Source organism: Scleropages formosus, chromosome 1 (genome assembly GCF_900964775.1).
Source record: "Scleropages formosus chromosome 1, fSclFor1.1, whole genome shotgun sequence".
In the NCBI taxonomy this organism is placed as follows: domain Eukaryota; kingdom Metazoa; phylum Chordata; class Actinopteri; order Osteoglossiformes; family Osteoglossidae; genus Scleropages; species Scleropages formosus.
Window position 1 is genome coordinate 23,130,232 of NC_041806.1, and position 67,369 is coordinate 23,197,600.

At 45.6% G+C, this 67,369-nt stretch overlaps 1 protein-coding gene across 3 annotated transcripts; it reads right to left on the reverse strand.

The window, feature by feature from the left end:
- Positions 1-29,869: 29,869 nt before the first annotated feature.
- Positions 29,870-60,611, reverse strand: LOC108933214 (rho guanine nucleotide exchange factor 7-like). 3 transcript variants are annotated; one of them, XM_029253695.1, is made up of 23 exons: positions 60,424-60,609; positions 60,096-60,303; positions 58,092-58,175; positions 51,302-51,386; positions 50,193-50,326; positions 49,853-50,066; positions 47,561-47,649; positions 46,149-46,243; positions 45,769-45,864; positions 43,573-43,695; positions 43,150-43,288; positions 42,864-42,923; positions 40,643-40,789; positions 40,328-40,414; positions 40,104-40,182; positions 39,776-39,915; positions 37,457-37,678; positions 37,110-37,203; positions 36,753-36,842; positions 31,907-32,006; positions 31,519-31,573; positions 31,055-31,173; positions 29,870-30,952 (listed from the first exon to the last, which is right to left on the reverse strand). In XM_029253695.1, exons 2-23 carry the CDS (start codon positions 60,258-60,260, stop codon positions 30,823-30,825), a joined length of 2,547 nt encoding a protein of 848 aa, XP_029109528.1. In that variant the 5' UTR covers positions 60,261-60,303; positions 60,424-60,609; the 3' UTR covers positions 29,870-30,822. The 3 variants fall into 3 exon arrangements, with proteins under 3 accessions (XP_029109528.1, XP_029109521.1, XP_029109530.1); XM_029253688.1 differs by having other exon boundaries at positions 60,096-60,609; XM_029253697.1 differs by lacking the exon at positions 29,870-30,952 and adding an exon at positions 35,619-35,798 and having other exon boundaries at positions 31,051-31,173; positions 60,096-60,611.
- Between the last annotated feature and the right edge of the window lie 6,758 nt (positions 60,612-67,369).

A 67,369-nucleotide genomic window follows, 5' to 3' on the forward strand; every position in this document is an offset into this window, starting at 1 on the left:
AGCCACTGATAACTGTAAAATGTCTTACATATACTATCTGAGTAAGAGGATTCTAACTTCCTTAGATTGACAGTTCAAGCCGTAGAGGGTCACAGTCCGGGAACGCCGGACATACACAAATTGGATCGCATTAACTTTATGTATGTGAATATTCTACAGACAGAAACAATAAGAGAAAGCATTAAAAACAAAGGTAGATACTTTTTCCCCCCACGATGACCACACCAGATCTGGGTCTTCTTGAACGATCGCCGCTGTATGTAAACTTCCATTCTGGAGATTCAGAATTTTATGCTAAGAAGCAACCTCGTAACTGTGCTGGGAGAACCCGGGATGCGAGGAACGGGTTCGCGTATCGCACAGCCCATCACGGGACAGCCCCGGTGGTTATGAGGTTTACTGTCTGTGTTCCTGAGCAGAAGCTGAGATTTACGTGCTGTGGTACCTGCTGCGAGGTATGCAACGGTTTGGGTGAGATTCCGTTTGCACGTGAACGGGAATTCAATGACAGGCCGATAAATGGCTGCGGTTGTGATTTCCGAAGCGCTAAGTCTGGGTACGTGGACAAGAAGCAGCACTACGCAATCGCCGATCTACACCATCAGCCTTCACCAAACCCCCGAGGAGCCTAGACCCGGGGCACGGAGCCAGAGGGAATGTTGGAGGAGGACACGTGCCAAGGAACCTGGCGGACTGTTACGAGAAATTGCAAGGCCAGTAAACAGAGAAAAGCGGCAAAGGCTCAGGCAGGGAGAAGGGAGCGGCGAGAAGGAGGGGATGAATGGGGAAGAATAAGTGTAAAAGCCCACAGCTGTATGGATGGCAGCTACTCCAGTGTGTTTGGTTTGAGCTCCAAGCTCCCATTCCCGATTCTCCTCCAGGCTGCCTGTGCCCCCCACCCCACCCCACCATCTACCCCCCGATACTTGCTTCTGCCAGCAGCGTCCTGCAATGAAACAGGTGCTCGTAAATTAATTAGCCTGATGAAACACACCTTAAAATGACTCACTCCCTCAGCTCTACTCAACACGCTCCCCCAATGCCATTCACCCATCCCCAACGCTCACTTGGCGGAATGCCACACCAGCCAAGGGGCATGATGGGAGCTCAGTAAACACTGAGCCATGATAGAGTAAACACCGCTCTGGCACCAGATGGTGAGGGACGCTTTGTTGATGCCGACGGGGCCATTACGGGGATATGAAGACTTTACTTCAGCGAGGGGCCCTTTGGGGTTGGGAGGGAGTTAGATTTGACCCCCCCCCCCCCCCCCCCCCCAGTCCTGATCCTCCACTCCAGTTATTTACCTTCTAATTGAAAAACCCTTATTCCCTGATGGAGAAGCAGGGCGGACTCACGCCGGTCCTCCGCTGCCTGCACTGCTGATAGCTGGGTAATTGATTCCTGTAATGCAGGTTAAATGTGACACTTAGTGTTTAATGAAAATTACCCGGCCCAAAGCCGTTTATCTTTTTTTTTACTGTCTAGAAAGAGACACACCGAATGTGACTGTCTGTAGTGTTGCGGCGTGTCAGACAGGACTTGGACCCCCAGCATGGGTCAGGGAGCGAACAGGGCTTACACTTAGGTGTGTGCTGAAAAACGGTATAATCGTACGCTGTGAAGACTGCGGCGCCAGGTTAATGTTAGTGAAACAAAAGTTGCAGCAGCCATTTACACAAAAGGGAAAGGAATATTGAGACAAATGGCTTTTGGGAGAAAACAATTTCTGGATGGTTTGGGGTTCACCAACTGGGCACCAATGACCCTGTAACTGCTGCGGGGAATGAACGCCCATTCCGTTTCCCCACCCCCACGTGCAGGGGGCACTGTTCAAGCGGTTACCAAAGAAACATCAGACCCGAAAATTAGCAGTGTGGTTAGATTGCGTGATGCATGTCAAGGAAGAATGAATAGTTTATGGCAAGATATTTTAAAAATCTCACCGTCAAAAGACATTGGCTCATTGCGCTATAAAAGTTTGAGTTACAGTTGTGAAAATATTGACATTTTCCAGAGTATTTGCTCACTCGCTATGATTAAATGGTGTCCACTTTAGGTTTGGGGTGTCCAGAGCCTATTCCAGATACATAGGAACTAGGCTAGTCTGGATACTGTCTGGATGAGACACCAACCCATAAGAAGATGACCTCACACACACACACACAGTCAATTTGGAATCACCAATTAATCTTAAATACGTCTTCGGACTGTTGAAGGAAACCAGAGGAAATCCATGCCAGCACAGGGAGAACATACAATCTCTACCCGGCCTCAACAGCCCAGGAGCTGCGAGACAGCAGCAACCCCCATTGTGCCACCATGCTGCCTCCCAGATCATCCATTTATTCATAGAAGCATTTATAGCTTGTATTACTGTTATGTTTCTAAGTGTCAGTGATCAATAAGGTGACAACTGCTCTACGCGTTTACGGAATGAATGAGCGAACAGACCTTAAACAGGAAGCCACAATGCTTGAAGCAGAACTGTGTGTCCGTGTGCTAATATTTTTAGTCAAATAAAATTATAAAATTTAATTAAAACATTTATTAAATAATTTAAATAAATGACGAATAACAATAAAAATGTATTAATAGATGAATCAATAAATTGAAATAAATTCCTTTTCATTTTAATGTAGTTTGCCATAAAAGTTCTTTTATTCTTTGTAGCTTTCTCTTGATCTGTACATAAACTGAGGGACGTCCGCATTATCAGTCTTTTGATTGTGTAGAGGGGGGTGCGGTGGCGCAGTGGGTTGGACCACGGTCCTGCTGTCCGAGTCCCGCTTGGGGTGCCTTGCGACGGACTGGCGTCCTGTCCTGGGTGTGTCCCCTCCCCCTCCGGCCTTACGCCCTGTGTTACCGGGTAGGCTCCGGTTCCCCCGTGACCCCGTATGGGACAAGCGGTTCTGAAAATGTGTGTGTGTGTGTGTGTGTGTGTGTGTGTGTGTGATTGTGTAGATAATAAAGAAAGCTGGAAGTGACCAGAAGCTGACAAATATTGCCCTCATGTAACAGATGAATCAGTCAATCGTTGTGATTTATTGAGAGATTGGGATTTTTATATTTTCAGTAATTGTGAATTAATTTTAATGTCATTTGGAGTTAAAAAAAAAAATAAAGTTTTTCGTTTGTCACAGAATAAAGATTTTTTTTACAGAACCTAACTAGTGGATAAATCGAGGGACGTCTTTATTACTAAGCTTTTATTTACTGTAAATTCGTGGTGAAAGTGACTTTGGATTCATAACTAAATCAAGTTACAAAGGAACTTCCAGTCTCATCTGTGCTCTGAACTTGAGGAACTAGTGCATTGTAATTTATAATTGTTACATGTGCATTTGCCAAAAAGGCTGTTGTGAGGAAAAGATATGATTTTATTGAATATCTGTCATAAGTGTATTGTGATATGTTTTGCACTAGACCATTTGTAGCTTTTTATTAGTGAATTTTATTATCATCTGACGAGCAGTCATCCTTTTGTGCGTTAAAAAGTGGTTTAAATAGTTGCTTTGCTCTTTAGAGTTCATTGCATTAGGCAACCATACTCCGTTCAAAGGGAACAAGCAGTTTTCCACAAGAGTCGGCAGAGAGAAGCTCACGGCGCTGCCATTATTCAACACTAAACTGTTAAATAAAGACATATGGGCGATTATATATCATTATCTGTAGGATCCCAGCTTTCACAATAACTATTATTTCCCCAGGATGAAAACACACGCAGGATAAGAGAGATGGAACCCCTGAGGGCAGAATTTTGAAAAAAAGTATTTTTTCGCCCATGTATTTGCTGTTTATATTGATGTTCGAAAGTGTATCTGTATTTGGCAACGGAAGAAACTGTTTTGACAGTACAGTGACAAGGTGCTGACATGTCATGGTATTTCTCTTTTTTTCTTCTCAAGTACCTTTTGCACTGACAGAGAGCGGTAATATGACCTGCAAAGTTAACAGAAGAGCATATTCAGCTGCTTATGCACGCAGAGGAGCTGGAAGAAGCAAAATTAAACGTATTCCTTGGGGAAAAAGTGGAGAAAACAATGTAAAAAAAAAAAAAAAAATCACACAAAATCCATTGATAGCCAGACCCTGGACACGTGCACAACCGAAGATTAAATGAACCTACGGCAACTATGCTGGGCCCTGTATATCTGTCAAGTACACTTGGTCAACTCATGTGAAATGCAGGTCTGCAGAAAGTCAAGGTGAGTGCCCCCCAAGAGCATGGGTTGTAAGATGGAGAGATATCGCACCGTATTGTAAAAACGCCAGCGCACCGACTGAATTTCCCCTGGGTCAGGAAGCAAGGTCAGCTCTTCCGTGCTCTTTCACGGGTCGATGGAGAAGCCCAGGCTTGGCCCACCATCTTGTTACATTGCAAAGACGAGCAGAAAGCATTTCACATATGGGGGACAGAACGGCGGGGGCTCGGGGAGGGGACGAGTACCAGGGGGAGTATGCACAGGGGAGACAGGTTTGGATAAAAACCATCAAGATTCATAATTACAGCTTCCTCTAGAGTGTTTTAATTAATTAAATCATCCTTTTATCCTGGACAGAAATCGCATTAGCAGGCAGCTGTTGGTAAACGTGGAGGGGTGGGTGGAGGTGGGGTGGGGTGGGGGGTTGGGGGGGCCGGGGGGGGGGGGGGTTGAAGCAGCTCTTCCCAGGCCACCGCATTCACGGTGCCCCCTCAAAGAGGCACAGTCACCCACCCGGCGGTCGTCAAAACGACCTCACGGGGCCCTCAAAGTTAAATAAACTCACCTGAGGTCCTCTAATTTATAGCCTAATTGCAGAAATTTTATCCGGCACGAGGGCCTATTTAACGACAGACGGTGCTAAACGTTCATTTTGTTTTGTCTGGGAAAAACACTTTCGCATGTCGAACGATTCCTGGACATGGGAAACGTTGCACTTCCGGACACCACAAAAGAGACGACGCGTGCACAATTAAGTCCGTGATTCTGGCTGAAAGGAGCGATCGCTTTAGCGGCGCGTTTTAAACCGTGCTCGAATCGCCCCGGGCCTACAGTACCGTCCGAAAGAGTTCTCGTCCACGGGGGGGGGGTACCTGACTTGATGTTTTAAGCCTTTGTCAGCTGTGCCAAGCAGGGATACGCAAACCGGAGCTCACCGGGCAACTGATGCGTGTAACATGTTGTTGATGACGGCAAACGTTCGACACACACACACACACACACACACGTGTGCCCAACAACACGATGTGCGCACTGATGGATTGATATTTTCGATCTTATTTTCCTGACCTACGAGCGGAGAGGGCTCCGGCAGACACGCACGCAATCTTGTGCTGCAAAATCAGTGGAATTGAATCACCTCTGGGATGACCCTGGCGCAATGTCTGTACCCTCTGGTGTCAGGGGGAAGGTTTGGGGCATCCCACCCCCACCCCGCATGCTTTAACCCCTCCGCCCTCTCTCTGGCCTCCCAATTCACCACTAGCTGGGGTGCAGCAAGGAAGGTGAAGAGGTTACGTACATCTCCCGATCCAAAAATCTACATAATTGTCCATCAAAGCCTGTCAAATGAACGGCGCACGTTTCCCGCCTCTTCTCGGTAGAACGATCAGACCACGAAAAAGAATTCCTCTCTCCGGTTAGACCGTATTCGTCAACTACTTCGGGTCCTTCGGAGTGCGACAGCTTGTCTCCTCCTGCCCAACAACCCTATAAAATGCGTAAGAGTTACGGCTGGCTTGGCAAAGGCTTGCAAATTGTAAAATTACATTAAATCTCTGCATTTTCACTCGGTCATCAACCATTAATGTGACTCCGTTCTCCGCACGCGACCACGTACGACTAAAGATGGAATTGTCACATTCTAGCGTGGGACCCTTCGCTTGAGACGGACCCCCACGCACGAGTTCCCAGCTCCCACTGCCCACCACCGGGGAAAAAAAAAATGCTCCTTTCTCCATGGCGACGGGCCCTCCTTTAAAAACTGTTTCCTATTTGTGGAGATAATAATGTGATATTTAGTCGGGCTTCCCGTGTTTGTGTAACTGCCTGGTCCCTGGATGAGCATTAGCATATCTGCGCTCTCCCTTTTGTTTTACGCTGACCTGTATAATAAGTGTCACATTAGCAACTCAACAAATCAAACGTTTGTTAATTTCCCCCCGCTTTCTCCGCAGCTGCTGGCGTTATTGTGTCAGCAGATATTAATTAATATGATAAGTAATCCTTCCAAGACAACAGTCTGTTTTCTCATTCCTCTTTTTTAATCTGCAAAATTTGGAGAGAGAATAGGAGGCGAACAGAGGATAGAGGATGCGAGTTTCGGGGAGTGGGGCTGGGGGTGGTGGTGGTGGTGGTGGTGGGGCGCACGGAACAGCGCAAACCAAACATTTCAAATCCACCTGGTATTTTAACGAGAGGGGGGGAAAAAACGCTCCGCATTTGCGTTCTCCCTCCTGATTTCTCTCGCTGTCACGAAATCTTGGACTTTTTCACCCGTGAACGCGCTCGCGGTGATGTTTGCTCTCATAGCCGTAATGCGATTTGCGGATGGCACCGCGCGCCATCGCGACGCCGGAAGCGCAATCAGCGCCTCGCGACCCGCCACGAGACGCACGCCGCCTCCCTCCCGGGCAGGAACGAGGGGGAGATGTCTGACACCGTTTCACGACTTCATGAACCAGTGTGATTACCCAAATCCTGCTAATCAATGGAATATTCACATTTCCTGTCATAGGGCTCATTCACCGCGCAGCTCAATTGGTCTATTCTGTTCTAAATCGGAGCCTTTTATTCCAATTTGCAAAACTCACATACGCACGCACCCACCGCGCACACACACAACACACACACAACTATGTATAGCTAGTTTACAGAGATCGGCTTATTTTCTTTATAGGTCACGTTGAATCCAATTGCCCAAAGAGAGGGGACAAGGCACATGGAAATACCTACATTTGCACAGACAATGAGGAGTAAATACGATCTCCGCCGGGGTAAAATAAGAAAAGCTCGGCCTAAATTGAATTTCGGCTCCGTAAAAAAAAAAAAGGCCTCTGGTCTAATGCTCCACTTTTTTTTTTGCATGCTGCAGAACATATCAAAAGCGCCACCTATGCACAGCTAGATGAAGTACAGCTGCCGAACTGCAGAAAGCGCCTGCTGTTCATCCTCTCCCTCTCATCGCCCGCGGCATGAGCGCCGGAGGCTACCGTCAATAACCTCCGTTTCTGACCGTTTCATTGTCTGCGTGGTACGCTTTTATTTTTTCCTCAAGGGCTAAACGCTGAACAGCAACGTAGATGGCCAACACTAGTTTCCAAACGATGCTTCTAAATCGAAAGCAACCCCAGCGTATGTATCTCAGAGAGTGAAATTAGCCATTTTATGCTGATATGTCAAATTTTCGTTCTTTTCTGGAACAGTTTTGCAAATACACTTTGTACAGTCCCATAGCATATACATCGCTCATTCACTCACCCACTCTCGACAACTGTTTGTCGTGGTCAGGGTGGCGTTGGTTCGAAGCCTAACCTAGAATCACCGGCCAAAAGACCGGGTGGATAGACCCGAGACAGGGTATCTACATTCATGTCAAAGATTTATATCATCATCATCAATGGAAAATTAAACGAATCACACTCAAGTTACAGATACGACCTTTCTAATATATATTTATATATACATACAGTAGATATTATTTTCGTTATCCCTACGCGCGAAGCCCGTGTAACACAGCTGGCACAGATTGAGCTTTCACAGGTTTGGTAGAGTCAGGTGCGTGGCGGGGTTGCCGAACCCGGATGCGCGTCAGCAAGTTTCGGGCGAGCAAGCGATGCAAGCGACCGCGCGAACGTGACGGAGGGGACGTGATGAAGTGATGAAGTTTCCCAGGAGGATGCGCTTAAAGGGAGTCGCTGCTCCGCCGCAGCACGTTTTTTTTTTTTTTTTTTTTTGAAAGCAGCCTTTAAAGCAAACATTGCAGCAATAACAAAAAGACCTTTGACCGTCCACTGAGGACACGCAATAAACTGACAAGAGTCACTCAATCGAGGGAGCTGGCACTTCTGCCTAACAGCGGCAATTATCAAACTCTACATAAACTACTATTAATCCCCCCTCAGGTAGGGTGATAACAGGGCATTTTCCACTCCATACAAGTGCTGCTTGCTCACAGTACTCCTCAAAGCGGAGGAGGAGGCCGATGGGCTCCAACACGGGGCTGCAGCTAGGCAAACATTGGTGCGGATCAGGCGCTCCGGTGCTCCTGGAGCGAGAAGAGGTTGCGATTTACTGTGTGTGTGTGTGTGTGTGTGTGTGAACCCATCCACGCCCTCGCCTCTAGTTCCTCCATTTACAGCATCGTGCCACTGTTTACATCAAGACAGGACAGGTTAGTAACTCTGGCCTTGCAGGTCAGATTCTGGAGGGAGGAAGAAATTTTTTGACCGGCAGGTGCCGCCATGGTTAATATTCAGAATCAAGTAAGATTTTACCATGAAAAGGGGTGTGTAACATGTGTACATAAATAGAATACACTCACACGCGTATATATCACACACACATTTTCGGAACCGCTTGTCCCATACGGGGTCGCAGGGAACCGGAGCCTAACCCGGTAACGCAGGGCGTAAGGCCGGAGGGGGAGGGGACACACCCAGGACGGGACACCAGTCCATCGCAAGGCACCCCAAGCGGGACTCGAACCCCAGACCCACCGGAGAGCAGGACCCGGTCCAACCCACTGCACCACCGCACCCCCATTAAATAGACAGATATGATGCATATAAATAGTAAACTACACATTGCACATCTATATACTACTTCAGGAGTGTTTAAGTGCTAAATGATCGGTCTTTGCTTTTCTCATATAGAAGTATCTACTACAAATCTGCAGTGTAGAATATAGTAGAGGCTTACTACGGAACCTGCTAGATAGCAGTAGTGCTTGAACAGTTACCTGTCACGGAGATGGAGCAGCTAGACCACTTTGTGACCCTGACAGTGACATCGGGGCAGCACGTGACCTGTCTTCAAGACAAGGTACTCTCTTCTTATTGGCTGCACTCACCTAGAAAGATGCTCATTATCTCTTTCTCCAGCCTTCCAGTATCACACTGAGTGGTTAGTGCTAAGACCATTGGCTTTCTCAGACCTCAGAGGGGAGAAAAACTTCCCAAAAGTTTATTGATCCCATGCATAATTAATTATCATTGGTAATTAACTGACATTTGATCCCCAGGGCAACAAACAACACCACCCACGGGGCCAAGTCTACAAAACTGTTACATAAGCAACGCAACACACAGTGCCATTAATTCTCGTTCTGGTCACTGTTTACTAAGGTAAATGGGCACACGCCGACTTATCTAACCGGGTGCGTGCGGACAAAATGAGGGACTCCCCCAATATTTAACAAGGCTCAAGCTCAAGCTGGTGTCAGCAGTCGCTGTGAAGAATCAAATATTCTTATGAAAGTGACAACGCCAATAAATACTATGGGTAGAGAGGTAAAATACCTGGGTAACCATTCCCTTTTCAAAGATCTCAAAACCCAGTGGCTCTATAACAGCAGGACAAGGGTCAGACCTTTACTCGGGACAAATGAACAACTGTCACTCGTGGTAGGGTGAATTTGTCACATTTTCAGCAGCGTCTGATAAATTTTAAATTATTTTTACGCAGAAGTGCTGTCTCCACAAACTTGTCTATCAAACACATTTTTTCTCTTCCTTCTCAGCCTTTCTAAATTGGCATTGTCAACCAATTTATGCATCAGTATGTATGTGAATATGCGAGCAAGTGAAGGAATGAGTACATGTCAGACGGGGTCCATTGTATCAAGGAGCTGCTTGCAATTTTAAATTATGAAATAACCGCACGAATTCCATTTTCCATATTATTCCACAAATCGTTGGGTAACATGTAATCATAGTACAACAAACTTTTGAAGCTGCTTTTCCGTCATTTTAATAAGATAATGGAAAGAAGATAGAGGAAAAAAGATAGGAGCAAGGTTCGGTGGATCTTTGTTAGGACATTTGCCACTGGGCAATCCCATCCTATAATGGAATGTGTGCTCAGTTGATCAGATACTGACACTAAAAAGAAGAAAAAAGAGAAAGCCAAATTTGTAGTCAAGTAAGCTCCAATTATGCACTACATTCATTAGTGTCACCCCATTGACTACGCCGTGAAAGAAATGACGAATTAGCAATTTCACAACTTGGTTTATAATGCTATCATCCTGCATCACAAACTCAGCAGATCTCTTCCCTCACCTCTAATAACTCAGAGACCCCCTATTCTTCGGGGCCATCAATAGGACTTTAGGGGCTTTGTGCTAATCACCAGTGCCACCGATAAAAACGCAAGGTTAATGGCTCCTGACGGCATCAGGTGCAGGACGGATCTTGATAAGGGGGACCCTGTATTATTGCCCCGCGGACGTCTGTTTCCAGGCCGAGAGCCGAGGCCTCGAGGGCACCGATCGATGAGCGGGGCGGCAGTCGTGCATCTCCCGGCGTAACGTATAAATGGGCCCTTCACTCCCCTTTTCAAAGCCAGCGGGATATATGGGCTGAGCAGAGCACGTAAGCAAAGAAAAGTCCCCCGCTCCCCTTTGTCGCTTCTCCACGTCCTCTTCAGATTTATGATGTCCAATTACAAAAGTGTACAGCCAACTCTTTTCACTGACCCATCGAATTCTTTAATGCTGGTCGGTGAATAGGCGATTGGGCCTTTCGAGGGACACAAAGGAATCACAAGGTCCATGCCGTCCGCATGGCCGGTTTTCCGACGTCTTAATGTGTCACGCAGGTAATTTGGGGTGGGGTGGGGTGGCACTAGTGTTTAATGGCCTTAATTATCTTAAAGAAACCTCTATTGCCACCTCCCCACCTTCATGCTGAAGCCAAGAAAGTCAATGAGTGATTGTAGAAACCGTGGGTGCAACGACATTTGATTCAGGGTGCGACGGGGGCCACGTGGGAATCGCTGGAGGCCGTGTAATTTCTATGCGGATTTATCAGTCTTCGCAACCTATAAGGTCTAAGATCACAATCAACGGAGAGAGCAAATAATCAGCTGGGGGGGCAACTCCTCTGAAAGCAGAGGAGGCCAGGATGTCTTTTGTACAATGACGGAAAGAAAAGGCACGGGCATCCCGAAATAGGAGCGCTGCATTAAATGATTGCCCTGTTAGACAAACGACGGCTGCACCAAATTGAATGCACTGTTCAATTCAAGCTGACCTTGAATCTAAAAGCAGTATAAACATCTTGAATTATTCAGTCATACTTGAGTCATTAAAAGAAGAATAGTTTACTAAACAAAGAGCGAAAAGGAATAAAAATACTTCAGTGGAAATGTTAGCCGGCTCTGGAAACCAGAAAGGCCATCAGGATAAATGCGGATAGACTCATTTCAAGAAATCTTGAACTTCATCTCCATGCACCATGTCTGGAAGTGGGAGCTACACAATTATGTTGCGCTATGCCCTTATTGTGTCACAGCTGTTGGCAAGATGCAATCGCGGCACGGCAAAGAAATAACTGACATCAGGAAAAAAAAAATATTACAATCACTTTCCTGGTGCCCTAACACCAGGGCGAGGAGCACAACACAATTTTCTCTGTGCTTCTGAAAGACACCAGTATTTTTCCAACGTGTAATACGCAGTTGTGTGCGTAAAACCACGAACGGCACGCTGAAACAACTTTTGGTACGTATTTCATCAGAAATCCATCGTAACCCTGCAATTAATAACTCGAAAACATTTAAAGTAGTTAAAATGCGGTATTTAGCCGTTTACCTTATGACTTAACGTGCGGCTCGGTGCACTCGTACACATGCACCCACACACACACATTAAATCTGTGCAGGAACATTAATGCATTTTCATTCGAAATTCATATTCATAGCATTACCTGCATCTCCCAATTTTCAATGACAAATACACAGTGGCGACTAGGAAATGGGGCTCAATTTCCTTTTCAGTAATGCCAACAATATATATTCCCAAAATCAATATAAATACACCGTGAGACTCTGACCATTACGCTGATTGAATATCCACTTTAATGCACTCATACACCAAAAAACATAGCTCCTTGGTTATCTCACGGAAGGATGTTTAAACGGTTCACTAAACATTCAAATTAATGTTGATGCTTTGGCATTACGCTCGATCTTTTTTTAGACCGACTTTTCCGTTGGCTTGGCTTCCATGATATATTTCAGCATCAAAGAAGATTAAGAGAAGAGCAAAAGAAGACCTGAATGGCCAGGTTGAAAATCAATAACGATTAAACTTCAGAATTAGTAAGTGCATTGAAGCCCTGCGCGTGTAAGAGCAGAGGGCCGCTCAGCGTAGAACTTACCAGACTTTACCCTTTCTTCTTCCATCACGGATGATTGAATTTACCAAAAATCTGTGCCCCCCCCCCACTCCAAAAGACCAAAGCACTAAAAGCTTTCCTGAAGGTGACTGGGTGCTTAGCCTCTAAACACCTGTCGATCTGCCCAGTAAAATGTTTAATTTCCCACCTAGTGAACCGGGGGAGGACTGTCCTGGCAACAATCCATAAGTTCAAACCCACAGCGTGACGCTAATTTCCAACATGGCCTAAGGAGCCAAGCGGTCTGTCAGGGGTCAGGCTAATGGCCAGTCAGCTGCCGGTCAGGGCGAGGTGGCTGCAACTCATAGTTCACACTGAAGCTGTGACCCAGCTTCAGCTCCTTGCCAAGGGGAGTGTGTTCACAGCCCGTACCTGAGACTTCCCTCCGACAAGCAGCGGGCGTTGAGGGGGGGGGGGGGGGGGGGGTGCGTAAGTCTTTTGGCGGGGGGGATGAAAATCAGCTGATTGTGAGAGCAGAGGAACCTGCAGAGGAAGTGTGTAATCCATGGGGATTATTGAAATAAAACAAAATCCTCCTTTTCTTTGCCGAGACCCACTGATCGCGGAGCCGTTTTTCCACATGGATGAAATGTCAAATAACCATCACTTTAAAGCTATAACCCCTTGATTCCACACAGACAGGAGTGGGTATAAATAGCAAAAAGGCTGTAATTCAATACCCTATTATGGCTTAAAAGGCACTGGGCAGTTTAACCGGTGGCCTGTTTTCTGCTATCAGTTGTCGCTCCGGACGTTTATGCACATTTGCTCAAGTGAAGGGGTGGGACCAAAGAGCAGGAGCGCCTGGTGGGAGCTCGGTTTGCACACCCCTTTTTTCCCCAGAGCTGGGCCTGGCTGGAAACCCGTCCCTTATGTCCAAGGTGTTGCTCCTTGGGGCAAATCGCTGTTCCCTTTTCTAGACAGGACGCACGTCCTCGTAACGTATCCACGGGCAGAAATGTGCAAATGCAGCGGTTCCTACAAGAAGTAAATGCGCAGCTTTCTTCTTATGAGTGGGAGATCTTTCCCATAATGACGCGCAACATTCACTGGCAAACGTTTATGCACGAAGAAATAGGAAAGACCTTTAAGGAAAGAGAAAAAAAAATTAAGAAAATGTTCCATGATCTCCAGTCTTAGAGCAACACGGCTTTCGCGAAGTGTCGAATGTAAGATTTTCAGATGTTCCCTCTGTAAAATTCTTTATTATTCCATTTCGGCGCAGCATCTACAAAGCAAATATAAAATTTCTTATAAATAGGGTAGGCATAAACAAAGAACTAAGCACTGCTGAAAAAATACAAGATAAATTCTTTTTTTCTGATTTTCCTATGTACTAGAAGACTTAATTTGTTTTATATCTCGGCTCCATAAATGCAAAATAAATGCCTGCACACAGCCAAGATGTCTGATTGCAACAATCCTTGCATGCAGCCCTAAAACAACGGCACCTGTAATCATATCATTTTTCTTCAGTAATTGCCATATGCAACAACCTGCATAATTACGCCACATTTAGAACGGCCAGCAATGTTTTTCTTTTTTTTTTTTAATTTTTTTTTTTTTTTTGCACACTCGCGACGCTCCTTCTAGCGGTCTTTCAGCTGCGTTCGTGTAATTTCGGGGATAATCTGCGATCATATTGCTCGGACCGCTGCCACCCTATTTGCTCAGTGCCTAATTACAGCGGCCCTGCCAGCGCGCGACGCTGACCAGCGGCTCCTCTGTTTGCTCAGCTGCGCCGCGCGACAATGCGGGCCGCCCCGCGCACACGCGCCGTTATCGCGCATCTCCTCCCGTCCTCGCGCGCGGACGGAGCGCGACGGTGCGTGACGGCGCGTGACGGGCATCGCGCGGCGCGGCTCGCAGCTGCGCAGCAACAGCCGGCCGAGGCTTCCGAGAGCGACGGCGGCACCAACTTCCAACTGCTCGGGCCGTGATTATCCTCGAGTGTCCCTTCTTGCCAAGATCACCAAGATTATATTATATTGAATTATTTATCTACATAATTTTATTTCGCCTTTGTGCGCTGCGCATGATTCTACACAGATCATGCTTTGCCTGTTATTCAGCATGCCATCAAAAAGTCATCATTTCACGAATTAGCAAAGTTGTGCCCGATACTAGAAATGAACACGCGAATATTCTGCATCATGCAGCTGCGCAGTGAATACATTTTAATTTTAATATATATACATCATGTATGCGGCACTCACATTACTCTCTCACAGCAGTTCATTTTAAGTACGTTTATGTTATAATATGGACCCAGTTGCGAGTCCAGCTGTCGACAGAATTTTCTTCTGATGAATTATGTTTGTATTAGACAATTACAATAGAAACAGAAACCGGGAAAAAAAAAAATGTTTTTAAAGATACTCGTGCGGAAAGAACATGTTTAAATACGTGCCGCGATTTCTCGCACTGCTGGAACTGCATACGTTACATCTGTGAAATGTTCAGAAATATATAAATTAGTGCAGGATCATACACATGATGATATAACTGCGCTCACTGTAGTGACGGAGGAGCGGTATCGCTGCACAAGTGTGTACAACAAATGAAACTTTTAACACACTTTGGTGTGTTACACACTACGTGATCTCTGCTAGCCTAATGTGTCCGGCTCGTTCCGAGCTGTTTCTCTATAGTAAATGTTCCCCTCACATCGGAGGTTTACCGAAAAGCCTTCGGTACATTTTACCAGCGTACGAAACAGGGAGTAGTGCAAAAAAGTTACGGTTGCGCTCCGTTAACCCGAGAACTCAATTTTCCCGGCATTCGCAGCGCTATCAGGTCAGTCCGTTCCAGAAAACTCACACAGAACGGTGACACGCGGCGCACCGGCCCCAACGCTTGATCGTTAATGTTCCACTCCCCTATAATAATTGTCATTTCGATTCCGGCTCTAATAGGACGTTGTTTAAAAAGAAAAAAAGAAAAAATCTATATTAACAACATTTATTTTTGTTTAACGTGTTTTTCGTTTTGTTGAAATGATCGATGGTATGGATGGCAGCCAATTCAGAACAGAGTTTAGAAATGGGGATGAAATACAATATTCTAAATGATTATATGTAATTGTAATTACGTTTATTCTTCTAAGTTCTTTCAAATTTTAAGAAGGACACGTCTAGGTGAAATAAACTCTTTTAATCCAAGCGAAAATGCATATGCGCTCCTGTCACAATTTAGGATTTTTTTATTTAGGGCGCGAGTGCCGAGGTTTCTTATAGGGCTTTAGCGACATCTAGTGGCGGCTTCGTGCTTCAGTTTGCGCTCCGGTGACGCAATAAACGCGCAGATTACGCAGGAGACACGGAGACATTTGGGCCACATACTTCAGTACACAGGCGGTAGAGAAAGGAGATTGTTCACTAATCGTTACTAATTATCACTACTAATTGTTTAATAATCGTTCACGCTGTTATTTTAGCAGACATACTGGTGTTACGGAATCTATGCGCACCATTTATCTTTAAGGATATTCCCCAAGAAACGGCACGCGGCAGTGCGAATCCGCCGTCAGAATCAAACTTCCAGCTACTTCCAGTGCAATATTATTAAGCACCGCTGGGTCAAGCGCGCTCATCGTCCAGTTACCGCAGTTGCGTTATTACAACATTTATTATGAGCACGAGATCTGAAATGAAACGACACGTGACTTTATAAAATATAATGTAATCTGTAGCTTGGATTTGGGAAGAAAAGCGTCTTCTAATAAATCATGCTAATGAAAATAACGTAACTGGGTTTTTTTTTTTTTTTATTGAAACTTGATGTAAACTAAATTCAGCTCAAATCGAGTTGTATATGGCAGCGATAATGACAGTTAATAATTACTATAGAACAGGGTGGTAGAATAACACGCGCGCGCCCGCGCTCACTTTGTAATCCAATCTGCGACGTTTCCTAAAGGCCTCCCGTCCCAGCAGAGATGCGCCTGGTACGTTTTGAAAAATCTCATAGAGACAGGAGGAAAAACAGCGTAAGACGCGATGCATCACAGAAAAGAACGTGGGAGGTAGGTTGGAAATAAAGAAAAAACAGTAAAAAATGGGAAAATTTAGGCTATGGGCGAAGGAGATTGTCTCTTTCAATTAATCTGTTGCGTAACAGTGACACGTAGGAAGTCTGTTTTTACTAATATTGTACTACATTTTTCGCATCACTTTTTGCTATTTAATTTTTATTTCTTTCCAACGAACTGCTCTGCTTATGTACTTTGGTGTCAACCCTTACGTTGCACTGCAATTAAAAAGTCAGTAAACTGCAAGATCTGGGAAACACAGTAGTGTGGCGCTGCAATATATAATTAGACTTATTTTAGCTGTTTAGACAATGCTAAACGTCAGCAGCGCAGTTATCACATGAAATATCCTCTTTCGTTGACTGAAAAATGACGAAAATGCAGTTCCATTGGTCTAAAACTGTCGCCTGAGTCATTTACACTAGATGACCACTAGATGGAGACATAATCCAATGTCTTACATTTTGGCTGCTGTGGTCCGCGACGACTTCATACCAAAATCTAGCTGTACGCTCTGCACTATGTCTGAATGCATCTCAGTAAACAGGTAAATAGTTATATTAACGCATTGCTGCAAATAAAGACACCGAGAAAAGTCAGAGCACCTGAGCAATTTGTTAGAGATTATTTCAAATTTGATGGCAAGAGATTATGTTGTTATAATTTAACGTAATGTAATTTTGATCATGCTATTTATTAATCTTACAAAACGTAAGCATGCTGTATTTTTTGCTGTATCTAAAGTATCCATCAACAATTTAACATTAGAAAATAGTGTAGACAGTATTAATATATGCAGTAGCAATACATTCATCAACCAATCACTGTCTACATCCGCTTCTCCCAAGCAGGGTCGCAGCAAACCAGAGCCTTAACCGGCAACACAAGGCGCATGGCCAAAGAGGGAGGGGACACACCCTAGACGGGACACCAGTCCACTGCAAGGAACCCCAAGTAGGGCTCAAACCCCAGATCTGCCACACAGCAGGCAGAGGCCAGACTTGCCGTGCCACTGCACACACACAAGGACATACACACACACACAATGTCTAAAACCGCTTGTCCTGAGCGGGGTCACAGTGAACCGGAGTCTAACCGGCTCAAGGCTGAAGGGGGGGGGATGCACCCCAGACAGGACGCCAGTCCGTCGCAAGGCGACTCGAACCCGAGACCCACCCTGTGCCACCACACCCCCCCCCCCCCCCCCCAATACATTGACAGCACAGTTTAAATTTTATGTATAAAAGATCAGCACTACAGGTGGGTCATTTCTGCTGTACCATTCAGGGTTAGTACTTTGACTGTCAGAGCTACAGCATTACAACTGCAATACTTGTTAATGTAGCCTATACTTCGCCATTCCACTGTAGCTTTTTTGAAATATAGGGGGAAAATTTTGAAAAACAAAAAATAGTAAGATCCAAAGTTGTATGTGCACAATCAGTAATTCTGTCTATCCGTCTGCACCTCATAACCTGCTAAAAAAAAAAAAAAAAAAAACATACCCCCTTTAATGTCAGCCAACATAACCCTTTTCAGGTTAAAGATAAAACACAAATAACAAAGCGTCTTACGGAACATACAAATTTAAGCTTACACAAGTAAAACAGTACAGCTGTGCCTTAATTACTTGGCTTACATTTTACATTTATTCTTTTAGCTCATACTGTTCCCCAAAGCAAATTACCGTGTTAAGGTACCTACAATTATTTACCTGTCTAAACAGCTGGGTAATTTTACCGGAACGATTATCATTTCTATTCAAGTTGAGCAACATTTGAAGCTGTTACACAAAAAAAAAAAATCAAAAAAGTACAGCGCGCGGTTGCTTCGCAAGAATCGGAATCTAAATGAGCTCCCCTCATTGCAGCTGAGGACAGATGACATATAGTGGTGATCACAGGCATATGGAACTGATTCAGCTTAAAAACGTAACATTGACCATTGCTGAAGAGGTGAGAGCGGCAGATACCGAGGCGGTTAAGAAACTTTTAATTGATTGCAGATACCAGTCATAGGAAGAGCCCTGCCATGGTCCCCTAGAGCAAAATATTCATCTATCCATCCGTTAACAACAACCACTTTTCTAACGTAGGGTTGCGGTGGTGAAAAGCTTATCGCAGAAGCTTATCACGTGAGGCAGCGTACACCCCAGACAGCACAGCAGTCCCCAAGAGCAGAATACAGCACTCAAACTTCATTTGCCCAGGTATGTGAAAGGACAAAAAAGTACTCGTACAAGATATGTAAGCCGGGGTGGATAAGAACACAATTAAATTTATACTTCATATGTTTAAAAAAAAAAAAAAAAGCATGAAATATGGCTTGGACTTTTCAGCATATTTGTCTGTGCCCACCTCGTTACATCCAATTTGACACCTTTCTGCTTCGGTGTTTGTCCCTCAGCAGGAGCTACATTCAGTTGTAAAGCGCGAAAAGTGGGAGAGAACACGTTACGTACGGCTCTTATACGATGCCCCTTCCCGTGAGACTGCGATATTGCGCATCCATCACTGCGAAGTGCATACACACGTATCTCCAGAAATCCAACTCAATATTTCTTATTAAACGGAATATATGATTCGTATTTTTTCCCCCAGCGTTAGTGATTCTCACCTTATTTACCAGTGCAAAAACATTCCTGGAGCATGGTATTCGAAACAAATCAAACCAAATGGGTTAGAAAGGTCATTTTCAACAGAGTCTAAGAACACTCATCCAGAATGATGGGTTTCGTCGTACTTGTGAAAACGTGGTATTGTTTAAGTGCTTCTTTCTGCTTACCTGGTAAGGGAATGTATTCCAACAGGGAGGCCAGCAGCGCTGCAGTAGGAAAACATTTATCCTCTTGCTTCTTTCATGCCATTGAACACTATATATATTAGCTCGTAAGTTATATGATTTTATGCCATAAATACATTAATGAGTAAATCCATTTATATACACCTAGTCTCTCACACACTTTCTGAACTGCTTGTCCCATACAGGGTCGAGGGGAACCGGAGCCTAACCCAGCAACTCAGGGCATAAGGCCGGAGGGGGAGGGGACACACCCAGGACGGGACGCCAGTCCATCGCAAGGCACCCCAAGCGGAACTTGAACCCCAGACCCGCCAGAGAGCAGGACCCGGTCCAACCCACTGCGCCACCGTGCCTTTGGTACTTGCAATGTTAGGTTGGTACACGAAGCAAATTCCACTTATTAACTTTTTTTTTATGCAGCTAGGTGGCTGTTACTGGAGCAACTCAGGGTAAGTACCTTGATCAAGGGTATCATCGCAGGAGTGGGGATTCAAACCCCATCCGTTGACTCCAAGGTGACAGCGCTAACCTCTCCATTACCTTCTGCCCCATAGGTCACAATGTCTTATAAGTACCGAATTGAACTTACATATGAGGAGATAAAACTCCAGCATAGACTCTATAGTCAAAGCATGTTGGTGTTTGTCAACCTGACACTATCCGATCATTTCTGTCAAACGTAATGCACTGAAGACTGAAGAAATAGCATAAAGCCAGGTTTTATCAAAGCCCTTGAGAAACCTGCACTGTCAATAGCAACAGTTGCCTGGTGTCCGTTGCTAAGGACCCTCACGTGGTGAACGTATCACGTACGCACATTTCAAAACTCACAAAAAAAACTGCATTGATGCCTTTTGCTCGTTACCCTTTAAGTCACTCGGCAGTTGATCAAACAGCACTTTCTCAATAGCGAGGTACGTGGCACTGTGCAGGTAATGTACTTTACCTCAGCTGAGCCCACGGACACGCAGCTCCTTCTACTTACAGTGTTCCGGCAGAACAACTAATGTTGGCAAAAGACATCAGTCGTTGAAAAGGATCTTGAATTCTGGGGTGGGAAAATGTCCATTTTCAAACAGCCATCCTACATGTGCGATTATGAGCCGCATGTGACTATGAGAACATTTCGCCATTTTGCATGTACTGTATGTGCCTTAATGTTGCTGCAAAATTCAAATTAGTTCCGGACAAAATTTCCACTGAGGTTACCCACGGGTGATTATCCACCCATCCATCATCAGTAACCCGTTGCCCAAAGCAGGGCTGTGGTGGTCCAGAGCCTATCCGAGAGGTACAGAGCACGGGCCAGGGTACGCATAGTCAATCGCACACATACGCGCTGTCAGAGTGACCACTTCGCCGTAGAAACACATCTTTCGACCGAGAAGCCGCAGAACACAAAAGAAAGCCAAGCGGTCTGAGTGGGATTTGAACCCGGGTCCAAACTTACAGCCCCAGAGATACCCCCTGTGCCATCAAGACACCTTGTTTGAGCAGGGGAGCTTGTTGCTCACAAGTGAGCACAGTTGTGCTCCTCAGCAGCAGTTAATGGAAAAGTTGACCGCCGTGTGAAGGGCAAGGGCACAAAAACAAGAGGAGCAGATGTTGACTTCAGCTCAGGTATGAAAATGCAGAGATGAGGTAACATTTCACCCTGCAGAAGAGCCTCACCGCTGGTAGACATGGCCTCTATGAGATAAGTAAGCAACAACGACGTGGCACAGCAAGGAGTGCTGCTGTCTCATGGCACTTGGGTGGTGCAAGAGGACATGGGTTCAATCCCCACTCAGTCTGTGTGGAGTTTGCATGTTCTGTGTGGGTTTCCTCTGGGTGCTCTGGTTTCCTCCCACAGTCCAAAGACATGCTGTTCCTGTTCACCCATAGTGTGTGTGTGTTCAACTGATGTATGGATGAGTGACCCATGGTAAGTAGTGTATCTAGCAGTGTAAATCACCTTGGTGAATAAGGTGTGTGGGCTGATAACACTACGTAGAGTTCATTGGAAGTTGCTTTGGAGAAAAGTGTCTGTTAAAATGTAAAGTAACCACTGGCTTCTTTTGCTATTCCAAGTGGATCAATGTCATATTACGGAGATGTATAGGGACAAGAACAGCTGGTGGTGTAGTGGTTGAAGTTGCTGCCTTCGAACCCAAAGGTTGCAGGTTTGATTCCCCCCTCCAGCTGTAGTATTGTACCTTTGAGCAAGGTACTTACCCTAAAATTGTTCCAGTAAATTTACCCAGCTGTATAAAGGGGTAAATAATTGCAAGTTACTTTTGAGAAAAGCGTCAGCTAAATGAGGAATCGTAAATACGAAGACCGGGTCTTAAACATCCTATATCTGTATCAGCAAATTGACCAGTGAGTTAACCTGCAGGCTTTGATGTGTAAATATCTACTTTTCAGCCGAAATCATTATTTTACTGTCAAATTTTCCCGTTAAGCACCATGTGCCACATCCGTGAACCCAAAACAACCAGCGTGCTCTTGCGGGGAGAAGAAACACATTCGAATTGTAAAGTTAAAAAAAAAACGTTCTGACACGACACAGATTTAAAGAGTAGAAGCTGGGTGAAATTTAATTACAACGCAAAGTAATTAGTCCCTCGTCAACAGCGAGCGGTCGAGGCAGGTAGCTGGGCCTCGGTGACAGGTGCGGATTCCCGCTTCCTCTCCGAGTCGTCCTCCACGCGTTCTTCCCTTTATTTCCCCGCTCTTTCTCTGCGTTTTTGCTTCCCTCGATCCTGGATTTCCGGACGAGGCCGCCTCGCTCTCTCCCTCTCCGACGCGGAGCCCCGGCCTGCTCCGAGCACCGAGGGCGAACTGGAGATTACCTCCCTAAGCCGCTTTACACTACGCCGTTCCAGCTTTCCCCTTCTCTCCCATTCTTTCTGCCTCTATCTGTGCCTCCTCCTCCCTTTCTCTCCCTCCCCTCCTCCTCTGTACGACTTTTTTATATAAGCCCTGATCCTATTAGAGGAGGAACAAAAAGCACCGACATGAATGTCTGAAAATCAATATTTCTTTCTCCTGCCCTTTCTTTGCAGGCTCATGATGCCCGCAGCCTTCGCGAGGCTATGCCTCGGGGCGTCGAGGTGAGCCATTATATTTGCTCCCCCTCCGCCTTACCAGGCGCTGCCATCCATCGCGATGGAGCACGCTGGACCATGTCAGTAGGTGGCAGCTGTCCAGGAAGGTGCGCACTCGCCCGGGTGGCTTCGCAGAAGAACCCCGGACCCCCGTCGACCCGGAGACCCGACCCTAACCCTAACCCCGCCTCGAAGAGCCTGTGGCATCGGAGGGAGACGGCCACCTTTCCGAACACGTTCTCCCACAGCTCTCACGATCCTAAAGAATCTCACAACGCCCCCAAAACAACAGAAAATTATTGGACCTTATAACTGCGCACGTCTACAGCCAGTAAAACGCATATTTACGGATATTGTCGCTAAAACTGTTACGTTCGAACACTTTCTTCCACTTTTACACCTTAGACACGTTCACGTCATTTTTTTAGCAAAAGCTTAAGATTTTATACTATGCCAAGTATTTGTTACTGTGAATTGCATTTAAAAAGGCAGAAAAGTTTTTTGACCGACCGCTATAACCAGCAGAAGTTCATATATGTGTTCAACGTGTAGGTTTGACGTTATTTCTCCAGCCTTAAGTTATGGGACGCAGTGTGGGGCTTGGATCGGTACCGGGTGATGTGCGACGGAGCCCGGCCGATCCCAAAACCGCACCCAACGTACCCAGCGCCGTACACTTCGAAGTTGCGTTTCAAGGATGCGCTTCTCATCGTGATCCCATCGGGATTTCCAGAGATTCTTAACACCGTCAATCGACCGCAGCCGGACCCAAGAAGCACAGATTCGAGCCGAAGCCGAGAAAACTTCCCATAATCTCTCGCGTCGGCCGTGAGCAGACGGGCAGGCGCTCTTCGGGGTCACCGCGCTTCGACCCCGGCTCCTTGAACCAGCAAGACCGAGTCGTACGAAGACGGGCAAAACGACGATGGGACTTTGAGAAGGAAGCAAACGCGTTCGAGATATCGATTACCTACGATTCCTAACAGATCTGCGCAGACAATCCAAGAAAACAGCGCAACCAACCCTTCTGCCCGATTTCGATCGCATACGGCTGCTCTTTCATTCTGTTTTTAATAAAAGAAATTACATGCCCACAACCCCCTCCAAACCGAGCGCTCGGAAGAATCACAAAGTCACTTCAAATCGGCGAACGCGACAAGGAACGTGCGTCTGCTTAGCCGATACCCGGCGAGCGTCTCGTTTAACAACTTCGGTCCGAAAGTATTTTATATCCTCGGTAATCGCCTGGGAATTTCTTTCGAAATCGCGAGCGGCACATTCACACATCCCGCAAACCGATGCGGCAGTCGCCGGAGCTTCTGACTTGAGAGCAAAGTGCGCGACGAATCCGGGGCTTCGCATCACAAGGTGCCGCACTTGGAAAATCACTCCTATCCAGCTAAATGACGGTTTCCACCGGTGAGCTTTTGTCTGCGCATCTTCACCACGCATCCGTCGAACGTCTCTCGGAAATCCGGCAGAAGCCGACAACTTGCACGGTTCCTCTTTAAAGTTTCGGCGCTGCCGTAAACGCGCCGATCAGCTGAAACGCAAACCCTGGGAGGCGTTTGTCCACCTGCGTTAAGAAGCATCCCAAAATACGCCAGTCCTGCGATCCCAGCAGTTCAGCAACACTCCACTCAAACCCACTTTCTCCCACAAGCTTTCTCTACGAAACACACCTGAAGCACCGGCCTGACACCCCCTGCCCTCCCGTCGCCGAGTCCCCTGCACACAGAACCCCCCCCCCCAGTATCTGTCCCCTAAGGACCCCTTGGGAGAACAGCAAGACTCACTTACTTTGTCTCCGGGAAGCGTGGCCGTGTTCCGCAGCGCTCCGGCGGAGGACAATTCCTCCCTCCGCTGCATCTTCCTGTCTCCGCGGCAAGTGGTCATTTTCCTCGGAGGCGTTCTCTCTCTCTCTCTCTCTCTCCGCTCTCTCTCTCCGCACAGGGAGAGACCAGCGTGGCCTCCTTGATAGTGCGTGTGGAAGTAGTCCAGCTCCTAACACTCTGGCTTCTAACAACATCCTGGCAACCTCCTCCACCTCCCACCTGCCCAGGATTAGCGTACACCCCCAAAGGTGGGCTCAGGGGTACAGCCTCTGGGACTAACCCCCCCCCCCCCCCCACACACACACACACACACACACACACACACACACACACGCTTCCCGAGAACGTGGAGAGACATCCTGAACAACCCCTCTCCTGCATCCCCAGCTCTCCACCAAGGGAGATGGGGGGCATTCGAAGAGGACGGGGAGGTCGCGTGTTCGGACCCCCATGTCGAAGTTACGTGGAAGCAGAGCGGGGAGACTCATCCTGAGAGGCGGACAGAAGGAGCCAGGAGCGTGCGGCCAGCGGCAGGAGCAGCTCCCACAAACCTGGCAGCAGAAAGGGCTTTTGTGTCTCCAGCCAACCCCTGCTGCCTTTTATACACTGTACCATAGTGCTGCCGCTCCAGCTCTTACCCTCCACAGAAAAGATGAATATATTATTATCCACACAAAGGAGCTGGTTATTGTTTATGAATTACCAGCCTTCCAGGCAACAAAGGCTATTTTCATAAGAAAACTCCATTCCATTTCAGCTCCAATTTGATTACCAGCCGAAGAAAAGCAGCCCTTCGGTCAAACCCCCAAAGGATCTTTTTTTTATTCATGTCTTTTGAATAGGCTTTATTGCTTTTCTTTTCAGAGCTGACGTGGAAAGCTTTTAGAGTAAAACATTGACAAAAAATTATTGCGCCGCTATTTTGTGCAATAACAGACCTAAAGAGGACATCAAGCCCTTATCCATCCTCCTCTGTATTTCTTTTTTTCCTTTTTTCCCCCCCTCTTCTTTTTTGGCAAATTGCAAAGGCTGAGAATTAATGACAAGCAGCGTAGTGAGAGAGGCACTGGCTCGAGATTCACAATACATGTCAAATCTAAATGATCACTGGCCACTGAATAGACCCGGGAGAAGAGAGGGAAACAGGACTTGGGCGAGGCGGGGGGGGGGGCTGTACAGCTGATAGATTCATGGTCCTGAAAAGAAAGACACCTTGATGTCTCAAAGCCCCACAATTTGGCCAGGGCTCCTTGTGAAAGGTTTTGCTGTCACATTGCTCCTGAACAGAACATCCCCAGCAGCCGGATGTACATCACTTAGAGAGGACAATGTTCTATCCTCACAGCGCCGCAAGGACAAGAACCACTGCATGGGTTACTGGAGAGTCAGATGGACGGGGGCCATAGCAGGGTGTTACTTTTCATCTATGACATGTCGCATTTTAAGGACAACTCAACACGGACTGTCATGAGAATCAGGAGAAGTGGTTGTGGTTCAGGTCTAAGTCCTAGTAGGGAAACTTCCATTGGATCACTGAAGAAGATTTTCATCCTGATCTCCTCCAGTGTATAGTGGACCACTGAAAACTGTAATAACACTTGCTAGAAACTGATTTTTTTTTTTTCCCCAAGGCATTCAGTTCATAAATTTGATGAGAAAATGAGCCACCACATCTTCCCAGCTCTTCTGCAGCAGTTCTCACACTTGTGGCTTACTTTGCTTTCACTCTCCGGTTCAGCTTGTCACGTTGCAAGTAGGTAGGAAGATGGGGTATAACTACACTACCCCACCCTACGCTAAATTGTATAGCAAGTTTCTATTAAAATGGGCCATATCCATATTTCCCGGTACTGGTTTTTATATGGGGGGGTGTGGTGGCGCAGCAGGTTTGACCAGGTCCTGCTCTCTGGTGGGTCTAGGGTTCGAGTGCTGCTTGGGGTGCCTTGCGATGGACTGGCGTCCCATCCTGGGTGTGTCCCTTCCTCCTCCACCCTTATGTTCTGTGTTGCTGGGTTAGGCTCTGGCTCGCCACGACTCCATTTGGGACAAGCGGTTGGGCTAAAACCCTTGGAAAATTGCAAGCTACAGGTAGCGTTGGTTAAGCCCAACTCCAGCCAGTGCCACGAACTGATGCTCCAAGTCTTTCGAAATTCGGCTGACTTAAAAGGCCCTGAAAAGGGTTTAGCGCGAAGTGTCTCAACGGAGTGGCCTCCAAGCACTTGTAGGCAAGAAGATCAGGACTTGAGTAACCCAGTACCGCTGTCCTCGTTGGCTATGAAGCAGCAGACTTGTTCCCAGAGCTTGGAAGGTTCGCCAACCAATTTCATGCCTTTGAGATTAACCCCAGGTGTTCCCTGTCTACCTACTAATTTGCCAGCCTACACTTAAACCTGCTGGAGGACCCTAAGGCATTGGAACCAGAGTTCTGCCCTGGGTGCCAAGTCACAGCCTGAGTGTGAGCCACCAGGGACAAAATGAGAGTTAGCCAGAATTTGGTGTGTGGCTCCATGTTAGTGAGGCTGAGGTGCCGGAGAAGGAAAAACCCAATCGAGCCCAGAGCACTTCAGCCCTCTGAAGGTGATCTACACCAGGCCTGCCTGGAAGACCCTCATCCTGCACATCAGTCCTCTGAGAGCAGTCGCAGCCAGATCTGAACAGGTACAGGGCTAAGACGGCGAGGCTCCCGTTGTCCATTTTCCATTGCATCCTGACATCATGCTCATTTATTCCACCCATTTGGCCACATATCTCCATAAACAGCCAGGACGTAATACAGCCGCAAGCCTTGTAAATAATGTCAGATAAATTTGCCAAGAAAATAAAAACGCATCTCACAAATATCTACATAACTGACTGTTGGATGTGGACTGGGGAGATTATTATGTCAACAGCCCAAGTTTTTCATCTGAGCTCACCCCTGATGCAGAGACCACCTGTCAAGATGAAACGGGGCTCATTGTGCCTGGACCTGAGTTGGCCGTCCAGATGCAGCATGAGTTCGATAGGCAGGACAAAGTCAGGATAGCAAAAATAGAGGACTTATCAGAAAGTATTGCGATGGTAACACTAAGCTTGGAGTGACAAGAAATATGAGCTCATGGGACGAGCCACTGTCCTGCTTGGGGAATAACTAAAAAGTGTAACTTTAAAAGTGTTGAGGTCACCCCAGGTGACAGCTGTCAGAGGTGTCGAGCCAGGTATGTCCTCAGTACTCTCAGCTGAAAATGAGCACACTTTACTTGCCCCAGGGCCATCAAACCCAGATATCCGGACTTTATCTGCACGTTTAGGAAAAATCTGATGTTCTTTTATGTTTTTATGTCCCTTTGTATTTATGCAGGAATATTTAACGGTAGACAAAAGGTGACTTTCTCATTATTCATCTGGGAACAAGACGAGTGCTGCGATCTGAAAAGGCTGACATTTGAGCTTTTCGCCAACACCAGCAAAATTATATCCCCTCCATTGTAAATCAATGAAGTAGAATCATCGCCCACAAAGGAATTAAATTGCCTTGTCACTTTAATAAGGCCACCTTATATACAACCTTCAACTGGTACCGCCGTTAGAGAAGAAAGAAAATGCGATGTCGTCTTCCGCTCCCCGTCCTGCTGTAAAGACCATCCGAGAGCTCGATCAAAGCAGGCTCGCCCCGTCCTTGCCCTTGAGGGGTTTAAAGCATGCAAGTTGCTCCAAAGCCCAGGTACGAAGGGGAGCCACTTTAGCATTCAGCCCTCACCATGTGGACACAGGTTTTCACTCCTGAATCAAAACCAATTATACTTACATACCTTTAAAGAGTTTTATGACAAAAAGAGCAAAATGGATACGGCACGACCAAAGAAATGCACTTTCGCTTTCCATTCGTTTCCGCTTTCCTTAATATTCATAAGAATATTCTGACCATAACAAGCAGCCTAGACAGAAAACGGTGGAATCAATGAACTCAACTACGGATGAGCATCACTGAAACTATCCACCATATCCTACGCTCTCATCTTGAGGGGTTGATGGGGTTGTCTGGGGGACAAGAGTCTGACATTGCCTCCAAAAAGTGGGTCATCCACTACACACCAGCCCCCTGAACTCCTCCAGCAGAGCTCAGCCCATGCAGATCATTCTAATGAGGGAAAGGTAACATTTCTGCTCCTGGTCTGAAGCGGATGCCACCATCTGCAGGGAGCTTTGTCCTCATGTAAATGGCGGTTGGACGTCATTCTCCCTCCAAATGTCACCCTCGCCTTTACGCACACAAAAGGAATTCACCTCTCTTCGCCTGGATTACCGCCAGCGATTAAATCTTCAAATGGCGTTCGAGTCTCTCGGGGGTCAGCATCACTCGGAGCCTTTTATTCTGGTTCATTATTTATTGTAATGGTGATGCAGCACTGGTAGCAGTGGTGTGGAACCGGCAAATAATTAAAATTGTGCATTGTGCTGCACACCTGAGTTTAAAAATGGAGAAGTGCAAAGCTAGTAAGTAGCTGCAACTTTACCACTTCCTTGGTCATCTTGTCAGTGACCCTTTCAGGATGTCAACAGATGAAGTATCATCACGCTTTGGAGACAATTCATACCTTAAGCAAGGCACCACCGCTAAACACGGGCTGCATGTGGACCGTGTCCTCTTCCAAGGGCTTCAGACACAGCGTAGGATGCCCCAACCCACAGTCATCCCATTTCCACACCTCTCTCCACCCTGTGGAGGAATTACTTCCCACACAATGAAAGGAGAAGGTGGCAGGCAGGACACAGACAATAGGGGAATTAACAGTGTGGGATTTGCAGTCGTCTTACACTAAGGCAACTGGCCATGAATACATGGGTTCTGTTTCACTCTCCGCTGCACAAAACAAGGCCATTACACGGCGGTTCATTCCGCATAGTTCTAGAATGTGTGTAGTCGCGGATGTCGGACTGCAGAAACGCCCCGAACAATCAACAGAACTGCCCTTTCAGAATAATGGACTATGGACATGTTATGGGCACCAAAATGACCATTCAGAAGTAAGAGAACTAACTTCTAAATCATACAAATTGCTCCACCGCCACCATAAACACATCATTAATACTTGAACAGTAACTCCAGTTAGACAGGAAACCTCAGTTTCATATGGTTCCCCCATTCAGACTGAACCACAGCAGTTGGTTCTCCCACATCTTTTGTCAGTCTGAGAGAAGATACCTGAGGAGGCTGACTGCCAACTGCAATCCCACTTCAGCTGTAAGCAGTTCTCCACATCATGAAACACTTACTAACATATGACATTTTTCTCCACATTGGCTTACAATGTTAATCTACCTACAATTATTTACCCATTTATACAGCAAGGTAATTCTACAGGAGCAATTTAGGGTAAGTACCTTGCTCAAGGGCACTACAGCTGGAGGTGGGATTTGAACCTGCAACTGTGAGGGCCAAAGGCAGCAGCTCTAACTGCACTACCAGCTGCCCCCACACAAACTACAGAAGGACTACTGCAGACACACTGCACTATGAAATGTATTTATTAGGCAACTCAATTGCTTATATTAAGCACCTTACAAGTATCCCATTTATACAGCTGGGTAATTTTTTTTTTGTTTTTTACTTGGGTTAGGTACCTTTGTAAAGGGTACTACAGCAGGAGCAGGGACTTGAACCTGGGAATTTCTAAGTGAAAAGGGGACAGCTTTAATCATGACCCCACCTGCTGCACTCCACCCCCCCCCCCCAAAAAAAAAAAAAAAAAAAACATGGATTCTATGTACAGGTTTAATCAAGAGAAAATTATACAGATTAGTATGTATAACAAGAGAAAAATAAATACAGTTGTCAAATACTGAGCATTCTTTGCACTTGTCAGATGATAGAAGCATCAAATCCACACAATGCAAAGAGGTTTCATCATTAGATCACAGATCATTAGATCCATTTAACACATAACTTAGACAAGATTATTTCCATTACAAATGACTGCCTTTGCAAGAGCTGCGGCTGCAGCCCTCAGCGCCTCGTACAGAAGGGAGTTTGAACTGAAGAAAAGCTGAAAAGAATATCGGGCGGTAAGTAAGTATCAGGGAACCAGCTTACAAAGGCACATTTTCACCTTCATAATATAAAAGTACCAGTCCTTTGTGAAACTGAAAAATAATAATAATAAAAAAGGCACGGTGGCCTGTTGAAAACTCTGGCAGAAACACACAAAAATGAGGTAATTAAAACATGAAGAAAAAAAACTTCTCTGAAAAGGCAGCCAGTATAAGAGTTACCTGAATCACTTCCAGTATGAGTTGTACTGCTGTTTCTGGCTGAGCAAAAACATCCTGACAAAAGTAAAATTAAAAAAGGTAAATGTCTGAGTCTTGTGTTCCTCCAAGATGAGGGCATTCGAGACGACAGGGCTAAGGAAGACCTCTTCCTTCTAGCCGGGATGAAGGCACTGATCTTCCTCTTCAATGTCCTCAGTGTTCTACATCTTCTTTACAGGTGACTGACCGTTAAACAGGGTGCCTTCTTTGTGTACATTACAAATGCTCTGCAGAGACCAATTACTGAAAAACTGGAAGAGTTAGAAGGCAGGATATAAGCAGGGCTGGAGAAGTGCTGGGCATTATGGGGGATCTCTGGATACTTAACCACAGGGCTCCGCCTTCTGCTCAGTGACCCATTCCACAGTCCCTCAGGGGTTCCACTGCAGTCCATCACAGCTTTGGGGTCCTGCGATTCCAGTGCGACCCCCCCACCTCGAGAGAAGGCCCGACTGAGCCTCGCACCGATGGAGCAGCCTCCTGATTCGTGATGTCTCCTGAAAATGGTCCTCTTCCACTTGCACTGCCGTTGAGGGACGCAAAACAAAATGTGAAGTAAAAAAGGAAAAAAAAAAAAAAAAAATCAATAAATACAAATAAGTAAAAAATAATTGAAGAGACTTACAAATTGGTCTCATCCCAGGAGGGGTCATTCATGCTCTTCAGAACTTTCCTGACGATCTTCTCAAGCTCCTTCCGAGCTCTCTGCTCCTCCTCCAGCGTTCTCTTCATTATCTTGTTGTCCTGTACGGTGCACAAGACGAAGGGACATGAGAACCACTTTTTTTTTTTTTTTTTTTGACAAAAGAACAAACAGCAGATTCACCACTTCCACAATACTCATTTACATTCAGCTGACACACTTCTCCAAAGTAACTTACAGTGTTAAGGTTACAATTATTTACCATTTATGCAGCTGGGTAATTTAGGATAAGTACCTTGCTCAAGGGTACTACAGCTAGAAGTGGGGATTGAACCTGCAACCTTTGGACCCCAAGGCAGTAGTTCTAACCACTATGCTAACAGCTGTCCCTGTAATACCTCTACTGTACCCTGGTTTAATGTAATGAGTGCATAGTACAAACTTGCCTGTTTCAGCTCCTGCACTTCATCCTTTAGCGCATAAACTGTGTCCACAAGGCTCCTTAAATTCAAGAAAAATTACAATTAAAAAACATAATAAAGGCTGTTATAGGCAGGAGAGAGGAAAGATATAATACGACATTAACATTCAAATTACTACCAGAAACGCGCCAAAATGTTTAGCACGAATTTCTTAATGTTATAAGCCAAACTGTAAAGTATAAAAACAGAACCGTAAGTGCAATGAATTCAGAAAATTAAAGTCACTAAATGTCTGCAACACAGAATCAGTACGAAGAACTCTGAAGCGAGCTGGTTCTTCCGGGGATTTCGGAGTTCTGGACAGATATTGAGATACTCAGCCACAGAACAGGTAGAAGGAATGCAGTCCTACTTCTCCTCGACCACGGTCTGTCCATTGCTGCTGACCCCTTCCACGATAATCTTCTCTTCCTCTGGAAGCAGCACGTGAGGTCCCGATTCCTTCCTATTTCCTGTTTTGAAATAAGAGAGCAGCCAGGGTTTGATTTAAGGCTGTCAGCTGTTAGCGGATGGACTGATCAACTGATTGATCAGCTGACTGATTCATTCATTCACTGCGACGGCGGTATCATGCAGCTGAGAGTGAGGGTGCAGACTAGGATAGGACCAGATCTGTGCACCACACCAGTGGAAGGTCATCCATGCAGACACAACAAGTAAACTACATCACTGGGAGAAGAAGATGAAAATTAAACTACAAAAAAAACTATTAAATATCCTTTGTTTGAAACACCGGTGTCTTATAATGACCTGAACCACAAATTGGAAGAGAAGGGGAAAAAATCAACTGCTTCTGGTATGAAATCATTAAATACGACAACCTAACAAATGAAAAATTTATTTAAAACTGTATAATACAATGCGTCAGACTTTTTTTGCTATGATACATATATAACTTTATATATGTACGTATATATAAAACATTCAACATTATTCAGCATCGTATTCAGAGAAAACAACACACACATTTCACAATAAATATCCATAATTGAAATACAATAATTCCAATACACATGTACATACAATTCAGTTTGTATGTGTGTGGTTTTTTTTTTTTTTTTAAAACAGGTAACACATTTTAGTCACAGTAAATATTGCACAACAGTAAGACCATGTCGCTCTTTGCTGGAACACTCGCCCAGGGGTCAGAATCTCCCAGACATACTCACTACGTCACCAGGCAGAGAGTAATGCGTGGACTAATAGTGCTGCCCTCACTCATCCGCGAACAGAAACGCCTGTGCACAGCAGCACGTTTGGCGTCCGGACGGAGATCCGCGTGCCAGTTTCACGGACACAGTAAAGCACAAGTGTAAACCACTAAAAGGTGTAAACTGCAAAGCACACCGCATACGCTTTGCTTAAAATCTGAAACAAATCGTACAAGGCTTCCTCAATCCCAAAGGAACACGGTTTCTGAAAGTACCATGAATTACTTTGGTTTTACAACATTTGGTCTTGAAACCCTTGCTGTCAGCTGCAGTGATGCAGCATCATTTCTTTGCCTAAAACCAAAGAGAAGTAACACTGCATCCAAATTTGTAATTATGAAATAATTACAGACGCTCCTCGACAAACGATGGGGTTATGTTCCGATAAACCCATCGTAAGTGGAAAAATCATAAGTAGAAAAAGAATACAGTACCGCACGTACTGAACATCATAGCCTAGCCTACCTTAAACGTGCACAGAACACTTACCATGGCCTACAGCTGGGCAAATTTTTGCAGGAGACACACGAGTGTTTAGTAGACATGACGGGATGCGAAAACACAAAATAAGAACTGCTTTCAACACAGTATCGGTTTTTACACTCATTTGCGTGATCGCTACAGAGACTGCTGCAGCTCGCTGCCATCACCCAGCATCAGGAGAAAGTATCGTACTACATATCGCAAGCGCGGGAACAGACTGAAATTCAAAATTCCAAGTATGGATTCTACCGAATGCATATCGCTATCAAACCATCGTAATGTTGAAAAATCGTAAGTCGAACCATCGTAAGTAGAGGAGCATCTGTACATTGACACTAATACCATTAAAATAGTCTGCAATATAAGTGAAAATCTGCAGTATTAGAGATTTACGTCAGCCTGCAAAATGAAAAAAAAAAAAAAAAACACTTTAATTTATGCCGCTGTAAACAGGAGGAAGACTTGTGGCATTTTATAGTATTTTGACATTTGAGCATACCATAAAAATTTCAACAACCATTTTGAGGTCTCTGTAAACATTCTGTGCAAAGAGAACAACAGAAATTAATTTGTCCATTAAATTAGGTCATAAATAATAAATGAGAAGTTTGAAAAACAAAATACAAAAATATATACAATTAGATAAAAATGTGTACCAACAGTAATGTTACAAGAAGAAAAATCCATCTTCTGACAATGACATGAAACAGAGGCTTGTGTGAACAATCTTACAATACTTTAACTTTATATATGGCATATAAAGATGCCATAAAAAGGTATATACTTAGAAAAGCCCAAAGGTAACTAAATTTGAGAGGCGGTCAGTGTCACAAATAATGATATTTGTTGTAGAACACTTGCATCATGAACAAAACATCACTGACATGAGCCTAAAGTCGTAAGGAATAGGGCAACTGTGAAAATATCAGGAAAAGTCCAACCGCCAACAGGGAGCAGGAATTGATACTTAAGCAATTAAAGTAAAATTATTTTTTTGAGCATGTGTGTGTGTGCGCGCCAGAGTGTGTGTGTGTGAGAGAGAGAACCACATTGTTTCACCATTAGAAAGAACTATTTGACCAACAACCTTTCGAGAGTCTGCTACCCAAAGGACATTGTACTCACTTGCCAGAAAAGATGACTACTTATAATTTCTTTAACGCTTCTCTCATTTCTCCTAAAAATTTTAAGAACAAAACAAAACAATATGAGAGGATGCATGTGTCTATATTCCCTTTCCTGAATGACCCAGGCGGTGGAGGATTAATGTTTTGAGCCAATGAGTCTGGCAACAGGCGAGGCTGAGCTATTGCTTATTGGAAATATCCGCCAGAACGGGTTATAAACAGCTTTATATGGAGCTTTAGAGGCCAGTTGGCTCACAGGCCTGTTTACCGTGTTATTCATCTCTCCCTCATGTCAAACTTCCTGCCATTTATGAGTTGTTTATTTTTCATTAAAATAAAACCAGGCGGTCATATGGCTTTTAGGCAGCAAAAAAAAAAAAAAAAAAAAAAGGTGGCTATTGCCAAGTCAAGGTCACATATTACCCCAAGCACAGAGGATATGATAGCACTGAAAAAAAATTTCAAAGAACAAAAACAGAGGTTCTGGAACATACACACTGCAATTACAGAACAACACTGACCGGTGTAAAAACCAAGGACCTTTCATTTTAGACATGTAGCACACAGGACATACTGAAAGCTACATGGCAGTAGTTTACCCATAACTCACAAGGAAAAGATCACAGATACTGGTATATGTATGTGTGTGTGTGGGTGTGTGAGTACACACCACTCCATCCAATATCAGTCTCGTTATGATAAACAGTTCAGCATTGAATTCTGACTTGGAACGTGGACTGAACAAAACATTTCAATGGGCAAATGTTTTCATTTGCATGGCAGTTAAGCTACAGGCCAGTAAAAAGGATTGAACATCACAGGATAATACAGGCGGTCGTGCGTTTGTGTGTACAGTATATACATATGAATGCAAAGTAAACGCTTGTAAATATTAGAACACACTTTACTGTACAGGAAACAGTACTGACACACACAGACATCTGAATATCAGACACAGCACCTCCTCTCCGCACATGCACCCCGGCATTCATGGGGGACGAGGGAGAGTGAAAGGGCGGGAGAAACAGTGGTGTGAAGACAACCCTTGAAAAGGAACCGCAGACAGGAGGAGAATGGCACAGGCAGCAGGAGGGGGTGCTCAACGCAGCGACACGTCTGTCAGAAGGCCTTTTTTCGAAACACGCAAACCACTACATGAACGGAATACACAGAATACATACAAAGGAGATCGACTAAGGAGTGCTCTAGTTCTGGTGCGAGATGTACGAGCAGCAGCTCTTACGGGTCGTCGAACCGATTCTGTAACTGTGGGCCGTCCATATACTATCATAGTCAGAATCCTCGGAGAGGTCGGACGTCAGGTCCGGTCGGGAGAGGCTGCTGCGTCGGCCCACAGAGTCCATGCTGGACTGGTCATCGCCAGCTAGCACATGGTTGTGCATCAGATCAGTACCCTGCCATGCTTTTGTGGGGGATGGGCAGGGGTCAAACCATTTAAAATGAGGTGGGGTATCCAGGTGTGGGAAGGGTGGATATGTGGCAAACCGGGGAAGGGTTATGGGGTGAAAGTGGATGGGAGATTTATTTTTAAGAAGAAATAAACAAATTACTCAAATGAGCAGGTACAGAAAAAGAAGAAATAAAAATAATAACAATGGCAGATAACAGAAAATTTAGCAGGACAGAATGAACAGAAATAAAATGAAGAGAGGAGGGAAAGAGAAGATAAAACACAGTTAATAGAAGGGCAACAACACAGAGGAATAAATAGCACTAGACTGCAGACTGGGCTTGAGGCAACATTCACCATCACCTGGGCAGTGCAGGAATGAAGCCCCCGCCCCCCAGCACCACACCTAGCTCATAAGAGTGAGTGAACAGCACAAAGTGGCACACAGAGCCACGCCTCTGGGCCCCGAGCACTAGCGGCGCATTCTGGTGTTAGTACAGAAAGAGAAGGACAGGAGGAAAATCATTTTAATATGATTTGAAATGACATTTAAAAAAATAAAAATACTTCTGTACTTCCCTTCCAGGAAGTAAAAGGTCTTGTAATACACAGCCTTCTGGGTATTCTTCCATTAGGAAAACAAGGGAATGATAAATTCTGATAATAGGCCTGTGATTTTTTTTTTTTTTTTAGGTGGCATTACATGAAATTCTCCTTCAAATATACTGAACAACAATATTAATGTACTGCAATCAAATTATTATTTAGTCTACTTAAGCAGACCTAAAATATTCAAGAGACAATCACCCTGGAATGTGACCATAAGTGAAATGGGTTACGGATCGCATGTGACGGTCTGCCATCAAAGTTAAGTAAGATGTGCTGGGAACAGGCTCTTGGTGCGAGCAGCACCACAAGTACATGGGGGCTCAAGACACAGACCTAACGGCCTTGGCGGAGGCTTACTTGAGTTGAGAGTCTGGCGAGTCTTGGCGCTGGTGCAGTAGGCCTCAATTACCTTCAGGATCTGGGCATCTTCCTCCAGTGCTGCAGTACCTGCAGGAAGCAGCAGCGAGATCACAAGCAGTTCATGGAGTAGCAAATCACTGATTCCAGCAGGACCGTAACTAAGTGATCCAACAAGCAGACAGAAGACGACCTCAGAGTGGGACCATGTGGTTGAAACCATACTAGGACTGCACTATAGGCCAGGCAGTCCACTGGTGTACCAAGTACACTACTAATTCACATACAACAGTACAACAGATTACAAGGTCAAACTCGATTCCGTTTGACAAGTCCACACTGATGAGCTGCACTCACTCTTCCTTTGTGCAAATTCTTCATCCGACGGCTTCCTCTCCGGCTTGCGTTTGGGAAGCAGCTTCTTCATGCTTTTGGGACTTTTGCTAAGATCCTGTGGAGGTTGGAGGACAGTCTGAGCTTCTTCTGAGAGTGACAGCAACCAAGCACATTACTATAGTAGTGCCTGAGTACAGTAGTACAGCAACACTTTAGAGCAAGACAAGGCCACAGTACGACCAGTGCAAAGCAGGACATAAGCAAGACTAACCAAGAGCACAAGTAGTCAAAGGTAGATCATGACTAGCTTACTGCAGACATAATAGTGCAGAAAACACATCAGACTAGTGGCAAACACAGCTAGTTACCTCCTTGTAGCAGAGTGCGGCAGAAGGCTTCAGGGGGGGCGCCGGCCGCAAACAGCTGAGACTCCAAGGTTTAGGGGTCTTGGGGGGCTCCAAGGGCCCCCACACAGGGCTGCTGTGGGGCGACCCATGTGATGAGGGGTGTGGCAACGTATGGTAGGCCGGGGCCACTGTTCCACCCCGGGTCTCAGAATGCCTGGACGGGGTTCCGGGGTGTGAGGGAAGCTTGAGGGACAGGAGAAGAAGTCTGGTGTCCTTACATGAAGCCCAGTGTGACATCATCATCATCACATTTCCTTATATCATTGCATCTCTCAGCTACTTGCAGATTTTTTTTAATACAGAATGGCACATTTTATAATTCCACTTAGACTACCTACGAGAGGTTGCACAGACTAGTCGACTAGTTGACTTGTTGACCTTACTGCTCTGCGATAACACTTAAAGCTTGACGTCGACTAGTCACTGATCACGTGACTATGACACTAACAACATGGACGACTCCGAGAAGACAACTGGTGAGGAGCCTGGGGTGGGTCACTGCAGCAAACCAACAGCGGTTCATCAAGTGTGTGAAAACTTCACCAAAGATGAAGCCTGTGCTACTGCTACTCGAAAAAAATGTGCAAGTCCGTCCTGAAGTACAACAAAAAGTGCAATGCACACAAAGGCATCCGCTAACATTAGCAGAAGAACGATCCAAAATCGGTCTGTGTACATTGTATTCATTTGTTTTTTGATTCAAAACTGAAAAACAAAATGCAAATTACAATGCTTTCATTCGTTTTTTGTTTTAAAAATGAAAAACAAATTACGAATTAACTAGCAGAAAAAAGAGAAAAACGATTTTTTATTTTTTTTTTGAGCATCAAAAAAAGAAAAGGACTTGTTTATTAATTTTCTCTTTTCAATTAATCGTACAAAGTGTAGAAATCAAACGCTCACAAAACCAAATATGATGAACGCCCTGAAGTGCAATATTGCCAATCTAATGGCATGGTGGCACAGCGGGCAACGCTACGGTCTCAAACTCCTCGGTAGTGCAAGAGGATGTGAGTTTGATCCCCACTCAGTTTGTGTGGACTGTGTATATTCTCCCCATGTCTATGTGGGTTTGCTCTGGTTTCCTCCCAGAGATGAGCTGTTTAGGCTCCCCCATAGTGTGTGAGTGACACAGAGAGTGTGTTCTACTGATGTATGGATGAGCAACCCATTGTAAGTAGTGTATCTAGGAGTGTAAGTCACCTTGGTGAATAAGGTGTGTGGGTGGATAACACTACATAGAGTTCAATGGAAGTCGCTTTGGAGAAAAGCATACGTCTACAAAAAAGTAAACGTCTAACAAGTAATCTAACCTGGACGTAAAAGTGAGCTTCACTGACAGTCTTTTTTTCGGAAAAATGTCTTCTCTGGAGCTATTTGCGCAAATGATAAATAACGTGATAGAAACTAGAGGAACATACTCAGAGATCACAAAAATAGTACAACATGGTGCTGCGCAGGGTTGTTCTACAATGACTGTCTGAAGATTTTGTGTGCGGCGCATTGTAAGAGGACACTCTTGCTGCTTTTGAAAAGCACCTAGTGATCTATATTAACTTATGATCAATAACTCAGAGAAAAGCCAGCATGTTCGATGAAGCCACTGATGGATTATGCATGGTTGCAATTCGTTTATATGTAGGTTGTTCAATATCACAAAACGAAAAAGTCAAAAAAACAAGACGGCAAAAAACTATAAATGAGGCATATTTTAAATATTTTACTTTTTGAGCAAAAAATGGTTTTTAAACATAATTAAATAATTTATTTTTAATTTTTAAAAAAAAAAAAAAAAAAAAAAAAAAAAAAGAAAAAACTGCATTTTTTTTAACCCGGCTACGATGTCTCATTTTATCTGTTTATATATATTATATAGCCTATGTATAAGCCATCTGTTGTGCAACCCCTACTAGTCAGGTTCAAGTACTTTGCTTAAGGGTACAGCAGTAGGGCCTGGTCTGGGACTTAAACCTGCAACCTTAAAATCACAAGTCCTGAAGTGCAACTACAATGCCACTGTTAGCCCAGTATAAATACAATTTATATGTTTAGGTCACAGCTTTTCCCTGGTAAGAAGACACAGTCTGGCCATTCAGTAGAATTTGTGTTCCAAGTCATCAACCCTCTCAGACCCCAAATTTGACACAGAGAGAACTTAGAGGTTTGGACTTGTACTGTGCCAAGTGTCATTTTTGTTGCCATGACAATACGCTACTCCCAGTATTCCAGTGTGGCTAAACCAAGGGCTGTGTGCACACAAGGGCAAACGGGATCACTAACAGTGTGGCAGGGAATCGGGGACGGTCTCATGTTAGGCGTAGCCATGGAAACCAGCTTGGTCTGTCGCTGCAGGTGATCCAACCAGTCCTGGAGATCCTGTGGGCTGTTGCACACCACCTGGATCTTCTCAATCATGTTTCCTGAGCCCCACACACACAAATACACAGAGCAAAATCTCACTTTAACATAGCCATATTGTTCAAAAACTTCATTCAGTACTATAGGAACGTCATACTGTTTTATAATGCATTAATATTACGTTCAACCTATAGGAACTCTGGTGAATGCCAAAAAACTGCACAATTTCAAAACAGCTGAAACAACTCACCAGATATCTCAAAGGCATCTTTGAGAGCTTCACAGTCTTCTATCTTGGACACCGACATGCCCGTTAATGGCAGTTTACCCTAAACAGGGAAAGTTACACTTCAGTATGGCTCAGTAGTTTTTCACCAAGACAGAGAATACAATAAGGGAAACCCTGGTGTAGAGGATGGTGGTGGGGGAGTCAAGGAAAACACGGATGGCAGGACTACAGTGGAGCAGACCGACCTGGTAAATGAAGCCGCTCATCCTGGGACTGGCTGACAGCATGAGGAGCACATGAGGGAAAAGCAAAAGGTAGCGCTCACCCCTCTCCTGAAACAGAGCAGCAGAGAGGAAATGGGAGATAAAGACCAAGAAAAAAAAGAGATTACGCAAAGAAGAAAGAACAAATACCACTTATACAAAAAAAAAAAAAAAAGTCTACATGAGATATAAAACCAGTGTCTCAAAATTAGACTGGTGTCCCATACTAAGCTAAGCACCAATGGACATGTGTAGTTACCGTTTCCCATTAGAGCACACCTCCTGGTTCCGGCTTACCTCATTTCCATAGTTGTGGACCGTAACCTGGGACATGTGGAGGACTGCACCCAGCGTCCTGATGTCCTCACCTTCCCAGCAGCGGATTGACTCGCTCAGGATCTGCAGCTCCAGCTCCTTCCGCTTCCGCACTTCCTGGCACTGTGCCTGTTGCCACGGCAACACAAAGCGCACAGGCTGTGACCTATGTCAGCTGCAGTTCAGCAGGCAAACGCTCGCGCGACCCTACTTTGTTGCGGCAGATCGTAAGTCCTTCCCACACCGAACACATCTCAAGTGCCAGTTACTACAAATCTTCCCCTAGAACAGGACTTACTGTGTTAGTCCTGTGCACAAGAGCATAATAATCTTAAATCTCTAACAAGAATATCAATGAAACAAAGGTAAAAAAGGCAGAAGACGAATCCTCGCAGCCTCCAGACAAAAGTCTCCCCCACTGCAGCAACCCTTTCTCCTCTTCTCCCCCTTGACGTACTGCTAAGCCGCCGTCTCCCTGTTGCCGTGCTCCAGATCGCCAGTGCGATCACTTTGTCCCCACTCTGCTCGAGCGGTTCTGCACTGGAACAAAGACACCAGCTCATCTGTAACACCAATAATCCTGGGGAGGAACACAAGTTCGCTCCAACAGAACCAAGCACGTGGGGGGGAATTAACTAAGGAGAGCAGCAGCGGTGCTGCCAGGATGGACTAACTGGAAGAGGCTTAATGAAATGATGGAGTCATTTGTGCCCAATTCCCTGAATGCCTCATCTGCAGAAGGAGCTGATAAGTCCACACGGAGGAGGGAGCTGGCTGCGTGCGCAAGATAGGGAGGGGATCTGCGTGCGGGGAAGGGGAGGAGAGGATTAAACTGTTCGGCCCTGCCTCTCGACAGACCAAAGCCCCAGTGCTCTCAGCAGAAATGGATGCAAGGCAATAAATGCGGAACCTCAAGTTGCTCCCGTCTTGGATCAGACAAAATGACCCAGTTGCTCTTGGCACATGTGGGAATAAAAGGGGGAGACGTGTGCACCCCCATGGTTCTAGAAAGCCTCTGTATAACCCCTCTGAGTAGATAAGTTGTCACAGCCCTGGTTTCTGGTGTAAAAAATAAACCCGCTGACTCACAGGAGGACCCTGTCTGCAGGGGGAGGGGGGTTCACACCTCCACCTCACAGGAGTGACATCCCGCATCCACTTCCACATTGCCATTTTTAATTCTATCTCGCTGCCAGAATGCTCTAACCCCTCACGGAAGATATTTGTGTGGACAGGCCAAGGGAAGAACTGGAACACAGCACTCCAAGAAGCCCCTCCACCTGGAGGCACAGATAAAGGGATCGTTTTGGCCACAGCACAACCTTAGGCCTCCCTCCAGGTGTTGAGAAACCCACATCACACACTTCTTGTGACCAGCAAGGGACAGAGACCCCTAAGCACAACCCGGGTGGAATGCAAGCTGCGGTTCTTTGCCCTCCGTGCGGCCGCGATGAGAACCCCCTGCCAGGAAATCCAGGCCACCAGAGCTGAGGAAGCAGCTGGAAGCCGAAAGTGTGTGTTATCAGCAGGGCTTAAGTACAGCTGCAGATGAAAAACATTCCCAACGCGCATCTCAATCACTGAACACTCCGAGACACAGGGAGGTAGACAGAGAGAGGTGGACGTGGAAAAACCCGATCACACAAAGAAGAGAAGTTGTTGCAACAATTACATAGACTGAACTCATCAGATTCATAAATACTTCATTGATCCTAAAGGAAACTTCCCTGACCTGCAATAAAACAAAAAACAGAGGTGTTCGGAGAAAAGTAAGAAATTACTAGGTTTTCTATGATGGTAAATTGTGTTATTGTTACTACGGCTCCATATATAATCATTGCCAAACGTTAATACATTTTCACCTCCAATTAGACTGAAAGCGTTCGACAAAAACAAACATTTTCACTTCTTCTCTTTGTCGTACATATTATTTTACAGTAAAGGAAATCCTGAGAAAATTACTGCTTCTGTGTATGGAACTGTTTTACTGAAACTACATACGCAGCACGCAAAGCATCATGGGAAATAATCCTCGAAAGGAACTGAGTTGCAGGGATAAGCACATTTATGAAAAGCGGAATGGAGCTCCAACGCTCCGCAGCTCTTGCGGAAACATGCAGTACAGCACACTGGGAAGCAGAGCAAGGGCTGCCTGCACTGCCAGTGTTTGCCCAGCAGGGGGTCCCCGGTCCACCAGACTCACCGAGAGGCTCTTAAACACCGTCATGCACTTCTGAATATCTGGCCGATCAGGGTGGTGCTCCTGCAGCAGAGAACAGTGTTATTAGACAGGCACACACACATTCACACACAGCACCTGATGAACACTGTGTTAGACACCCAGTTACATGTCAATTCACAAAGCACTATGTTGGAGAGAGCAGTGCTCCATTTGACTGTGAGAAGTCCTTACACTCCTTTCCTCATTGCTGGCAGCACACCAGGACACACTTGAGTAAATCAGATTAAATTATGTGATGTTCTCTTGCCTCCATGTGCCTCTCCAGCTCCTTCAGCAGGGTAGGGTACTTATCCAAGCGCATGAAGGGCTTGCTGAGACCCGTGGTGAGTGTGAGGATTCCAGGACAGCTGGCACCGTGAGCCTCCATGAACTCCGCCAGCTCGTCACTTTGTGAGATGAAGGGATGGAGATACAGGTAGGTGAACAGACGAAAGGCCGGAAAAGGCAGGCATGATGGCACAGACACAGGAACACATACACACACACAAACAAGCTGATAAGACAAGCATCACAAATGAAAAGGAAAATTTTCTGAAACACAAAAACAGTCCATGTAGTTTATGCGCACGGTCATATATTCGGTTCATATCAGTGCACTGAAAGCATCTGGTGAGCCTGCGGTGATGAGGAGATGTCCCCCCACAGGTGTCACGAGGGGCAGACCCAATACCTGTGCTCTGTGAGGACACTGACAGCAGACGGGTGGTTCGAGCAGTACGCCACATACAGGTTCCTCATCTGGGGGATCAGGCTAAGGAAGAATCCACCGAGTCTTTGCTGATTCTCCGGAAGCCTGAGAACACAGACAAGGCCATTTGTCATTACACTCATCCCTCATATAAAAGAGTCAGCAACATTAAACCGTCACAAAGATTTATCTTACATTTATTTATTTAGCTGATTCTTTTTTTCTAAAGCAACTTACAATGTTGATATACCTACAGTTATTTACCCATTTATACAGCTGGGTGATTTTACAGGAGCAATTTAAAGTAAGTACCTTGCTCAAGTTAGGACTTGAACCTGGGACCTTCACATCCCAAAGCAGCAGTGCAAGTCACTATGCTACCAGCTGCTTACAATTAACAATAACACCATTAAACACGTTACCTTTGCTCCACGTTAGTTTAACCAGTGGCAAGTTTTTAAAGAGTAGTTCAGTCCCCACACAACACAGCTTCAATGAGGGGAAACAGTCCTTTTAAATTCATTTTAGGGACTGTTAAAAAACCAGATCAAACACATGTGATGCTCCACAATTTCTTGATAAAAGGAGCCTGATGGCAGCAATGTGTTTCCAATCCAAAAAGGAAAACAGAATGCTCACAGGTGAAGTCAAAATGAGAACCGAGGAGCTTGCAAAAGAAGGTTTCTGCGAAAAAGTTAAAACAGCAGCTTTCTTGGAAATCTAGAGTAAGATATAAATAAGATTAAAAAGACAAAGGGTTTCAGAAAGACATGCTTTCCTCTGTTGTTAGGATGGGGCTTCCCTTCTGTGGTTAAAATATAAAAACTGAGTCCACTGCATCTTTGCATTGGTCACATGGTATTGATACTGACTGCATAAAAATGCAATGTTAAAGTAGAAATAATTGTTTTTGTCATATACTGTATTATGAAAATATCCATCCATTTTCCATAGCCACTTATCCTGATCAGGGTTGTGGTGATCAGGAACCTATCCTGGAAGCACTGGGCACAAGCCTGAGAGTGGGCAGTAAAAGCCTAGATGGGACAGCAGTCCATCACTGATTATAAAAAAAAAAAAAAAAAAAAAAATGCTGCTATGTTTATTGTCATATTCTAAGTACTTTTAGGTAACATATTTCTCATGCAAGACTCACTAATCATTTCATTACAATATATAAAATGTGTGCAAATATATTATTCTCATCTACAAGTTGATAAGCGCAAACTAAAAAATCAAAATTGCACTATACTAACTGGGGGGGATTTATGTTCAGTTTTCAAAAATCAATGTAAAAAAGGCAGGACAAAAAAACAGGGGTAGCATAGTGGTTACAGCTCCTGACTTTAGCCCCAATGGTTGTGGGTTCAAGCCTTGCCCTCAGCTATAGTACCTTTGAGCAAGGTATCTACCCTAAATTGCTCCAGTAAGAATTACCCAGCTGTATAAATGGATCAATATAAGTCGCTTTGAAGAAAAGCATCATGAATAAACGTAAGCGCTTCCCAGACAATGCTCTAGTACCGCACTCTGCCACGAGATGGCTCTACAGTTCCTTAAATTGCTCACTGACCACTTTTCAGACTAAAAGCTCTTTATGTACAGTAAAGACTCCTATTGTCAGCAGATATAACACATTCGCTCTACAAAATGTCTTTTAGTCCTTTAAAGGATGAAAAGATAGGAGTTCCATCAGTCAGGGGGTATTTTCAGCAGTTGATAACCACAGATACAAGGAATGTCTAACATGTCAAGTGAAAGTGGTTTTTCTCCATCAGTGGGTTAAATATGTGCTTACAGAGGACTGGCTGGATGTTTTATCAGTGTGCCTCGGAGAGCCATTGATAAAGGCTGCGAGAAACACACGTAGGAAATGATCTGCTGAGCACACAGGAGTGGTGGGGCACGGCTAATCCGGCCCGAGTACCCATTCCCAGGGCCTCCCAGCACGGCGAGCACCCTTGACTCTAGTGTCATGCTGACGTCACTGTGTCCCGACAAGTTCGTCTCTTTTGCAGACACCAAGGCTCCAGAACTAAAAGCTGGACATGATAGAGAGGACTGATCGCCATGGATACATTGACAAACAATCTGCCTAGGAGTCCCTGCCACCGACGTAGGAACCGGGACAGACAAACACAAACGCACACACTCCAGGACACAGAGAGAGGCCCTCACTTCGTGCAGTCCTCCAGAGACTGGACCAACATCTGCTGGAAGGTGCTGATCTCCTCGAGGTTGCCCATGATGTGAGCAATTTTGGAGATGCTGATCCTGTCGGAGAGGGGGGAAGGAGCCGGTTAGGGATGCGTTCCCACGGCGAGCGGCTCGCTGAGGACTAAGGAGATAGAAGCTGATGACGCAAGCATTGACGCGAGAGCTTCCAAACGATGACGCGGGCCCGGGGAAGGTCCGATCGCACCCGACCAACCGACCCACACTGCACCAGGTGGGCTCGGCCTCACCTGGCTTAGCAAGGGCGTTAGCAGCTTTAAAAAGAAGTCCTGTTCCAAGCCCCCCGAGTGCCAACCCCTCCCCACCCAGCTCAGACAACTTACTTCTCCATGTTCTGTAGTGGGCGCAGGTAATTGGACAGAAGGTTCTGAAGCTCCTTGGAATACTCACTCTCCGTTTCTAGAATGTTCTGGACTACCTGAAAAAGAGAATCAAACAAGACGAACATCAACATTTCTGTCACAGATGAGCTCCGCCTGCAAGTTCAAGTTGTCTTTATTGCCATTCCTCTATATCGTTTCTCTGGAGACCATATGGTGCAACACAAAACAGGAATACAGGACAATAAATACACAGCACAAAAAAGGGCTATGAACTTAAGGCAATGCGTAGTGTATGGAGTCATGCTGGGTACAAGTACAACGTACAAGACAGTGGGGACAATGACATTTACTACCTCTTCCCACTCACTCTTCTTTAGAAAGATGTACCACACTAGATAGGTAGAATGTGATCATTTCTCATGATGCTTATCACACAAGTGTGGGTGGCAGACAAAATGTCAATATCCGACAGCATTCCTACAACTGGTGAGATGTTATCTGGAGGACATTGCAGAAAACAGGCCCAATGCCTCAGACATGTCTGTCCCTCACAAACACACCACGGTCCACAGCTTCCCAAAATGCGAGGTGGGAAAGCAAAGTGTGAACAGGCATCCAGTACAGCAACCCAACACAAACACACACACTGATCTTAAAAGTTTAGTCACTTATTCATTCAGCTGATGCTTTTCTTCAACTTGAGATGTTAAGCTACTTATAATGATTTACATAGTTACACAGCAGGGTTGTTTTTATTGCATCAGTTCAGAGTAAGTACCTTGGCTGAGTGTACAAGAGCAGGAGGTGGGATTTGAACCTGAGGCCTTCGACTGCAAGAAAATGACTAACCCCTGCGCCAGCTGCTCTCCATGCAAAGCCCAACCAATTACAAACATTTAACATGGGCTGTACAATTTATTTTACATGCACATATGTATTTTAGTGTACTGTATTTTACATACACACATCTTGTGATGCTCTCTGGCTTTGGCTAGCCACAAAGAAAAACCTCTCCATACCATACATACTTGTCTTATATGTACACAGATTTCACATCTTTTTTTTTTTTTTTTTAAATCACACTGATGGCCATGTCCATTTATGAAAAACAATATGACTTGAGTGCGACATGATAAATGCAACAATTTAGTGTTTATAGTCCAGCTTAAAGTCACTACACAGTAGTGTCCCTTTAAGGATTTGAAATGTTAATTTCTTGCATTTTCACTTTTATAGGCCCCAGACTTAAAAGTCATCTCTATTTTATTAAGGTTTAATTAGTTATGACTCAACAAATTTTAATCAAAAACACTTATAAACACAACCGTTCATACACTCAAACTGATCCATTATTACGTAGGATTTATCATGTTGATGCTGTCGGGCAATTTCACTCTGAATCTGATACACACCAAGTTATAGTAGGTTTTGCTGATGGCAGCGGTGTCCAGGCCTTTTGGAGGGCTTTTCAACGTTCCGGATTTGGGGGAAACCGGTTTTTCTGCATGAGAACAGGGAAAAGACACAAGATCCGGGTCAGACGACTCCCCTCCCCCACTGCCCGTCCACCGACACACGCTCCACTTGTGTTCCACATCATGTACAATGTCAGCATCCCCTAGAAGGCGTGGACAGGGAAAGGGACTGGGGAGCTTTTCAGCCGTTAGCCCCTCCCCCCCACCTGCTCCCAAGCGCACCACAGGGAGGTCACTGTGCAGCTGGTCTGGTCTGGGGGGGTGGAGGCGCCGCATCAGATGGTGTCTGAGGGGGGCTAAAGGGCCTCGACACCATGTGGTAGACCTGGCGAGAAACCCCAACCAGATCCGGCTGCATCTAACAGCCGTGCGCAGCGGAGTATCCCTACCACTGCGGCACACTGCGGGTCCGTTTCACAAAAGCATGGTAAAATAATCTGAAGCGCACCGATTGTTTTTCGTGGGAGGGCAGGCCTTTCTTTCAGGAACTGGTTTCAAGAGGAGTTGTCAGACCGTTACACCACAGGAGGAGAACATTACTCATTTCTCTGCTGTGTGAACATTCTGAGGCCTTTCCTTCAGCCAACATTTCCTTCAAACGGCGCTTCCCCAACTCTTTTTTTTGGCGGCGACCCTAAATACTGGTACACGCAACGTCAATGACCAGTCGTTCTGACGTGTTGCGTTTAATCATGTAGCTGTATTGGAATACAAATTAGGAGCGGTGGGTTTGGCCAGATCCCACTTTCTGGTGGGTCTGGGGTTCGAGTCCTGCTTGGGGTGCCTTGTGACAGACTGGTATCCTGTCCTGGGTGTGTCCCCTCCCTCTCCAGCCTTACGCCCTGTGTTGCCGGGTTAGGCTCCGGCTCGCTGCGACCCCGCCTGGGACAAGCGGTCTCAGCAACTGTGTGTGTGTGTGGAATACCAATTATTAATACACATGAAAAATGGTTAACAAATAAAAAGAGCGCAGATGAGAATTAAGCTCGAAAGTAAAATTTCAGTGTTGTCTATAACACTGCATTCAGGTTAAGAGTGCTGCTCAACAGGCTCCTCGCTAGTCTGCTTGACCCCCAAGTATTGAATGTGAACATTTTAATATCAAGTACGTACAGTATATGGATACTACAATATTCTCAACTATTCTAGTTCAATTACAAGTTTCATAATCCCTCATACTGCGCTAGTGAAGTAATGCCCTTATATCGCTGTAAAAATTTGAAGTTTTGAGACCATCTCGAGGTTCTCAGGAACACTGTCGCGACCTTCATTTGGGTCGTGACTACAGTACAGGGACCAGTACCTTAAAAGAAGTCGCCCACATTATCATTGTGCGCGAACTTATGGTTTTGGGACGCTTTTCTCATTGGGAGGATGTAATCTCTATTTGGAGCGAGCCATTGGACAGGGGTGGTGCAACAATCGAGTGCTCTGCCTTGTTTAGAGAGGAGACTTCCTCCCACCGACTGCAGCACTTCCTGTCTTTGTCTGGTTATGGGATTTCCTTCCTGGCAGGCTACATACGGAGATCTGACATCAGACAGCATTTTTTTTTTTTTAATGTTTACATTTATGTTTTTAACAGCAGAAATACTTGAAGACCATCGTGACAGTTTGCACAGCTCATGCTCTTGTGACCGCACTAATGGGGGGGGTCTGTTCATATGACTGGTCACCCCAGTGTATCACATACATCACTTATTAAATGTGACTTTTTTGACACGTGCCATGGGAAGTAAACCAAGGAATCACCGGCATTGTGCAAAGCATCCTGTGCAGTGTATACAGCAGTTCCTTACTAATTCTTAAAAACATTTTTATGTCATATACTGAGTTGTATGCTTGAAAATCATTTCAAATGCTTAATTTTTTTTGTGATTTGTAGTAATTTCAGTGATCATTTCAAGTGATTTTAACAATTTGTGTTCCACATTACTGATCCACCCACTAAATTATTACTTTTTTTTATTCTGGAAAGGAATTTCAAAACAGTATCATGATGCACTAGACTGTCTGATCGTTCCAATATCCGGTCACCTGAGGTCCAGTCATACACAGACAAACTTTATGATCCATATTATTGTAGTGTTTGGTACTGTGATATAGCAGTGATTCATTCCACAGACACATGATTACCATGATTGAAACATTATACCCAGGCTGACTGTGGCTTAAAATCTTTAAAAATTGCTGAACACCTAGCAACCATGACAGTATTCAAGGACACACCTTTGGAGGTCCCACTGCCCTTGACCTCCCGGACGTAGTTGCTGGGGAACCATCCAGTCTTGCCATTGAGGGTGCCCTCCCACCAGCCTCCCTCTTCCATGCGTGTCACGTGAATGACGTCACCCTTGGTGAAAGACAGCTCATCCTCATTGGTCTGCTGGAAGTTAAAGCGTGCCTTCACCACCACCTGGCAGCTGCTGTTCTCCGTCATGTCCTACAGACAGAGCAGCGAAAAGGGACTTCTAGGTAATGTGCCAGCCAGGGATATCTATGGACAAATTTATACGTCAGATGAATCTTCCATTGCATCTACACGTCAAGATCGGTCCCAGTCACACACCAGGCTGCGGTACTGGTTCTGGAAGAGTCTGGAGGAACGGCCAAGGGACGACTGTAAGCCGAGCGAATCAAAGGACTTGATGCGGTGCGAGGAGGAGTAGCGTGTGCAGACTGAGTCACTGCCCACACCGATGTCTGCAGGAGCGAGAGACAGAGCGATTACAGACCAGCCAAACCCATGGTACAAGGAGCCAGGATAGACAGAACGCAACAGAGTATTCGAAATACAAATTATAAAACAGAGAAGTGCAATTAAAATACACATGTTCATTACATGAACTCAGAGTGCTGCCCATTGCTGACCATGTGGGCCACTGGGTGGCATGCAGGTTCCTCGTCAATGTGTCCCGGGAAGGCATGAGCTCCTCCTGCAGCATATGGGACCACTGATAACACTTAGCTCCCACCCTCCAGGCCCTATCATGGGGGCGACACACTGCTCTGACAACACTAACATCACCTCTCTACCCCACAGGGACTATGGTAGCTCTCCTTCAGCCTTCTGACTGGTTATCGCGCTGCATTGACCTTTAACCTGCCACATTCAAGGAGCATAACAGCTGACAGCTAATGCAGGATGGATGAAACAATAATAGCACTGGCGCTGAGGCAGCTGGTAGTGTAGTGGTTAGAGCCACTGCCTTGGGACCCAAAGGTCGCAGGTTCGAATGGCACCATGAGCAACGTAAATTGCTCTGGTAAAATCACCCAGCTGTATAAATGGGTAAAAACTGTTGACTGCTTAACATTGTAAGATGCTTTGGAGAAAAGCATCAGCTTAGTGAATAAATGTAAATGCCTAAACTAATGGGCTTTAGGTCCTTTTGCCACCTCCAACCCCTACGAAGATGTCTCCTGCCTGTGGGCTCTCCTTGAGTAACTGGCACCCACAATTGTACCTGGAGCCAAGAAGCCAAGGAACGGAGATGGAGTCCTGGCTAAAGAGCTTGCGTACACAATACTGGCGCTCCTAGTAAATCTTCAGTAGAACCCAACACCTTTAATACATGTTTAATACAATAACTCCCCAACAGGCTCCTCTAAGGTACAGCGGCCAGCATGAGAGATCAGTCCGGATGACATGAGTGAAATGGACACGTGTGTGCTCACCTGCAGTCACTTTGTTGAGCGTCACTAGCGAACTCAGCACCCTGCCGAAGTTCTGGCCCTGCAGCAGATCACTGGCCTCAAACGTCTGCGGGGACAGAGAGGAGACAAAGAGTGAGAGGAGCTCGCGACCAACTGAGGGTTCTGCCAGCCAGGTGGAGAATTTGTCACGGTTCAGTCACGTCGATGATCTTTCCCAAGCAGACCTGAGAAATCACCACTCGCCACATACAAGTACACGTACAGACATGATCGGACACATGCATGGCCACAATTCACACACACAGCCAGGTGCCGAGTACCAAAGTCAGGATTCACACACACAATTAACTGCTCACTGACCAACTGTCCAATGCCAGAATACCTGCTGAACAGATTCGTGTATTTACAATGGCCCATTTTCTTGTCTAGGTTATATCAGCTTAGGTGCCGTTTCCACTAACATGTGCTCCCTCAATACACACACACACACACACACACACACACTAAATACAGTCATTTCACTTATATTACATTCTAGTCATTCCACTTACTAAAGGTAAAATGGGAATAAAGTCACTGATAACAGCAAATTGTACATTTAACTGTTGCCTCCCTTGTCAGTCATTTACAGAGCAGGAACGCAAACTGAACTTGGAGTGTGTCCAAGGATGGGCTGCTGTTGTACCTTAGAGACAGTTACATCACATGAACTGCTTCAGTAAACTACACCCACTGTCCAAATGAGTGAAAATCACTAGCCAGGCTTGTTCTGGTTACAAATGCCTGCCAATGAGGATAATTACCTAAATATTTACTGTTCACTAACTTGGAACTGGGTACGAGTGGAAGCAAAGATCATCGGCTGGTTGGGAGCTTCATGGATGTAACAAGATGTAAAATGTCTCCTGTTTATGAAATCTTTCAAGACAAACCCTTTTTTGGCTGAACAGCTCTGAGTCACCAGTAGGACAAATTTCAAATTGTTCCTGGAAAACACTAATGAACCAGGGTGCTTTTATTTGGACTTTAACAAGACCCGTTTACTGCAGCACACGAGCACCAAACAGCTGCCATGGCGACCGCACTGCTTCTCCCCTCTGTGCTGCGCTTTAAACAGCATTTAGAACTCAGTTTCATTTAAAAAAAACTTTAAAGAGAAATAGGAATATCTTGGAAGGGATCTGAGAAGTGTCTGGAAAAGGGAATCTACAGGTTGTTCAATCTTGTAACACAGGTTATGAAGACATCAGTTCTTGCAAAAAAAAAAAAAAACCTATGACAGCTGAGATGGTGTGTACATCATTCGAATATACATGATGCTGGTTACAAAAACACAGACACACACATTGATTCTGCGCAGACTAATAAAAGCTGATGCAGACAACACTCATGCCTGGAGGACAGCGATTGCTCTAGATTGGCAGATGAAAAAGAAGCCAGATGTGGACAGATTTAAACACTGCACATGTTTATGTGATGAATGGTCAGCACTGAAGACAATCTTGTGGAGAGGACATTTTTATTTTCAGTAAATTCACACGTCAATGTAATAAATCACGATAAATAGTAACGTCGCAAGTTGCTTTCGGAGAAAGCGTCAGCTGAACCGATAGACAAAAACGTAAACACAATGTGTGTTTTTAGTGCTGGCACATGCAGTCAGATGTCAGGGATGGGCAGCATCCCTTGCATCACCGTCACAGATGACTGCATTCGCTCATCATTTAGATTGTCTCAGTCAGCTTCACCCAACCACTGAAGGACTACCCTCAGTTAATGGGTCCAACCAGAGCACACATCACTGGCTACAACGCTTCCACATACATTACTATTTATTCCATTAGCTTTTCTCCATAGTGACTTAAAGCGTTAGTCTTGCATACTAAACTACTTCTAATTAGTTGACCCTTTACATAGCTGGTAGTCTAGTCTTACTGAAGAAACTCAGCCTAAAGACTTTGCTCATTACAACAAGAGGGGGGATTTAAATCTGGGTCTTTTGAGTGGAAGGTGATGAGTAACCACTACACCACCTGCTACCCACATATACTGTACATGTACAGTGCTGCTTGAAAGTATGTGAACCCTACAGGGATGGTCATTATTTTTGTATTAAATATTAAGCTTATAAAATCTACATGTTGAGTCTTAAATGTACAAAATGAATAAATGACTGATTTACACACCTGATTCTACTTAGCTACTTCGTTTAACCAATGCAACTTGGGGTTCACTTATTTTTGCACCTGCACTACGTCCGCTATTCTACCCCACACACACACACACTTTCCTTTAAAACAACATACAGAATTGGTCATTACACACCTATTATGTCACATGAGAAAGACTGATTCTCATTAAATAACCATTTCATGGCAAAACTAAGGGACACAAGGGCTTCATATACTTTCAAGTAGCGCTGTATACACATGTAGACACATGAGCTTCCATAACTGCTGTTGCTGGACAGAACTGAAGATGAAACAAAGAGCTTTCCTATCCCATATGACTGGATGTGCCATCAGATCAAACTTACTGGAATCAAATGTCCAGCACCATTCAAGCAAGTATAGCCAGTGAGGATGAGTGCATCACCAGAAATCTACTGTAAACGTTATGGACGGATTGACTTCACTGCACAAAACCAAGGGCTAAGATGGGTAACTACTAATTACCCAGCTACCAAAGTAAGCAACCTTTTTGACAAGTGCTTGACCTGGGGTACCCTGACAATTGCCGCTCTTACTGTTACTCCCCTTTGGGTCACTGTAGGAATGTACCATATGCGGTCAGTGCTGTCACACCGTGGCTGTCGCTGAAAGAGGTGAACCCTCAGATCATTACTTATTCACGTACTTAACCCACTACCCTGCGAAACTGTTTCCACCCATAGCACAACAGGTACTTTTCAGGGCAAAGTTCTTCCAGAGAACTGTACTTGTACCAAACCTGTTTCAATGCTGTGGAAACCCAGGGACAAGGCAGATGGGTTAAAGTCAATCCTGATGTGACTGACTTTCTGAGAGCGAAAAGCCACCCTGGTCTACATGGGTGATTCCATTATTAGTGACAGAGTAATGCAACAAAAGTTTTAGTAAACATGTCAACAGCAGAAAGACTCCATGTGCCTGCTTCTCAGAGGGACTGTCAGACACCTGCATTTTCCCCTCCAAAAATCCATGATGCCAGAAACATGCAACAGTTCACATACAAACCCCATTTCCAGAAAACTTGGGACACTTCCTAAAAATGCAACAAAAACTAAAAACTGTAATTTGTTCAATCACCTGAACTTTTATTTAACTGATAAAAAAAAAAAAAAGTACAGAGAAAACATTTTCAGTGTTTTCACTTACAAAGCAAACTGTATTTTGTAAATACATATTTAAAAAAAACTGCAGAATGTGATGCATGCAACACACACAAAAAAAGTTGGGACAGAGGCAAAACAAGACTGGAAAGGTTACAAGTAACACTGTTCTGGAAGGTTCCACAATTAGCAGTTTAACCAGTAACAAGTGAGGTTGAGATTGAGTATAAAAGGAGCATCCACCAAAGGCTTAGTCTTTGCAAGCAAGGGTGAGTCGTGGTTCACCACTTTGTGCCAAACTTCACGAGACAATTGTCAGTCAGTTCAAAGACAGTGTTTCTCAGCGCAAGATTGCAAAGAATTTAGGTCTTTCACCATCTACAGTTCAAAATATCATGAGAAGATTTAGGGAGTCGGAAAATCTCAGTGCGTAAAGGCCAAGGGCGGAAACCGCTGCTGAATGCGCGTGGCCATCGAGCACTCAGGCGGTATTGTTTGAGAAACCGTCATGCTACCGTGATGGACATAGCCACATGGGATCAGGAGTACTTTGAAAAATCACTGTCTCTCAACAGACTCTGCCGCTGCATGAAGAAATGCAACTTGAAATTGTATTATGTAAAGAGGAAGCCATTTATTAATTTTGCGCACAAACGCCATCGAGTTCTCTGGGCCCGAAGTCATCCGAGATGGACCGAAAGACAGCGGAAACGTGTTCTGTGGTCAGACGAGTCTACGTTTCAGCTTGTTTTTGGGAAAAATGGACATCGGATTCTACGTGCCAAAGATGAAAAAGACCATCCAGACTGTTACCAATGAAAAGTGCAAAAACCAGCCTCTGTGATGGTATGGGGGTGCATCAGTGCTCACGGCATGGGTGACCTGCACATATGTGAAGATACCATTGATGTCAAGGCTTATGTGGGAATGTAGGAGACATACGCTGCCGTCAAGACGGCGTCTTTTCCCAGAAACTCCGTGTCTATTTCAGCAGGACAATGCCAGGCCTCATTCTGCACGAGTTAGAACAGCATGGCTTCGGAGGCATAGAGTGCGTGTGCTTGACTGGCCTGCCTGCAGTCCAGATATGCCTCCTATTGAAAATGTATGGTGTATCATGAAGAGGAGAATCAGACAATGGTGACCACGGACTGTTGAGCAGCTCAAGTCTTGCAAACAGCAAGAATGGGCAAAAATTCTACTTGAAAAACTGCAAAAATTGATTGAGTGTAATTAAAAGAAAAGGTGATGTGACCCAGTGGTAAACATGCCTCTGTCCCAAGTTTTTTTCAGTGTGTTGCAGGCATCAATTTCTAAATTTGTTTATATTTAACAAATAGAATTAAGTTCAGTGAAAACAATGAACATCTTTTCTTTGTCCTTTTGTCTGCTAAAGGTTCAAGTGAATGAACAGATTAGTTTCTAGTTTTTGTTGCATTTTTAGAAAGTGTCCCAACTTTTCTGGAAATGAGGTTTGTACAAACATTGTGCAAAAAGAAAAAAAAGACATTAGCAGCTAAAGGTTTTTCCTGACAATGTACGAATACCGTTTGCGCAACGTTAAGGTAAGTTCCGTCAAAACGAATTTGACTCGTGGCTACCCCTCGCGTGGTTTTTGTGGTAAAGAAGGGTATGGAAGTGGCTTACCATTGCCTTCTTTGGTGAGCTGAAAACACTGCGAGAACTCCGACGGTGCGCAAACCCTGAGCTGCATTCAAACCGATCCACAGATAATCGGACTGCATCACTGTGCTTTAAGGGGCATTTTCCTTGTCTGAGACGCAAGTAAAAGCAGGTGCTCAGACATGACGCCAACTTCAATAATATCATACCTTCATTTAATCAAGGGGGTAGCCAAAAGCACAGTGGTAAGAGCTGCTATCTTTGGACTCAAAGATCACAGGTTCAAATCCCACCTCCAGTTGTAGTACTCTTGAGCAAAGTATTCACCCTCAAATGCTCCAGTAAAATTACCCAGCTGTATAAATTGGTAAATAATTGTAAGTAGCTTAACATTGTAAGCTGCTTTGGAGAAAAGTGTTGGCCAGATGAATAAACGTAAATCGCGACAGCAAGTCGGTTGGCTCGCGTCCACCCTGGCTGTCTGGGTGACCCAAAACTGATGGGACATCTCAAAATGAGCTCACTGGAGAAAAGCGTTGTCACCGGACCAGGTCTAGAGGCAGGACTGAGGCGCAGAAACACCATATTCAGCGTGCGGCTGGGTTGGACTCGGCCAAACTATCCTTTTCAGCGCCGGACTGCCCCGCAAAAGCGGCACATCTGGTCGGGATTCCCCTGCCGTGACACACACGATTTCTTCACGTCAGTCCTCATCGCGTGTCCCTGTCCAGCTTCCCAGCAGCTAGCGATAGACTACGCCGGTTCATCCACCACAATCAGCTATTATGCAGCTCCAAAAACTGCCGGGTGGGAGTTCAAAGCAGCAGGCCCCCGGCCTCCGGCCCCCCGTGGACCTCCACATCGCCTTTGTTCTGACCCCAGTGCTTACGATGGAAATACGCACGCCCGGTAGGGGGTGGGCGACATCAGCGAATTCGCAGCGTTCAACACAAGACGACACGTTTCAGAGGAAAGTTGAGCCACATCGCTGTTCCGCCGACAGAACAAAGTGCGAGAGAGGCGTCGCTCTCAAAACGCCATTTGGAAGGAAACGCACAAAGGCACCTCCGCTCCAGCTGCTCCCACACTCTGCGCATCAATCAGCGAAATCAAAATGTGAGCTGCATTTTCGGGATTTAAACCCTTTACGCGCACCAACTCAACTGGCCTCTGTCGTACAGAACCTAGCCAGACAGGTATTTTAATTACCATAATTTCGGATCGGACTCAAACGGCAGGTTCTCTCTTGATTCGGCTTTACGTTATTCGCCAAGCTGACACCTTCTCCAAGGTGACTTTCAAGTGCCACATAAATTAACTTTTACAGCAAATTAGGGCGCAGAGAGAGTATTCTTACTGTGGCACTCATGAGTCATGGCGCTAAGCCCACTGACCCACTACAGCAGAGGTGGGATTCGAACCAGCAGCCTTCAGAAAACGGGACAAAGGTTTACGTGTCACTTTTGCCACCGCCTGAAAGAGAACTTACATAATAATAAAGATGTGTGTGGCGAGAGGAGGAGGAGGAGAGCGCGCGCGAGCAACAATGACGCTCACAAAACAATGCGGCCCTGAGGCGTCACGAGCAGCCCGGCCGCTTCAGCGCAACAACACGGACTCGGACCCCGGCTGAATATGACAGCAGCAGTGCTTTTTCCACGCTTTTATATATCAAATTTTCCAAGGAGGGGGGGAGACAATGACGCCCCCAGCGCTGAGATGCTCTTCGCCGCACCGGTCGTCTAGGACTGCCTAGCAGTGGCGGCTCGCGAGCCCCGACCGAGCGCGCGCGCCATCTCCCGCCTCCTCTGCTCGGCTGCCGCAGCGAACGGCGGGCTCCGGTGTGTCAGCGCGCGCACAGTGACGCGGCCCACTGACCTCGATGCGAAAAGAGAGGCAGCCCTTGAGGAACTCCCTGATGTTTTCCAAGCGCTCGCCGTCGGTCCTGGGTTCCTGGTGGATCTGCGGACGAGAACAGGTCCGGTGGTCAGTGCGAACCTCCCTGTCCGTCCCGGTGCCCCCCCTATATCCCCCAGCCGGCGGACATCACGCAGCGCACGGGCACACCGCTGCCAACGCGTCCCACTTTCACGGCTACTGATGACATGTGTGTTAATAAAGCGTCCTTTTTCTCTTCCACCAGGAAGTGGGAGCAGAGAGAAGGAAGTGACGTCAGAAGGATTTACTCCATAATAATAACAGTAATAAAAAGCAGGAGAAAAAAGGAGACGAGCAGTAGGGCGCTTTCAGGGTCGCGTACTGTGGCCGGTCTAGGGTATTGGGTACCGCGGACACAAGGTGGCACGCCCTTTCAAAAGTGTCGTAACGAAATATTAAAAATTATATGCAAAATAAGTTAGATTCTGTGAACCTGGCTGTGTATTTCCAACAGTCTACATGGAGCAGGGATGCAATGAATCCATCCAAATATTTGAAATATTGCAAACATTAACTAAAAAGGGCATATTTATTTATAGGCTATATAGGGCAGACTTATTTGTCAGGCAAATTATTATTTTTGCCTCTAGGCTGTTAGCGTTGCCTGGTGTTTTATGAATATCCTTATTACCCAGGAAGTAAGATAGATGAGATAAAATGGTTTTTCGATATATTTGCTCGGACATCAGAGATTACATCGATCTAAACCCTTAAAATTATATAGAACCAAATAAATATTCGTCTCTCTAAATCTCTGCATAATCTTCGAAATATTAACTTGCTGTCCTCGCTGTTAAGGCTGCAGTGCTACACATTAACCGACAAGAAAAGTAAATGTACTTAGAGTCCAATTTTTTTAACTGTAATGTAAGATATGTTTTAGTGCGCATCCACCATTGGGATATGTGACCTCAGAGTCTTTATCAATGTCACCACCATTAGATGGTACATAATAGCTGGCATTTCTCCTTAAAAAATGTTAGGGGAAATAATAAAAGAATTCACCCACAGACAAGTGTGACTTGTGGAACGGGAAACTCCATCTATATAAGGAAATGAAAAAGACACCGCCGTGCGCTAACGACCGATAAAATACGGGTGTTCGTATCTGCGAGTTCTCGTAAACCGGGCGTTCGTATACCGGTGCCTGGGCTGGGGATATAACTCACTCGGGAATTCGGCTTTCACGTTTCATTGCATGTTGAAGCACTTGTGCGTAGTGAAAACGCAATGACACAGAGAGAACGACCCGTTGGTAATGAGTCGCCCACGGCCTGTGAGTTCGGGGGTCTTATCCACGTTCAGCGGCGTGACGGTTAAAAGCCTCCCTGTTGCTTTAAATGTGCGGAGGGGCGTCCTGCTCTATGCTTCCCAGTCAATGGCGGCTCATGTGCGCTGCGCTCTGTGTCCCCTCTCGAATCAATACTGCTGTTGATCTCAACTGCCCCTCGCACTAGTCTTCTCATAGACCTGCCTGCTTGAAAAGGAAACCCGACCGTCATAAAACAGATTATTATTGTTATACATTAATTATTAATTTGACCATGAAATCGCCAAAGTGTGCAGTTTTTTTCCAATTATTTCTTTTCTATATAAACATGATTCGTCAGCTTCCTTTCCTACGAGGAAATCCGTTAACCGAGGCTTCGCGGTGTCAGAACGGAGCGCCGCGCGTATCCAGCGGGTTTATGAGCGCGAGACGCTGGCTCTGGGCTCGTGACTCCTCTGCTCTGTGTCCAGCGCTGGACTGCTGTTGGCGAAGACGGGAGGACGAGTCAAAAAAATGCTCGTCGGTACAACTGATGTCCTTCCGCACAATGCAACGCCGGCGGGCGCTGGAGAAAAAGAAGAAGGTGCCTCGCGCGCATTTCCGTCCAGTGTGCGTGACCGCGGGAGGAGGACGCGCGTGGGTGGACACGGCGCGGGGATGGGAGACGTACTCACTTTGTCGATGGAGCCCGGGCGCAGCCGCTCGAGCAGCTTGCAGAGCACCACCCCGTCTCTGAGCGAGGACTGCAGGAAGCCTTCGGGATCCGAGATGGTCTTCTTCGGGGACTCCAGGACCCCCAGCGTTATGAGCCATGTTACCGTCTGCTCTGCCGAATTCATGGCCACATTTACGTACGGTGCAGACCCAAGAGGGGGGTCGAATCTAAAATGATAATAATTAATTATTAAATGGTATCTAAAAGAAAAAAAAAGCCTACTATAATGTTAACACGGCCAGTCCATAGGCTACATTGTCATTGGCACGGAATTGGTAACACAAAACCCGGGCAGCGCACCCTCCCTCTGCGCGTATGTGACGATCTGCTTTTGAAAATCCAGCTGGTCTGGTTTTTATATCCGCTGTTTTTTTTCACCCCCCTGGCAAGCTGTCAAATGCCCTCCTCCGTTACACACTCAACCCGCACCCAGGGCCACGAGAGATCTTCCGCCAGATGACATCACAGGCGGTGGGAAGCCGCGCGGACACTTGTGAATGGCCTCGCGCGCCTCGTTTGCATCTCCCTGCAATAGGTTTGCGTGACTTTGCATGGTGTGTCCTTTAAAAATACGCCTTGAATTGCACAAACTGCTGCTGTGTGCCAAATACATTTACTGTACAGAAGTGTTTATATGCACGCTACCATCAGTGGCGGGCGCGCGCAAATTTTATATTAACGCATAGCATCGTATCATTCTGCATAATACTAAACATTCCAACAATATCTCTCATACTCATTTATATATATATATACACAAATGGGACACTCTGACACCGAGTCTTATTTAAGAAAAAAAATAGTTACCTTGGAATATATATATAGCGTACACTACAGTAACGTATCTCGCAGCCCTAGTTAAAGACTGAGCATCCGACGTTTAAAATGCATGTAAGATAAAACTTAAGGCAGGAAAATCCATGCAGGAAAACAAATCTGCAGCGAAGTTTGAAAAGCGAAAAGCATGTTTTTATTTTCCTTTTATTTATTTTTTATTTTTTTGCTACTGAACGTGTGTTCCCTTTGAAGGTCTCTAGGTGACAAAACTGCATCTATTAGAAAACAAGCCGGTACAGGATTTGTCCAGAATGAACAACAATCAACAAACATAAAATTTTAATTCTCAGGAATTGCAGAAACCGTTTTCGAATATATGTTACATTAGAGGGGAATAAAGCATAAAGACAAGCCTATTATAATTGTTAGCTAATCTAAAAGTGCGACTCGGGGATACGAGGTCAGGCACAGCAAGCAGGCACGCGACATTGCTCTACTGTATCTCGCGGATCAGCCCTATTACATTAGATACAATTAACCGAAGCTCCTGCAGATCCACTTACTAACCGTAGATGGCGCTATACACACGTTCATCCTCAAACGCAGACGCGCTGGACTGCGGCCTGGCTCTCAGCCATCGTAGCACGTGGCCACCACGAGAGCCCCGAGCATGAAAACATCCCCGCGATCAGCACTGGCGCCTTCATATCTGCCTTCATACTTATTATGTGTTCATTCCGAACCCTCCGCGCTTTGCTAAAACAAGTACAACACATGAAAGGAATACATTAATATTTTAAATTGGTTACAATTCTGTTTTTAGGATCGGCAAGTATTCATAACTGAGACATTGCTCATCATTTTCATGGTGGTGTGGAGGGGGTTGAGGTCAGCTGCCTAGTAGTTGGAGGTACTGCTTCTGAATTCTGAGGTCACAGGTTTCAAGCCCACCTCCTGTTGCAATGCCTGTAAGATGTTTACCCTAATGTTCACACACAATGTCTGCAGCCACTCGTGGTGAGCCGGGGCTTGGCCCGGAAGCGCAGGGCGTGGGAGGTGGGGGCACACCCAGGGAGCGGAGCGCCAGTCCACCACACCCCAAGCAGGACTCGCACCCCAGACCCACCACACAGCAGGCCCTGGCCAAGTCTGCTGCACCACCACACCCCACTGCTACCTTAATGTTGCATCACTAAAAAGTTACCTGGCTGTATAAATGTTTCAATCACTGAAAGTCACTTTAGAGAAAAGCATCACCTATAAGAATAAATAAGGGGGTGCGGTGGTGCGGTAGCGTGGTGGGTTGGTCCAGGTCCTGCTCTTTGGTGGGTGGGGGGTTCGAGTCCCGCTTGGGGTGCCTTGCGACAGGCTGGCGTCCCGTCCTGGGTGTGCCCCCTCCGGCCTTATGCCCTGCACGGGTTAGGCTCCGGTTCCCTGTGCCCCATCTGGGGTGGGCCTTGCTCAGGGTTCCTCTATCCATCCCATAAGAATAAATAAAAATGAGCTCAGGGCCATTAAGACACCTAGGCTGTTGCACCCTCTGCTGGAAGAGACATTTAATCATAGCATTAAATGTTCTCAAAAAGTTCCAGCAAGAGACATTATGTTCCGGTAAACACTACAAAAACCCTAACCCTAAAGTACAATTAAAGTATTGTTATTACATTATCTTTGCTTTGTTGGTAATGCTTTTCTGCTTGGAATTATTTGCTCTACATAATGTATTTATAAAAAGAAAAAAAAAAAGATTTAACCTCACCAGGGTTACCGTCAGTCTTAAAAATTAGGAATCGTCAGTTTGTCAAATTTTGTAGGCGGCCCACTGCGATGCTTCGGGATCTGCATGTTTTATTAAGAAGCTCGTCCCTTTATTTGCATTCAGTATTTGCATTGGGTCAGGTCGACATTGGATGAACTGTAGCTTCTTTGTACCTCTGACTTCATCAACAATCAGAAGGAAGAAACAGAGAAGGGAAATAAAAATAGTGGAAGTGGCGTTGTAGAAATTGAGTTCAGGGAAAGACTGCACAGGTGGAGGCCAAGAGTAACATCTCTGCAGGTGAGCAATTATTATTTGTAACGGGAACACAGAGGCGCTCATGATACCTTAACAGCCTTGGGGCTGTTGCCTAGCAACGTTCTTGCGCAGGTCGGCCACAGCACATGGAACAGCTCCCCAAATATGTGTATCGACAAAACGGCACCAGGGGTCAGTGCTGCTTTACCGCCTAATAGCGTCAAGAAACTGAGGTCAAAGTGTAAAACATGAACTGAAAACTTACGCTTGTTTCAAATCAGCCAGTAAATACACGCACACACTGTCTGAAACCACTTGTCCCAAGCAGGGTCGCGGTGAACCGGAGCCTAACCCGGCAACACAGGGCGTAAGGTTGGAGGGGGAGGGGACACACCCAGGACGAGACGCCAGTCCGTCGCAAGGCACCCCAAGTAGGACTCAAACCCCAGACCCACCAGAGAGCAGGACTCGGCCAAACCTGCTGCGCCACCATGCCCCCCAGCCAGTAAATACCTTTATATAATTTGTTCTGGGGCATCTGCATCCTCATTTTGAGATGTTAATTCCCTCACAAGGATAGCTGATAGTGAAGCAGTTACTGCTAATACCTTTAGACCGAAAGGTTGCAGATTCAAATCTCACCCTCAGCTGTAGTACCCTTGAACAAGGTGCTTACCCTAAATTACTTGAGCGAAATTACCCAGCTGTACAAATGGGTGAGTAATTTTAGGCAGATTAACATTGTAAGTCACTTTGGATAAAAGCATCAGCTAAATGAACAAATATAAATCACAAAACTAGAGGTAGAAAAAGTCAGACTTTTATGTGCCTCTGTTTTCGCACTTCCCCTTAGGATTAACATCTAACCTAATGAATTTTTCACCAATTTGTCGTCCTCCTTGACTGTTTCTGCGTAATGACTCAGCTTTCTCACAATTTGATGTCCACACGGAGCCTTTCTGCCTTTCAGAGTCTCCAGTATCGTTCCGTATTCGGTGCGTTTCGGACCAGCTCGACACCTCACCTCACCTCACGCTACCTGCGTCTCACCGTCAGCCGCACGCCATTGCGAATGAACGGAATGCAGAACTCCTCATCCTCGGTAGGAAATAGGAGATCAGAAAAAAAAGAGCGTTCGGAGACGAAGACAAAGAAGGAGCAATTTGACAGGCACAGCTGGACCTGGCACAGAACAGCGCAGACAAATGGACTGCCGGCCTCGTGCTTTCACATACAAATCATTACTGCTGTGTGATCTCCCTCGTCCTCCACTATTGTACAGACCTCTACGGGACATAACAGTATTCCATAATGGAAGTACCAATAAGTCTAAATGTGAGCATCGATTTAGTCCACACATATTAAATAGTAACCGTTTGAAAAAAAATATATTCTCAGTAAAGAATACACACAAAGTTGTGTGTTTTTTCTTGGGAGAGCATGCTCGTAAGACTGGCTGTTCGACTCTGTGTGTGTGTGTGTGCGTGTGTGTGTGTGTGCGTGTGTGTGTGCGTGCGTGCATGCATGTGTGTGTGCGAGAGAGAGAGAGAGTTTATTTGCATGCCTGCAGTCTTGTGTACAAGGATGGGGGAAGGGAGCGAGGGGATGGGGGTGTGAAGCAATGATCCCGTCCAGCTATAAATCTCCACCCCTCCCCTGGGAGGGAGGTGCATGCCGGGACGGCTTTATGAGGATAGATTGTGAGGTGGAGCACTGTGACAGATATCCGTCCGCGGGACTTCAATTCTTTAAGAGCTTTTACTCCTGCAATATTTCTACATTACAGCCTAGTAATAAATACAAAGTAGGATTGGTTCCTGTTACCACTGGACACGTGTGCTTCAAGTTTGTGCTTTTTTCATAGTCATTATCACTGTAATGTATACTATTTGCCCCCGCTGTGTTTTATTAGTTTGCCACTGTGGGCATAAATTTACACCGGCAAAGTATCCGCGGTTCTCCTGTATTGCTCCTCTCTGGGGTGAAAGAGGACGCAGGGATAATCGGATGGGATTGTATCGTGTAAAGGATGTGACTGCGGCATTTCCAGTCACATCCTTTACCAGTATGAGGGTAACAATTCACACACACACACACACACACACACTGGCTGAAGCCGCTTGTCCCAAGCAGGGTCACAGCAAGCCGGAGCCTAACCCGGCAGCACAGGGCACAAGGCTGGAGGCGGAGGGGAAACACCCAGGACGGGACGCCAGTCCATCACAAGGCACCCCAAGCAGGACTCAAACCCCAGACCCACCAAAGAACATGACCCAGCCAAGACTGCTGCTCCATTGTGCCACCGCATCCCCTAGGGTGACAATATAGCTTTAATATTTGATTGCACTGTTATTACCTATTGTTGCAGCAAAACTCTGGCTATGAAGGAAGACTTGCTCTTGGGTAAACAGGACATTATTACCGGGGTCTGACTCTCCGGGCATTAAGGAACAGTGTCGATTTCATCACATAAAATAGCCCATGGTAAAATATTAAGTACAGCACAGTAAAATGAAGCAGGTGTAGTTCAGGACAACAAGAACGTACTTCCGAACATCTTCAGTTCTCCTCCATTTCATGTCTTATGAGCCCGGAGGGTTTGATGAGAGGACATGACTTACAGTTGTCATAAAATATTCACCCCCTTTCTATAAAGGATAAGAAACGAAACCTCAGTGGAAAGATACGCTGACGGGATCTCGCCCAACAGAGCAGAAGAGGCACCTAAAGAAGCCCAAGGCCTACCTGGAAGAGACCAGAGTCCCAGTGGGTCACCATGGAGACCAACGGAATCTCCAGAGTTGTGCAAAGCTTTGTGGAACTCCTCAGGCAGGGTGCAGAGTCCTAACAGGCCTCTGAGGGGCAGCGTTTGCCTCCCCCAGGCCGTGTCACCGCACTCTGTTTCCACGGGTGCTGCTGCTGGGGCCTCTCGCTCCCTGAGCGGGAGAGGACCCGGCAACAAAACGACGTTCGGCCCTGAAAACGAGAAGCCTTAAACAAATTACGGGAAGGAAACGTGCCCGAGAAGACATTCGTTTTGCCCCTCCCCCTTCGCCCGAGGGATCGCGCGTCTACTTCGTATACTTTATTTTTGTTTGTTCCATAAGAGCCGTCCCTACCCTCCTCCCACCTGTCTGCGGTGCCACATAAGGAGAGAACATCTAAAGGCATGACCAGATGACCAACCTGCACCGCACACTCAAACCGTGACCCTCACTCCTTCTGCGCGACCGGACAATTGCGAACACATCGACCGACCCAACAGAGGGATGCATGGTCCGGACCCTCAAAGAAAACAGAGCAGAATACAGGCAGCCGCTTTCATGAACCTTGCTGCGGGACTGAGGTCTAATGTGGAGACTGTTGCCACGCAGGTGAGTCACAGATGCCGTCCCACCCTCTCTGGCTGGGTCAGAAAGAGGGGACCCAGAGAGAGGATCATAAACATGCACGTTCCCCAGAGCTAAATGAGAAAACCCAGGAGGGGTACCGGGAAAAAAAAAAAAAAAAAAAGAACCACATTCACCAGGTGAACAGCAAGACCCTCCTCTGGGAGTGTGTGTGTTCCACTTCCCAGCAGCTGCGGGGATGGAGCGGGAGAACCGTGGAAAGGGTGGGGGTTGGGGGGGTGAGCTACAGACACAGCGAGAGAGAGAGAGAGAGAGAGAGAGAGAGAGAGAGAGAGAGAGAGAGAGAGAGACATGATAACTGCCAGTAACAATTCTTTATCTCAGTTTTGCTCGGCCCCTCACACCCTTGGTGGCAGAACACTTCTGCTGAAAGCATACACTGATTTAATTCATACCTCCTCTGCAAAGTAACAGCTTCATTCAGAATTTTGCAACCTTAATGAGGAAAAAATGAAGTGCTTTGTGCTCTTAGTGTTTGCGTGTTTCAGGTGAACTGCTCAATATAAACTCCTCGTACTGTTTGTAGGCGTGAGTGAATGAGTGTGTGTCGATCCCCTGCAGTGAAAAGGCATTCTGTCCAGGGTGAACCGTGCCTCGTGCTCGATGCTTCCAGGATAGCCTCCAGACCATTGTGGTTTGGCCGTGGAGAAGTAGTTTCTGACAGTGAATGAATGAATGAATGAATTCGTATGAAATGATTTTGTTAAAATAAAGAAATATTTAGTGAATATCATCAGAATATACTGAGGATGCTTGAAAATATTTCAGTTGTACCGTTAAGCATGTATTGTTGAATATATTCCAAAACTTCAGATACAGCTGAAGGTGTGGCTAAAATGATATGAATCAAGATGGTATATTTACAGTTATGCTGTAACACCTTCTTTGGGAGATGCCTCATGCGGGAGTTTCTACCATGTAACTGTGCTTTCTTTCAGTGCAGACACACTGCTGTAGGTGCGCCTGTAGGTGTCTGAACAGCACCCTTCCAGAAACATGTTTAGGTAACAGTAAACATGAATATCTGAG

Excerpts from the sequence above, each read along its gene's own strand:
- LOC108933214 (XM_029253697.1), bottom strand. The coding sequence starts at position 60,260 with ATGAATTCGGCAGAGCAGACGGTAACATGGCTCATAACGCTGGGGGTC. Across the intron at positions 42,924-43,149 it reads AGCTGGAGAGGCACATGGAG|GAGCACCACCCTGATCGGCC; the intron begins GCAAGAGAACAT and ends TCTCTGCTGCAG. Across the intron at positions 40,415-40,642 it reads TCCACAACTATGGAAATGAG|GAGAGGGGTGAGCGCTACCT; the intron begins GTAAGCCGGAAC and ends GCTCTGTTTCAG.